Genomic DNA, 62,869 nt, shown 5'->3' with positions numbered 1-62,869 from the left:
ATAGCCCAATTAATCATTTTTAGGCAGTCTTTATTATACCTTGCTTTTAGCCTTCTCAGCTATCAAGGTAAACTACACCTTCATCGTAAAAAGTTTTTTTTTTTTATGTGAAAAGGTTCTTCCAGTAAATGCAACGGTCTTCACATATCTGTGAGTATGAAGTAATATTCTCTTGGGATTGAAGTAATAGCAATCCAACATGCGTTTGGAATGCTGCTTGGTGGCCTTGAGTAGTTGCTCGTTTTGTTAATGTGGTAATCTTTTTATACTTCACAGCATCGCTTTCATGCTTACTGATCAATAGACCAGAAAGATTCATTGTTGCATTTGAAGCACGATTTGAAGCCTTTAACTTTTAAGAATGACACATCAGGGAGCAAAGTTTAATTCTGTTGCAATTAGCTGCATGTAAGTTTAATCTATCAGCTTTGTGCTTTATTCTTTTCGCCTTTTGATCAAAAACAATAGATTTTAGGTCAACGAAAGTGAAACCAAGATTATAGTTAACCGACAGAAATTGAGCTGCTAGCAATAGCCTATCATCTCATTAGCGAAACTCGACGAGCAATTTAATGCTTGGAAGCATTGCATCTTTAGAATTCTGACTATTGCAGAAAACTCAAGCTTCTTATAAAAAGCAAGAAGAACTTTGAAGAAATTAGATTTAAAGTGGTCAAGTTCTTATTAGCCTATTATATTTATCAATGATAATATGTCAATCTGATTATTGATCAATGACAAAGCTTCTGAGAATAGAAAAGCTCCTGAAATAAATGATGACCAAGCTAATTTTTTTGTTTTCACTTTTGTTGTTACACTAATTGTCATCAGTTTGCACGGGGCAAACAAAGAGAATAAAACATGCAAATGCAATTGTCAGTGTAACAACGATCAACACGGTCTTGCTTTTGACTTAAAGGTGTCAACTTTTTAATCGTTAATAGTTAGTTAGGTCTATATTACAGCAATCTTTAGATATTGTTTTCTCAGCGTTTTAGAGATCATTTTTCAAAGCGGTAGGTCTACTCTCCCAACAACCAACTTCAATTTTTTTTAAAACGTTCTATTTTTTTTTTGATGACAATCTAACCACACTAGGATGTTTCAAACTAAAAGTTGATAATAATCAAGTGAAATGCCGAAAAAATCTTTATATTTTTTGCAACTGAATCTTGTTTTAATATTATTACACTCAATGGTGTAACTTTAACTTTGGATATTGCGGGTAACTCGCACCAAGAGAATTTGAATGATTTATGATTCTGACGTCCATTGGACGCCTTTATTCATCAAATTGTTGCTTAACTTAAGTGCAGCAAATGCTGTTAAGTACGTGCCGAGAAACAGTGATGACTTTGCCGAAGAGGTAAAATTCAAATACATGTTTATTTTCGAAATCAAACCAATTTTCAGATGATCATTTACCGATCAACTTCTGACGCAGATTTGTGGCGTGTTCGAACAGATTGAACAAAATAACAGGTGAAACAATTGTCGTTTTCAATGCAACGATTTATACAAAATCAAAATTACTGTAATTTCAAAAACCCATCGAGAACTAAACTGTAACCAACAGTAAAACCTGCATTGAATAAACATGTGGTAAAATAATACCCACTGAGCTGTGATTGAAAGGGGTAAAAAAAGAGTTGATACCTCGGCCGATGCACAAAAGCTTTTCATGTCTTGCACAAAAATGTCGTTTAAGAAACTCAGGTTACGTGCAGTGAGCTACTTGTTTACTGCGGTTGCGGGTTAAGCTATCCTGCATTTGATTGAAAGTCAGGCTGATTAAAAGTTAGAATACGTTTGAAAAATTCCAACGCCTATTGTTAAAAAACGTAGCTTAATTGAAACGAGTCGTTTTCATGCTCATGTAAACGATTATTAAAACATTTAAATTACGCTGCTGATAGTACGAAACATTAACCTAGAAACCTTAGTTTTTACACATTGCGGCCTGGGCTAGGTTTCAGCTTGAGCTGCCAAGAGGTCGATGACAAACTTCTGATTTTATAGCTGCAACGCTCACGTTCGAATGTTGAGAATAAAGATAAATTCGAGAGGGATCATTCCACGGCATTCTTTCTTGCCATGAGCTCCGGACATGCAACTAATTTTTCCAAGTGTACCTTAGTTTCTCAACTTTTAAGATGATAACCGTTTTTTAAGAGCATTCTTGTGTTCGTGTAACTTTATTTGGTGACCGGAAAGTATTGCTGTGATCTAACAAGGAAAACGTGGATAAAATATTCTAAACGGGCATCTAACTATAAGCTACTGCTGCAGAAGTTACAGCTGATTGTAGCTTACATTTAAAACTTGGCACTGAATGCAGCTTACAAAAAGGAAAACGTAAACTATGAGAAAAATTTACTAATAAAAGTATGAAAAGACGGAAATTTGAAAGGAATTTTCTACAGTAACACAAGAATCAACATGCGGAAAGAATGTTTGACATTGTCTTGTATTGTGTGTTGATTGAATTGACCCTGTTTCTGTGTTTCTTATGAATCTCCCGGTGACGAGTGATTCCAAAACTCGTCCGAGCCAGGACTCAGGATATCAGAGGGGTCACCCTTTATGGCACTGAAAAGTCCCTTATTTCTTACCTCATTTCGTCTTTGAAGAAACATGATTGTTTTTTAAGAATGCCAAAATCGATGACGCAAAGGCTCAATTCTTCTCTACAATAAAAATGTCAGAACCTTACGTGACAAAGTAGCTATTGGTTGTTAGTTTTCCGCCTGACTCAACTTAATACGCCATTGTGACGAGATACAAGAATCTACCGCCATATTGCAAAAAAATTGATGATGTACAATATATTCCAAAACATAGATCAAATAACATCACCAACCATTAAAGAAGCGAATAGGTAGCCTGCGCTAGACTTTGTTGGAACAAAAATTAATACGAAGTTTTGAAATAGTTTTGTTTTTTTGACACAAAACCTTTGTCTTTACTTCGTTTCGCCTTTATAGAAAATAAATTTTGTTTTGTTGTGAATTTGAAACAAAATAATCACAAAATATTCGAAGATATCTAACTATATATTTTTTTTATTTTAGTTTTTTAAAGGTAGACGCAAAACTAGAAAATGCAGAGCTAGAATTCTCGCAAACACAAAAATTACTGTCGTCCAATCAAAATTTGCGCCCTTTTTAAATCTTTAGTTGGCTGCCCCGGTTGAGCCACACCCCTTGAAGCTCCCTCCTTTTTTGTAGCCACCCATTGGTAACAATATACCTGAAGCTGACGTTTTCTTAAATTTAAAAGTTGCACTAATTGTATCTGAAGCATCTTGTAACCTATCGTATTTGGTAGCAAAGGTGTAGCAAAGGCCGTTGGTGATAGACACTTTACAAGTTTTGGTGGTTTGCCATCATTTTCGAAAAGTATTGTCATTGTCATCGCCTTTGTTTCTCGCAACAATATTGAAGCAAAATGAATTTTTATGAAGCGTTGTGCCACAGCGTGCAGCCTGCGCTCAGTCATTCAGTATTGTTGTCGGTATGTAATTTTTTTATTTTGCAACCGATGTGGCAACATACAAAACACTTGCGTGTAATAACACAGTCATATATATAACATATCAGTCATTGAGTCGGACGCTTCTGTTTTGTTGAGAAGGAGCGATCTTCCTAGAGTCAGCACTACCTGACTGCTCATTATCGAACAGCGAGCATTGTGTTTCGCAATTCTGTTTTGATAGGTTATGTAAGTGTTTCGCCAAGACACGATCGGTGTTCTCACTGGACAATGGACATCGAACCAACAGCCTGCAGCACGTCATGTCACACCTTCACCATTTTGTCATTCACTTAAAAATCAAACAAGCAAAATAAAATAAAAAAGGATAAAAAAATGAAACAATAGTTTTGAAATAAATTAGAGTCTTCAACGAAGCAGGAAGTTAAAAGCAATAAATTTGTTTGTAGCCAGACTGTAGTTGTTTTATTTGCTCATCAAGTACATTTATTAAGTCTGCATGTTGTTTTATGACTTGTGATTGCTTGTTGTGCGATGGCAGAAGATCTGTCAAACTTTTAATTTTTTTTTTTAGACCATTACATCAGTTTTTGCTGACTCACAGCCTTGAATCATTAAAACCATGGAACAATATTTTATACGATATATTGTCTAGGCGCAATGTGCAAAAATATAACAATTAAAGCGGAAAAGGGCAGATTTGTCATAATATGTTTTGTTTATTCTTTGTCACGCCGCATTGCTTTGTCAAGTAAGTGCATCGATCATCAAGGGCCGCGACTGAAGTTTTTATTTGTAGCCAACGCAAAAGTTACAGTTAAAGAAAAAAATCTAAACAAATGTGTAAATGACTCATAAATGGTCAAATACGAATAATCATTTGTACATCGTGTTGCATGTGTCGATATGTTTCTTACCCTTTGGTTTCCTAAATGTGGGTTAGATGTTGCTAGGCCGTGATGTGAAGTTCACCGGTTAGTCATTTTGTGAACCACTAACCAAATCGTTTCCGAGTTTAGAGCTATAGACCTATATATACCCCTCGACCCCATTGTGAATAGCATATTTTCGAATTTTTGTCTGCTGAAAGAAGCAAGGATTTTCGATGATGACGACTTGCACAAATTATACCTTTCATAATGTCAAACGAAAACGGGAAAATCAAAGTTTGCAGCGGCGTGTAATTGAATACTCAGATTTCCCTGCATTGTGTTTGAAGGTATCATTCTAGTAATGAGCAGACGTCAGTAGCGTAATTCTGGTGCCAATTGAATGTTTTTCGTGCCAAGCTTCCCAGATGGTCTCAGTTGAAATTGTATAATCTTTTGATAAAATTGAGCAACGCACGCGATGAAAATGAAGGCTCACGAAAGACTGCGGAATTCAATCTTTCCCAGGCAGCATATTTCTTTTGGTATATTTCATTCAAATCAAAATTTGAAATCCTTTTTAGCTTAAGTTAGACTATATTTCTTTCTTTAGCAAAACCATTCTTCTGTAGTTGCATAAGTCTAACACCATACCGGGTTTATTGCTAGGTTAGCAGTAATAATAATTCGAAAATATCATCAAAAGAACTAAACGCTTCAACCAGAGAAAAGCAACCCAGTTTACAGTAACTGATTTAAACTCTTGCTTAAGTATTGAAAGTAACAATTTAACAAAGGCACGTACTTGTAAATTTACGCAGCACAAAACTTGCACCATGTTGAACAGGCAAAATTCACAAACCAACCACTGAATACTTTCAGTCTGTCTTTTTGGGACTGTGAATGTCGAATGGTTTGCTGCTGCACAAAAATCAAACTTAGAAAATTTTTGTTTTTTCAAGTCAACATGCTAAAAACATTTAGCCTACATCAGTATCTTACCTTCCAGGTGATTTAAGTTAGTTTACGTTATTTGATTTTCAATGTTAGCACAAACTAGCAGAATGAAAAGAATTAAAATTCTATTCTGCATTCATACATTATTTGCTGAGTAAACACAGTGACTGTGCAACGACCAAAGCGAGAAGTCGCGAAGAAGTTCATAATTCCCTCGAGCTGCAGTCTCTCTACAAAATCAGAAAGATCTGCAGTGCGCGCGTGCTGGCAAGAGCAAAACAGTCCAGGTGCGAGATATCGATTCGAATTTTACATGATGTCGGTAACTAATTACATAAAGCTCATTATCTCAAATCAGAGGTTTAATTATGATATATTCTAACAAGGGAGTCTAACGTAGTTAGCTACAAACTATTGGATGTAGTTTAGCCTTCGTACAGAATTAGCAGGCAGATAAAAATATTAATAGCAGGCTAAGAAGGAAAAGAATTGATTAGCCAAAGCAGCATTATTGCAATGCAAAGTTAAGGACAACATTCGTTTTCAGGCGTAAGATTCAGAGACATCATGGAAAAGGTTTAATTTTAAACGAAAGTTATCAAATATGGTTGATAAACTGTTTTTAACAATATAAAATAATACAATCGTCAGCATCTTTTCGTGCCGTTTGTTCATCTGTTTAGTTGCACATTATAGCTGGTGCGGTGTTTGTGCTGCCATCTGCGGTATTTGCCGAATACAATTGCATCATCAAGAGTAAATATAATTATTAAACGACGCCGCAAAGAAGTTATAGTTGTCTGAAGGAAAAGTGCTATATTTTAGAATAGTTTTGTAGTAAGAAACCTAATGTTGACAGTGGAATATGGATGATATTAACCATTTAACTTTCTTTTATTTTATTTTATTTTTTATCATAAATGCTGATTATATAGGTATCTATAGGTCTCTAAAGTTCTGGTTTAATTTAAAACGTTTTTGTCATCAATTTAAATTTTAATAAAAACATTTGATTAGCTTTATTGTTGACTACAGTTAGTTAGATGTATAGCTACAGTACAGTAACCGTGTAGGCAAGCTACATTGTCTTATTTTATGACTTAACAACTAGTTAAGTGTTACTTTTGAATGGTTTTGTAAAACTTTTATTCATTGCCAGTACAATACCTCACACCTACAACACCGCACCAAATGCTGGAATTAAACTTTCACTTGCATTTGATGTTTGATTAACATGTAAATAAGTTTTAAAAGCTGTTTTCACCTTTTCAGCTATTTAGCTCAGTAATTGTTTACACGTGAAGCTGTGACTTTGCGGCATAGGGTTTGAAGTACGGCATACGGCCACAAACGAGTAAGCGTGTAATTATTGCTCTGAATTGAGCGTAGAAAGTGATTTATATTTGTGCTCGTTGATAAAAAGCGAAAAATCAAGTTCATTTGCGAACATTGCTGCCAAGGACTACAAAGAGTTTATACCAAAGCAGTATTGCCTTCTTTCCTGCTTCAGACAACTGCGCTCGCACAAAATCTTTCACACAAAACGCAGGTATTCATTCGAAACAGAACAGATCAACGAGCGGAGCACAGTCTTGTTTTTATTTTTCAAGTCTGAAATAACAATCTTGAATAAAAGAAATTCTTTTTTGAAATAACAATGCCAGTAATAGAAACATCATATAATGATGTCAGCAGTGGAACTGACAGTCATGTTCATTCAGCCTTTTCAACAGCCACTACCCTTGGTTCGTTGTTGTGGTCAGCTTTCGCACGAGCAAGAGGTAAATTTGTAGCCGGCCGACAGTCATCCAGAACACCGCAATTGACTCTTGAAGGCTCGATGTCCAGAAAACCGATAAATCAATTATCGAATAATTTTTTAACAGAAAGAAAAATAAGCCGAGAACCGATCTCAGGCTCAGAAAAACGCGGTTACAGTGCAGACAGCAAAGAAATTCCTCAAAGACTTATTCCAGAATCAATGCCAATCGTTCATGATCGACTTCCCGACCCATCGTTGTGGCAAACGATAGAAGAAAATTTAATAAAACAAGAAAATCTGTCTTTAAAGTCTTCAAAGTCAAAACAAACTAACCCCAAGAAAGCAACAAAATCTCGAAAAAGTTTAAGAAAAGCTTCAAGCAAGGTTTCAATTTCGGATAAATCTTCATCGAGAATACGGAGAAGTTTACCAGCAGTCCCTCAACTGGAGGGCGTCCTCAGAAGAAGACAGCTTTACTGTCGGACGGGTTATCACATTCAAATTTTACCAAACGGTCGAGTTACGGGCACGGACAAAGACCACGATAGATATGGTGAGTTGATCAAATCATTTTTGTTTTGATGCAAAATTTGAATCGATCATGAAATCATCACTTTTATTGCCACGTCATCAAATGTTTGATTGTGTCGATAAGACAAAATTAAAATCTTCAGATTAAGATTCTCGCCCAATCGCTGCGATTTATCGAATTACGCTACTTCTTGATTGTCTTCTGTATAATTTCAAAACACTGGTTATATCTGTATATATCAATACGTTTTTGATTGCCAAAGACACTGCCCTTTTTATGTTGGGGAGAAACCAGAGGTCGGTTTGTAAAAGCAACATCTTGGCGCAGGCTTTGGTCATAAAATAATTCTTGCCAATGTACTTCTGTTGTCACCATTCATTTGCAATCCAGATCGATATTTATTGTCCAATTTGCGCCCTGGATACAACAGTTAATAGCAGTAAAAACGATTGTAAATCATTGTTAATGTACAACGCGGTATATGCATATTCCAATTTAATGCATGACACACTTTGGTGATTAGGTTTTTAAACCTTGGAATTTGATAGGTCTCTAACTTTAGCTGATCACACAAGTAAACTATTTAGATGCGACAAATGTTTTTCGAAGCGAAATGGGCTCTCTCAAAGCTATAATTTTTCAAACGAGTCAGGGTTAATAAAATTCAATAACAGGGTAAGGTGACGATTGAATGACTGCAATGCCAGATGGGTTTAGAAAAAGACAAATAATTTCTGAATCTTAGTACAGTTAGCAACCTGTTGGGTTCCTCTGTTTAGCGTGAGAAATAGAAAATGCTCCCTGTAAATAAGTGGGTAATTGAAATGCTCTGTGGTTTTCAGGCATTGCCTGCGTAACAGAAAAGACGAGATTCATTCATGCTCAAAATTCATCGCATACCCAAACAAATGATTATACATTTCGGTTTTACTTAAAGTGCTGGATAAAATGTTACTTTTATAAAGGTTTGTGAAGGGCCGTTATAAGTTGTAAAGCTTTTATAAAAGAAATATACAAGTTATTTCACTTTTCAGTCTTGCACGCCGCTGAAGGTTTGCAGAAAGCAGCATTTGCACACAAGAGATAACACGCTGTCGTCAATATAAAAATGGTGGCAATATTACGCAACAAATTAGTCAATAAATCACCTGCAAAATCATAAGATATTGCTAAGAACGCCCCGCGGCACCTTCACGTGGCCGATCTCGGCAACTGTAGCATTTGTCAGGATCGTGTTTGTTGCGCTAATTGCAAAAGATAATGCAAGTGATTAGTTGGAATCAGACAACTACTAATAACTTTTGTCCTCGTCTTCTGCTTGAGAATTCATTCTTGAAGTCGAGTGATTTTTTTCTTCTTTCCCGTCATGTCGCCTGCTGCAATGTTTGCTGTGTGTCGCGTAAAAAGGACACCTTCAGTCACCGTGAAAAATAAAACACGGCTTTTCGTTTTGGTAATGTTCGAAAACAACACGTTGATGAAAATGTAACGGTTTCGACTTGAACAAAATTAACTGTTTACCAATTAATCGCCGTGTTGTTTTCACATGCTGATATCACAGCTTGAATTAGTTAGCAAGTCGACTGTGAACAATCAATTAAATTCTATAACGCCTTTCGAACCAATTGTGCAAACGTTTTTGAAATGAAAATCTCACTTGGACACTTTCAAACAGAACTAGGATTTTCGTCCCATCTTTTCGAACACGTGATTTTACTACAAGACAGCTACGGAGGGGTCACTATGATCGCAACACTTTCGAAAGAGCAATTGTTCAAATTCCATTCTTGAAGCTGTGACCCATTTAGGAATTTCATTGTTCACAGAATGCTTTTGAATGTGTAGCCTGTATTGTTTCTGCTGAGCGATTTTTTTTTTGTTCTAATGAAACCCAAGAGTGCATCGAATTTCACGCACACATGTAACTTTCATTGGTATTACTTCACATCTGTTTATTTATTTTTTTTGAACAGACCCTTTTCTAGAATTAATTGTTTCATTGACAAATCAGTCTAATTTTGATTTTGCTTTGACGTCACTCGGCCTCTCATTACAAAAATCTTGATGTTTCTTTGACATTCGTTCTATCTTACAGCGATCCTCGAATTTATTTCGGTTGATGTAAGAGGGCTTGTCAGCATACGAGGAGTGGAAAGTGGGCTATTCTTGTCGATGGACAGTAAAGGTCGTCTCTACGGCTCGGTAAGCCTTTTTTCAAGTTTTCATTTGGAAACATTATGTTTGGATACTTTATTTTTTGAAAGCTTGATCAAAACAGTCGGTAAAACAAATGTTTTTTGAAATGGGCATGAAAAAATTGTTTGTAGGTGAGTGTACTGAGAGACGACACACAATCACAGAACGCAGACATACACGTGCCAGATAAATTAGAAATTTTGCTTGGACCACTTTACGAACAATTAACTCTCCTCCACCTGAAGTCTGATAATGAAACGAATATAGGGACTTGAAAGAAGCCAGACTTACGTAATTTAGTTCAACCGTTGATAAAGTAGCTATCAAATACTTAATTAGTCACCTTTTGCTACTATCGAGTAACACATACTCTCATACACATCAATAGCATCATTTTAGCGCACTGCTTATGACCGACATCTAAGCAACTGATGAACTTTTAATAGGGCACTCAGGGGTTGAATGCATGGTCTCAGAGTTGAGTATCAAGACGGATTTGACATCTGCACAAGAAACTAAAAAACTTGTTGTTTTTAGATCGGAAAGATTTGAAAAAGTGTTAGATTTTTTGCGTCTTTACTAAACGACAAACTCTATCGATAAAAACCGCGGCGACTGATACAAGGATTGTAACAATTTCTGTCGTGCGAGTGAAATTCGAGCTTTCAGAAATCCATCAGTCAATTATCACCCTGACAGCGCATTCAAGCATTCCCACGAAAAACAAAAAATAGTCCGAATTTTGCATCTTTTCGCTTTCACTAAACCTATTTTAAAAATTTCTATTTTAACCAGTTTAATAGACTGCAGGCTATGCGATCATTCACGCTCGCGATATTATATTTTCCGTTCAACTTTCTGACGTCTGACGGAAAGAAATAGATTTGTATTTTCTGAGCAATGGTTTTGCTGAAGTATAAACTAATGTGAATGGAGAAATATATGATTTTTAAGTGCAATTTGTGAAACAAGATTTTTTTTTTTTTACAGCACACCATCAAAAGAAGAGAAAGCGTCTTTCAGGAAAAGTTGCAAGAAAACTGGTACAATACCTACTCCTCGGTTCGACACAGGAACAATGCTAATACCCGACCATGCTTTATAGCCCTCGGAAGAAATGGCCGCTACCGACACGGATGCAGATCAAACGCAAACCAAAAATTTACTCACTTTTTGCCTCGACCTGTCGATCCCGAAAAAGTGCCCAATTTATACAAAGGCATACTCTACTGAAGCTGCTTTTCTTTAGAAGCAGCTGAAGAAGTTTATCAGCCGTTGAGTGGCGCAGGGTCGCTTGTCTTTGCACCAAGAGTGTTCAGGAATACAATTCCTTGAAAATGAACGAAGAGAAAAAACAAGACGAAAGCTGAAAGATGCTAGAAATAGATTTATCACAGACAATCAAAAGCTAAAGCAAGCACTTTGTCAATTTGCCAGCAATACAGTTGTGGATGGATCAGAAGCTAGGTCTTTTATCGATAAATAACATCTTTCAATTTGCTTGCTGGTGCTGAATACTTCAGTGTTATCGTTTGATGGTGGATTGTGTACCGTGTTATTGTCCAGAGTTTGCTTATGCAAACCTGTTAACTTAACAATATTGCTTTGTCGACGCGGCCAATCTAGCCAAGGGCCTCACATATCTTCAATTTATTGCTTCTTTTTTGCACCGAGACAACTATGCTAAGAATTTCAGCACGGTTTTGATTTTTATTATATACTGACATCTATACCCTAGTTTTAACTAATATTGCTCACTGACTACATCAATGTTGAAAAGGACATCATCATTAAGTACGTTGCCACAAAAGCAAGGACAAATAAACTAATTACTGATTTTTCCCTCAGATGGGTTACGTAGCCTACAGCTTTTCCAACAGAGTGATGAACTCGTAGTTTATCAATCGACAAGACCTTGTTCGATTGAAACCATCACACACACTTTGTCGGTTATTCCACACAAGAATTTATGAGCTATGTTTTTCGCCATTATTTATTGCTGTATTTATGTTGCTATCTTTTCAGCATATTGAGTTATGTAGCACTAACATTGATTTTTTCAAATGTCAAATTAGTATTCAAAGACACCTTATCGTTGAGCAAAATAGAAATGATGGGCTAATGTATTTTGTTCACTTGTCAAGCGTGAACAAATTGGTCGCTTTGATTAGGTAAACCTCTCCCCATTTTGCGGTACACGAAAATGAAAAAGCTTGTTGCCACGGAAAAGTGGCCAAGAGATGAACTTTCCAACAAAATTAACAGGTTTTCTCGTAAAAACAATAAATAAAATCTTTCTTGTAAAAGGTTCGTTTCAAACTTTATAAAGTGGTCAAACGCTTCAAATGAATTCGTCGCTGATGTATTTATTTTATCTGAAATAGTTTTGTTAGCGCTGCTTCAAAATTTGTTCTTTGTCGTATAATCGTGATATTTGTTGTAAAAGATTCTATAACCTTGCCACCGAGTTTACTTTTTTATGCAGTGAGACATTAAAAGCAATTGATTGTGTCCTTATTTGTTGGTGCAGAAAAGTTTTACGAACAGTTGCAAAAAGTGTAAAGAAGTTCTCGCAAACGCATCAAGGAAACCTGTTTTCACAAATGAGACAAACTGTTGGAATTAGTTAGATAGTCTTCATTAGAAAATAACTAAATTGCTAAAGAGTAGGTTATACGGTAGCCTTGGCTTCGTCCGAAACATTTGCTCTTGAGTCTCAAGCGCATCTGTTAGTGTTAAGTGTTGTCTGAAGTAAAGTCAAAAAATATGCAATGCAGCTTGCTTGAGGTAAAAGTATACGGAAAGGTTGGATGACATTACAAAAGCATGCAGAGTTTCAATCCCCTGTCATAACATTTCAAACTGACTGTGGCACAATATGAGCCATTTGTTGGCTGTTGCAGGGAGACAATTCAACGCACAAGTGACTGATCAAGGTAAAAAGAACGGTTGAGCATTCTTGTGACTTTATCGACATAAACAAAACCTTTAGAAGGTTTTTATCCAGACAACGCAAACAGGGGCAATTGAAAGACTTGAAACGACATTCTTTAATCCCTTTGCAATTTTTATAATTTTTTGAAAGTTTCTTCGGCTTACTTTCCTCTGTTGAAATCAATAGCTGGCAGCGATTCACTCATATTTTTATGGCAGCTGCCAAAATTTTGAGCTGCACCAAACTAAAACTGACACATCTTTATCCTTTATCGCCATCTAGCGTTGTTATTACCACAGCCGTTGCAAGACAATTATGTAAAAAAGAACAAGACTGCAGAAAGTTAGGATAATGTGTTGTTATTCAGAGCTGCTAAAACTACCAGCAATGCTACTAAAAGTGAATAACATAATTTGACATCAGATACGGCACAAAATAAATACTTTATCAGAGTTTTAACTTTCCATTTCAGCACAAAACGTATTATGTCAAGTCAATGGATGACCGCAAACCCCAGCTTTTCATTTAAAAGAGTTTTTATTTATAGTGTTGAAATTACAAGGGGGTAATCTACAGATCAATAAAAATAGCTCGAGTGTTAATCTCAGATAAGATAAGCTTTTCTTTTTTTTAAACTGCAAGGCAGGTTAAAATGTAGAGGTGACCCGGAAAATGTTTCTACCATGGCTGTTACCTTTTCAGAATGCAGCAGTCGGCAGCAGTGGCCTAGTGGTTAGCGCGTTGGGCTCGCAGTCGAGAGCTTGCATGTTCGACTCCAGCCACCCGCACCTGCTGTTGTTTCTCTGGGCAAGAAACTTTACGATAATTGCCTCTACCATAGGCGTAGCCAGGGGGGGGCGAACGGGGCCATGGCCCCCCCAAATTTTCAAAGTTTGGATTCCGAAGTTGAACCCTTTGTTGAAAATATAATATAATTTGTATAAATTTATATTGTTTTCCAAGACATCTGGCTATTAACACCCCCCAGGACTTGTTTTAGACACACAGAAAGACACCAATAAATTTTGCAAATCGTAAATCGCGCAAAGTTTATGCGATTTACGCTTCTTTTAACTAATCTGTGGAAGCAATTTCAGAATCGCTTACTCTGTAGGGTTTTTGTGTAGCTGAGTTTTTTGTGTTCTCTAATTTTAGCCGCAGTTTTTGCCCGTTTGTGTGTAGATAAGAGCTACCTTTAATAAGTTAATAGCTGTTTATCTGCTAATAAGTTTCATACAAATATTACCCTGAAAGTGTTTCCAGAAAGCGTTATAATCCATTATTTAAGTGTAATTTTGCAAAAATTTTCCGGGGAGCATGCCCCCGGACCCCCCTAGAATACGCGTGCCTTCGGCACGCTCTAACCCCCACCAGCTTTAGTGCTTCCCTTGCTTAACCCACCAGGATGCGCCACTGCACATCAGGTGGCGATGTCTTAAATCAAACATTTTGTCGTTCTCTTCAATTCATCAAATATTTGGCCCCCCCCAAAATTTTTTTCTGGCTACGCCACTGGCCTCTACCCAGTGATCGATTTCGAGTAATGGGTTGTACCAAATTTAAGTCATAAGCAGAGTAGACAACCGGAAACAGACATTGCCGTCGGCTGCAGCGTGGGTCAGGTGTATGTCGGAAGGCGTACGTACACCGATGCATAGCGCTCAAGTCCGCTTTCCCGCAATGCAGGATAACAAACAAACAAACAAATGAAGCACTTAGCCTATTTGAATGGGTAATGGTTTGGAAAACAATATGGTAAAATTTTTCTTGGTTCAATCTTCACTCTGCAAAGTAAGATCAATAGAAAATACCACCAGGATACTTTAGGAGACCAAATTCATCGGATGATCAAAGCTATATTTCCGGATACAGGTTAAGTTTAATGTTTAGATTTTTCAAAACGGTAATGCCCAATAGGCTCGTAAAATGTCAGAACCATAACTGATTTCGAAGCGTTTGACAGAGAGAGAGAGAGAGAGAGAGAGAGAGAGAGAGAGAGAGGGAGAAAGAGATACAACAAATGGAGTAGTCACCACAAACTTTAGACCTGAATAATGTGGAGTATTTTCGCTGCCCCTTGAAATGACAAGTTAGCACTTATTAAAGTTTTTAATCGATGGTCTATTGGCGAGATAGAAGTTTCTGATTTATTTCAAGAAACAGTCCAAATGTATTTTTTACGACATAAATCTAGTGGACATTTAAAGCAAAACTTTGAAGATTTTCAGGTTCAACAGCATTGATTGATTGATTGATTGAATCTTTATCCTCGGACTCGGACTGGGAAAGCTTCTTGCAGAGCTTAATCCTGGCAGTTTCGCATACTTGTAGAGGCTTTGAATCACTGACGCAGGCCCGGTCACCGAGATTGACAGAGTGAAGTTTCCGAATGTTGAAGGCTTGTTGTCGGGGAATTATTCCGTCCATTAGATGCCGCTGAATGGAGAGCAGCCCTTAACGTGCGTTGCTCAAGCGCACACCCCGAGAGTCGAACCAGCGCCGCTATTGATCTTGAAGTTTCTTCGTTCGAGAAGTGACGCGCTAACCAATTGAGCTATCGGGGCGCATTGAGCTTTCAATTCATTAATTGATAGCTTGATCTATTATTCACATGTCCGAGTTGAAAGTTCACTCGTGCCTAAGTTCAGGTTTTAAAAAATGTTGGCTGACCTTGGCAGATATTCATATGGACAAAGAGTGCGAACCGGGAGACTAAATCAGTTTCAGTGATAAGTTCATGACGTTTTATTGATAAATCAGGCCCAACAAACAACTCTACAAATATATCTAGCAGCAAACCAAGGTAAAGGATGAAATTTACAAGAGATACTTTGAGACGATCAGCAGGGCAACTACATCAATTGGTTGTTCAAGCTATGGTGGTAGGTAGGAAAGAGGTGCAGGGAAACGAACTTGAGGTGATGATGTAAAACAGTGGGCTGACTTACCAAGCATTGAAGAAGCAAAACGAAAAGCGGAAGAACATGACGTGTGGAAGGAAATGACAGCCAACCTTCAATTTTTAAAGATTGTTGGGTTGCAGCGTAAAAGTCTGTATAGGCTACACCTGGTATCGACAGTTTTACCAAGTTAAATTATTTAAGCAATTGAGCATCAGATAATTTTTTCACTTGCAAGAGTGTCATGATCTAGGTCTCATACTTACATACCAAGCCTTGTCAATATACCAAAGGGACAACTTTTAATTTTCAGTAAATTTCTCAAATTTAAATTTATTTTAAATGATCTTTTCGTCAATGTTGTCAACCTCCTCGTGGTGAGTGCTGGTAACTGTAAAACAGGTTAATAACGACAAACAGAGGCACGTTAGGGTAGGCTATGTCTGAAGTGGTAAAATGATAAACCCTCTTTCCATAGCCTCTTTTCACATATAAACTAGGTGGGCAATCGCTCACCTAGTCCCTTTGCTTGCCCCCCTAGCACTTTCTTTGCCCCCCTAGTTTGAAACTAGGTGGGCAATTTTTAAGACTTAATTTTTGTTTAAGTTAGATCCAAGTTAAAGAATGAACAGCTAAATGGAAAGCTTTAGCAATCAGCATACATTTAGAACTTATGAGCCCACCTTTGAGGCTTTGACCTTACTTATAATATCCTTAATGTTCCATTCAAGCAGATTAATTTATCAATTTGTGTTGTGAGTACCTCAAATTTTGTGTGAGATTCTAAATGTCTGAATTATTGAAGTTTGTTTCCTGATTTTCATCAAAATAAAATACCAGCTCTTTAGAATCATCTAATTCTTCAAAGATTCAACTCATTATAATATCTTAGCAGTTGTGTTTCATATAGGCTATTATCATACTTGTTTCTTTTACTTTAGTAGGCCTACAAGAGACCTCTGCAACTAAATGTTTCTTGATTAAATTTTATTACACTATTATTTATAAAATATTGTCGGCAGGGATAAATATAGGAATCAATTATGGCTCTCAAAAGTTCAGTCTAGGTATAATATGCTTTTTTACCCATAATTTGCCTGAGAAATCTGCATTTTTAAGCCTACATGTCTTACGCTCGGGAAAAAAATGCCCTTTTTCCTTTTATTTACGCGCGAAAAAGTGCCCTTTTTAACATAACTCTCGCGCTAAAGGTGCCCTTTTTTAAAAATTTGCCCACCTAGTCCCAATTTGTGAAAAGATACTATGCCTCTTTCCCAGAGAACGAACCCAGAAGTCCCAAGATCCTACAGCTCAACGTTGAAGGCCTTACGACAGCTAAAATCGACGTCGTACAAAGAATAGCTCAACAACAAATGGCCTTCATTATTATCCTCCAGGAGACCCACTGCCACAGCGCAGCCAGACTAGTGATTTCAAACTACTCACCAGCTGGATCAATCCTTAGAAAGACACACAGCCTAAACACATTTGTCGACCAAAACCTGAATTGGAGTCCTGTCGAATAATTCCCTTCAGACTCTGAATGGTTAAGTGTGAATGTCAACGGCTACAAAATTGTCAACATCTACAAGCCACCTCGTTAGCCATTCACTTCAATGGCTATTCCAGTATACCCCCATTCCTGCCTCTATGCTGGTGATTTTAATTGCTAGCACGTCGACCAGGGCTACCGCATGCCCCCTTGGTGTGGACCTGCCCCGGCCGACTTGGGTTAAGCTTTAACAGAATACGAACAAGAGTCGGCAGCTTCCACTCCAACAGGTAGCCTACAACAAGTGTGGTTTGGCGTGCAAATACGGGGTGTGGAGGAACAAACTGCTGACCATGTCATTCTTGAATGTCCCATTCACAAGGCAGGCACCAAATGGAATGTATGGTATTGCAGCACTGGACTAAGCTACACTCGCCTGCCTTCCCATTACCTGCCCTTCGATTTGAACAACTCTGTCTCATACGAAAAAAGATAAATGGTTACATATTTTCACTTTTCGTCAGTGGCCTTATTCTAGAATATTTCAATAGAGGTTGAAGTTCTGTAGTAAGCTCTTTTGAAATCTTGAAGTTGTTGGTTAGGCGTCTAACTCCGTACACGAAGAAACCGCCAGATGAAGCAGCGCTGGTTCGACTCTCGGGGTGTGCGTTTGAGAAACGCATTTCAAGGACTGCTCTTTATGCAGCGGAACTTAGTGGATGGAATAATTCACAAACAACACTTCAACAAGCGGAAATTTCACTCTGGTCGCTCTCGGCAATCGAGATTGCGGCAGTGATTCAAAGCCTTTACGTTTACAAGCATACCAAACCGCCAGGATTAAGCTCTCGAAGAAGCTTTCTCAGTCAGAGAACAAAGATTCCCGCAATCTATCAGTACACGACCCAACAAAACTGTAGAAAACGGCATTGAAACATTACAATTTAGTCTACCTGCAATGACGAGGCTGCAATCGTAACCCGTATTTGTAATTTAATCTACAGCAATAGTTTCGTAAGTTTGGACAGTAATTGGCGCCATTCCCACAAAAGCAAATAAATTAATAACACGCATGGAGATTAAAATACAGCGCTAAATAGCAAAATGTACAGCACAAATAATAATAGTAGAAAGACGTATCTCAGCTATTAAGTAGGCTAGAAGGCTGCCCAACTTGAGCGACTTTGCATAAACACATTAAACAGTCATTGCAAGCATAATACGGCTACAAGAGGAAGCCTACGACTACCGTCAGGTAGACGCGTCTTTAATATTGCTTGACCGCCAGTATCCGACAAAAGGGATGAAAAGATCTCATCAACAGGTCCGTTGATTTTCCACTTAGGCCACGCGAAAGATAACGAAGCTACAAAGTAGAAGCAATAAAAAGCGTTCATGCGTGTGAAACTTCCAAGAACTTCAAAGATGAACAACGTTAAATAAAAGTTCAACTTACTGAGAAGTTATTCGAGCTTGAAATCATCATCCACAACCGATGGAGACAGTTCCAAAAACTAGTGCACTAAATTTAGGCGAATCAAAAGCTGCAAAGAGGGATCTCCCAATTATGCAAGTACTGTATGCTACGTCTCTTGGATGTGTTTCTGTGATTATCCTATATGTGAAAAAATCCTTTTACGCGCAAGGTTCTATATTTCTTACAAAAACATGTTACAGTAATCAGAAGTATTTCACCATTTTTGTTTCATAATAAGATAAGAAAATAATCACTCAATACCAATTAAAAGTAATATAAACCTAGCTGCCTCTAAAACTATGGCACGACTGAATTAGATTGCCCATTACCTCATTCTTTTCTGCAAAACAACCAAAACAATCGAATCAATTAGGCCAATAGAACCAAAAAACAACGCCATTTTTATGTTAAGAGCGATATGCCCGGCCACAGAACATAACCAACAGGGATATCTAAAAAGGGGGATAGGAAGGCTCGCAGCGATTGCCTTATTCTCGTGACACTACCAGGGCGGTAGTTTGTAGTGCTTTAAACATGCGATTCTTTTTAAAATTGCAGAAAGTTTTGTAGTGCAGTTGGTACAGTCAGCTACAGAAGGCAGTTAGCAAATGTTACGCAGAACATATTTAAAGAATACTTGTTTGGAAAGACAGTTGAAGGGTTACCAGTGAGCTGTTTTTCTTAACAATGCCTTAGCAGTGGGCTAGTTGTAAAGCAAGTATACGGGTAGTTGAATTAACCAGTAACTATGAGCATGCAGTGAATATCCAGGCTTGATGCTAATAGCGCAATGCAGATTATCATAACAAGATTTATCAAATCACTATCAGTGCCAATTGTCATTTTACGATAAACAGAGATTATTTAAGTTAAACAGAAACCCTTCTATTGTCAGACGTAATAAAAGCCTTCGTATCCCCCTTCTTTAGATATCCCTGATAACCACGCATGTTGATACAATGGCGAAAGAAGTTAAGCTAAAAGCAGTAAAATATAAAGACAATGTACGAACCAAGTGATTGTAAACATTTTTCTAGTAACTTTTCAATACCAGATCTCTAAACAAAATGATGCAACGAAAGACTTGGAACGCATTGTTACAAATCCACAAAAATACTTGAAAGTTTCAATGCAGTTTGTGGAATTCCAGAAATAAAGGTTTCAACACAGCACTAAATTGCACTTGACAAAATCAGAGATCTTCAGTAAACGTGAGCTTTTTTTTTCTGTGAAAATATTATTCAACACTCTAAAGTAGCCTCTAATTAAATAAACAGAAGAGTAAAAACTGTATCGAAGCACACTGTGCGTCGGTTCGAAGTAAACCACACAATAACGACGTAAAGTGCCTGGTGTCAAAATTTGGAAGACAGACTAAACAAAGTCTCTCTAAGTTTTCTCACACATGAAAACGCCGATGGACAAAAGAAATCATCGAACAACAACATAGATAATTATGCGAGCAGCAACAGTCCACATATCATCGGGACAGAGTGAGACGGAAAGAGCATATAAAGTACGTCTGTTTAGATACCATATGACGTATGTCGCCAACCTGCACAACGGGATATGACGGTTCTGACTTTCTCCGCTTGGTTCGTATGAAATTACAGAACATTTTATGAGTGCTGCGTAGTGCGTATAGCATATAAGCGCCACCCGGCGGCCATGTGTGCAAAAAACAATGTCCACCGGAAGCGTTTAAAAATATAAAATACTGATAACTCCAAAGTGAAAATTTAGAATAATTTATTAATTATGTTCGGCGTTAAAACTTGTTTTCAAACGCTTACTAAACGTTCAATGTATTTAAGAAGGTTTTATGAATTACTGAAGTTGAAGATGTTACCGTGTATTCGTCTGTGCTTTTAAGTTGGGTTAGATTTTGCAATAAGCTCACAAATGCACTTCAGTTGGCATGTCATGTTACAATATTTCTTGAATAAGACGTCGAAAAGACGTTAGTTAGATCAATACTGAGAAAACATGTCCCGATACAAATAAGCATAGTCTAATAGAACACCAATGTAGTCCAGCTAATCAACAGTACCACAACAAATAACAGAAAAAGCGATACAGAAAAGCAAAGCACCCGACACTGCATTGTACGATGCACTGGCACAGATCAGATTTTCCCAAACAAAATCCGTCGTTTTTGCATTAATTCAACGTCTGTAGACGTTGAATCAATGCAAAAATGACGGATTTTGTTATCTGGGTTTTTGCCAGTAATGTCACATAAACGACCTAAACGAGTAAAACAATACGAAGAGTTAACTGCGATGCCAAAGTCATTGCAACTTTTGCAAAACTTAGCGTTGCAGTAACAGCATCAACAAATACTGACGAAAACAAAATTTGTTTTTCGTAAAAAGTATGAATAAACCTGTCGTTTGGAATGCACAACAAATATTAAAAAGTAGAAGCTATTGCTTTTCCTGCTAGTTAGCAAAAAACATGTATAGGTGCCAACAACGATTTAAGCAGATTACCTCACAGCAAACCTTACCAGTTTAAGGGTTGAATGCACCAACAGTAGATAATTCATGGATTAAGAAAACTGGTCGATTAAGAAGTTTAATTCGAGGACTGTACTTCGCTTAATGCACTAACCGCAATCCGCTGATTAAAACCCGGGATTACTCAATTAATTAATCAGATGGTTAGCTTAATCGCCTGCCTAAAAATCCGCCATTGAAGCATCCAACGAGTCACCAACAATTCTCTACTATTTTAAACTCATGCTGACACGATCGATTTCCTAAAGCTAGTTTGACATTTTTTTCAATGAATTTCTTGACAAAACCAAGGATCCACAGTTTTGTACCGAAACAAGCTTGAACACTAATCCTCCCAACTTGATAGTGGTCTTTTTTTCTATTCTACACAAATTGAACGAAAAATGATAAAAATAAATCGACGTGAAATTCGATTGATACACATAATATTGCGTGGATTGGATTGAAAATAGTCGATATGAAAAATCCAATCTTTTAATCTGAGATCCGAAACAAGTCCAATCAGGATATTTCAGATGGAAACACTTATCCAGCAGTTTCTGTGTTCACACAAGGGAAAACGTCAAAAAACGATTATGTGAAAACACGAAACACCTCGCATAAAAAATACTTGTAGATAGTGATCACTGAGGAGACGGAATTCTACTCAGCAAACCGTGCGAGCAGAGAGCAGTCATATACGAGACAAAGAAAAAACGAGAAAAGGATAAATTAACAGTTTTCTTAATTTGACACTGACTTGGTATCGGAGCGATATTGGTCGTCGCAGCACAACATACATTGAAAACAGGACACATCGCAGAGATCAAAATGACATTTTTACATTGCTTAAATGCCTGATGACATTGAAGTAATGAAAAAAATATTAACTTTTATATAACAAAATTTCGTTTGCAATAAACGAAATATGTGCAAAGTGAATTGTGTATTCAGCGTGACTCGGTACATTTACATCAATATAATGTATCATTCAACCTAACAATAACGGGCACAACGAGTTTAACAAGATTTCAAACAAGTATCCAGAAAGAACAAATGATTTAACAAAAGAAAACTCATCGGTTGCTGCGCGGACGTTGACGGATATTTCGCAGGCAACAACATAAAAAAACAACAACTGTTCAAGTCCCGCGTATGCATTAGGGGTCTGTACTACCAAAGGCACTGGTTAAACTGAGGAGCGCAACGATAGCACGATCTGTTGAGAATACAAACAAACACAAAAAAGGCTTCGATGCTGTCTATAGTGATTGCACACGACCGTACCATTTCAAAGTTCAACCGGCTCTTGCAGTTATAAGTCTTTGGAGGTTACCGCTCAACTCTACGAGGCAAACCAGGAAAATAACTTTCCTCTTGCTCGTATGAGATCTGCGCAACAGTATGTAAGCTATGGTGCATCTGACATGCCAAAATGAATGCATGGTAGCCAAGTGACCAAGATTGTCGTTAGGTACAAAACATGCGACAACATTTTTTCTAGTTTAGCAAGTAGGCCATTAAAATAACTGTATACTTCAAGGGCAGATTACACCTTGTCTGAAGCACGCATTTGCCTTGACGCAGTGTAGGGACGAAGGAGTGCTTGAATCACAGACCAGCTTATTCTTCTACACAGGAAGGTTTTGTAATAAACATATAAAATAGGAAGTAGTGATGGAAAATAACTATTCAAACTGTAGTATTCGTGGCATTAACAAATTGTCTAACATCTAAGTCCACGTCTCCGGGAATGATTCCCAACCGCTTGAACGCATCCAAGGCACCGATGACAGCGCTGAAACAAAAATATTATAACGTGTTGGGTAAACACTAAACAAGCTGCCACTTCAATTGATAGCAATGGCAATTATATATCATTTAAAGCGTGAACATAACATGCTACGATAGCTTGTAGAACAAAACGACAATAGCGAAAGAAAAACCCTGCATGATTGTTTCAGTCCATAGAGAAGTGATCTCAAAGAAAAGATGAGACTAAATGATGAAACTTTTTCGTTCATGCTTCGCAGTTGAACATTTGAAATAACTGCGGAGAAAGGTAAGAGCGCCAATCTAGGAGTCTTCTTTTAAGCATGTCACTAAGTGCAGTGTCGAGACACAACGGCGTGCTTACGACTAGCGTCGAACCGAAACCTCCCGAATATCGATCAGACGCACTCCCCATTGGCCCACGCAATTGACGTTCGAACAATTTCGCACTTACGTCAAACCGAGCATGCTACGTCACTTGTTATGTGGGAAACAATGCATTCGCGCGGCGGACAACATGTAGAAAGGAAACGCGGTTACCTTGGTAGCAAGCGGAAAACCCCAGACAACAAAATAACGGTCTTTTCAGTCTAGGGCGGTAGAAGTACTTACGCTGACACGCCGACGATGATCAATATGTAATCCAATATCCTCATCCCATTAGTCATTTCACTGAAATTTAGAAAAAGGTGTTAGTACTGTTGCAGAATATTGTCTAAATGCAGTAGTTACTTGAAATAGTAAGTTACATAGCACTTACATTGTACAAATCCTGTGGCACGCGTGAAGGTTTCAAATCAAATAGTATTGCAACAAGCTGTTTGAATTTTGGAATTAAATAAACAAAATGGCTGCATCAAACCACGGTCACATTTCACACAGAAAATAATTCCTTGACAGATCAACGACAAGTAATTCAGAATAAAATCTTGTGATATCATTAGATTGATATTTGTGAACTTGATTGTTTAATCATGTGACATTAATTTCCAACGTGTCGCTTTGTGACGCAACGAGTCACGTGATTTTCATCTCTTACGCACACTGACAACGTAAGCAAGAAGAGGCATGGCTGCTAACCTTTTAAATATCTTGAGATGGAACACAGCTGGCATCACAAAGGCGAGAGGGCTACAGCAAACAGCTCCTACCAGAGACATCAAGGTGGAGAAGGATGGGATCACAAGGACAATGAGAGCAGTGATGACGACCATCCCAGCTCGCAGAACATTCTAGAGACATCAGGATGACAATTTTTGCGTTGATCGCCACTTAACGGCTGAGTGTGATGAGAACCTTATTCTTCAGTTCCCGAAGCTCAGCAACGGAGTATGGGACAGCCTTGTACATCGCTTAACTTTAAGTCGTTACAGATAGTGCTCTAATTTGCATTCATCAAAAACTGGCATGTGCGCACCCACAACAATCTAATCTCTTAACATAACTTATTAAAGAATCGATTTCGCTATAATGATAGCATCTTCAGTTTATTCAAATAGAATTGTTAAGTGAGTTAATGAAATGGTAATGTTAAAGAAAACTAACTTAAAGTCTGGTGCAAGACAAGCAATAAGGTTGTCATAAAACAGCATCAGTTTGATTATAAAGCAATCACTCGAGCAGGACAGTTTCACCACGATGAAAGTTAGATGTGAGGTGTTGGCCTAACATTGTTTATGAAATGAAGTATAAGACTTACGCCAGCCATGTACGATGAAAATACTTTGTTCGTTCGCTGTTCAATGATTCGGACCACTGGAAACATCATGACTGGATACGTAAAGAACAATGAAAAGCAAAGGCATAACTTGACCAGAAGAGGAAAGACCCCTGATGAAAGAAACATTACAGTGGCTTGTTAAATAAAATTGTTTGCAAACGAAACACGACGGAGCTGAAACTGTTATCTCACTTCTGAAGTCCAATACTTTTATGAGCCTCAAAACACCCAGTCTTCAGGCGTAATTCGAACACTGTAATGTTGTGCGTCATTTTTGGGCTTTACCGATAAAACCAAAGAACGAGATTTTTGAGTACATTGAAGTTTGATTTGCCGAATAGAAACTTCAGTAATGGGCAGATAAAAACTTCAAACTTCTTGGTAAAGCGCAAACATGACGCACAATAATACCGTGCTTGATTTTGGTGTCTTTAAAAATAGCAGCTCAGTATAAAAACAAAAAACACCCAACCTGGTGGAAGGTTCAAAGTGATGATGGCGTTTGTCTCTTCGCCGAATGACTGAAAATAATGAGCAAAGAGTTACTAAGTTGCAAGGCACTTATTTGAATAAACCAGGTAGCAAATCAGTCGTTGTTTACATTAATTCAACATCTGGAAAAATGTCTGATTTGCTGTATGGAAACTTCTATGCATCATACTATAGCGAGAAATATGGATCTCTTTCACAACTGTTTGAAATGCTGCATATACCATAGTTGCAGACTTGAAAATCTCAGTCATTTTCGACAAACCCCAATGGAGTCCTGAACTAGAACTTGAAAAAACTCCATTGAGTTGAGAGGTCAACCAACCAGCAAAATTGGTCAAAAATCGTTTACGTTGATTCAACGATTGCAGACGTTGATCGGTTTTGTTAGCTGGGAAACCCACTACCCGGCGAGTTTTCTTTTAGATTGATTTCACTTCTGCAGACATCGAAGCAATGTAAAGAAAACTGATTTGCTTGCTGGGTATTTGCTGACAAACAGCTCATTTAAACAAATTTGCATAAGACAAAAGAAGGTATTGCGTCCAAGTTTTGCCCTATGCAAATGCCATGCACTTCTACGATTAAGTTGAGATTGCATATTTGCTGTACACGAAGTTGAAATCTACGAGAATCATCGAACTCAAACTTGCAAAAAAGTAATAGTTTGTAAGCTTAATAAAATCGATACCACCCACAGCCCAGGGCATTCACGGCAAATCAGTACTTTTTGCGTTGATTCAACATTTGGAGATGCCGAGTTAATGTCAAAAAGAGCTGTTTTGCCAGCAGAGATTCAGCAAAGCATTCCTATCGGATCAACTCTTCACCGAGCAAAGCAAATTGATGCTAAGAAACGCTACTCGTTTGAGCTTGACGTGTGTCCATCATGAAATAAGCTCGTATCAACATATTGAATGTGAACTGCATTACCAGGTAACCACAAACACCGAATAAAATATAGAGGGTGGTGATGAGTAAGATGGCCAGCTTGAATATCCTGCAAAAGAAATTTTTAAATTAATACTTTGCAAGTTGCCTATCAAAGTACCAGAAATCAGGAAATAAACATTGTACAAAAAATATCTTTTTAAAGCTATTCTGTCCTGTCTGTCCGTATAGTTTGAACTTGAAACACTAACCTGCGAAATTTTGGTCGAACTTCAGAAGACATGGAACCTTCCAACGACAAAATCATTCCCGCTCCCTATACGAAGCATACATGAACGTTAGTCTTGGTGTTCCACACATATTCTACGAGTATTCTCACAAAGTTGCTGAACTTTTAATCATAGCATCAATCTAATTTGTACAGTAGATGATTTTCCTCTGAGACTTCGACAGTTTAAGATTTGCAATTCTAGGAATGTTCCTTTTTTAATTTCCGATTTTTCTAATACGTACCTATCTATGACCAATTAATCGAGAATAAGTTTGCCCAAAGTTTATCGGTGGATCAGTAATTGACTATGTGCTAAAAATTGATGTGCTATAGAATTCATAAAACTGATGTCGTATAATTAAATTTAAATGATATATAACAAAATGAAAACAACTACAACAAGTTTCCCGAACTGTCAGTAACCTCAACAAACACCACAGTTCTTAACTTATGAAAAGATCAAAAAATAGAAATAGTCTTTTAGAAATTGCTTACAAAATATGACATAGCTAGCCGTAACTCTAAAGGCCATGTCCGAGCAAATTATCTGTATAACAAGGCGATTTTCTTTTAGGTGCATCCAACCCTTAGTCCCAAAACTGGCGCAAATCGAATCGCCACAATTTAATCACTAGTTAAAATAATGAAAAGCCGTTGCAAAAGTGAAAATATTAATTATTGAGACATGGAAATAATTACAGGCATAACGTTTACCTCGTAGCAGTATACAGCCATGCCAGCAAAGAACGGAAATCCTGCTAGATCTATTTCCTTAGGGTGAACACTAAAAAGAAAGACCACGACGTAAGCTTTAAACTCTGCAGGTGATTATAGCACTGAAGATGCCGCAGTATAACATTTCAAAGGTCGATCAGTATAACTGTTGGGTTTAAAATGATTGCAAGAGCGATTTCACATAGTATGAAAATGGTGTCCGACGTTTTCTTCGTAAACAGTTCTTCGTAAAGCAATTCTTCGTAAGCAATTTTTCGTAAAACAATTCTTCGTAAAGTTAATTCTTTGTAAAACAATTCTTCCCAAAGCATTTATTCGTGCATGCAATGGAGATTTGATGTATACGAAGAAATGGTTTACGAAAAATTCTTTTACGGATTTCATTTCACCAACAACTGTTTACGAACAATTGTTTTACGAAGAATTGCTTAGGAAGAATTGCTTTAAGAACAATTGTTTTACGAAGAATTGCTTAGGAAGAATTGCTTTACGAAGAATTGTTTACGAAGAATTCGCCTATAACCTATGAAAATGATGTGCAATGGTGAATACTTGAGACAAAAAAATTGAAACCACGAATTGGCTCATGTTTTCAAGCACTGGTCTTCAACTAATGGATGTTTTCAAATAATAGTATGGTGATGAGTGTACAACAATTGTTAAGCCATGCACATTGCACAAATGCAATAATCAATTTGTATTTTGACATACCTGACAGTATGACTTTCTTCAAAATCAAACCAAAACACAATTGAATATGCGAATACGTTCGCAAAATCTGCAAAAATGCTGAGACAGAAAAAAAACCTCGTTAGTTGGTTCGGTGAAAATGATAAAGATCGAGCAGTATGCTCATAGACTATAGCGCACTATGTCTTACGCCCATGGCAAACAATTCTATTGTATTGCGACTACGACATAGTTCAAACTGAAGTCAAATACAGCTGTATGACCGCTTAGTTAAGTTTTCGTGCATAATCTACCTGGAGTTATGTCGTGCCGAGACTTCACATGAAGCTTGAATCTATTATACCAACCATAATTTCGTGTATCATTCAACACTTACACTGCGATTGCACACTAATAACAACGACTGATAAACAACAGAAATACCAAATCATAATACCAAAACAAAACAAATACAAGGGGTAACATTCCTTTCCGATAGAAGGTAACCCAGAAACTATCTTTACTGGATTTGCCATGAATATTGCTTTGTCATTTGTTTGGAAATTTATTTCACGGAATGTTTTTTTTTTTAATAAGAGAAAGTCAAATGGAAATGGAGTAAGATGGTATGGACATGTGATAAGGAGGGAGGAAGGAAGTTTTCTTAGAAAGGCACTAGATCTAAAGGTGGATGGGAAGAGGAAATGCGGTCGTCCAAGAAGAACGTGGAAACAACAAGTGAAGGATGAATTTAAAAAAGTCGGACTGAAGGAGGAAGATGCAAGGGACAGGGTGAAATGGAGAAAAGGGATTAAAACAATTGCTGCGCGGAAACAATCGGCCACCCCCACTAGTGGGGAACAAACCGACGATGGATTATGATACTGATGATGAAGTCAACGCATAAAGTCTGTAAAAATTATTACGAATACATTCCAGAAAATCCATCTATAACAAGAATTACTAACTGCTCATTTTTCATACCTGAATATAGCCAGCTTGTGAAGATGTCTCAAAAAGCAAAGCAAACACAAAGGAAGCAGCATGCTGACAAGGACATAACGTTGAATATGAGATCCGGAAGAAAATGATGATTCAGCATCACCAGGAGCTGTAGTGACTTCAGGGCTTTGAACAGAAAAGTACTGGGCCGTGTTTTCGATGATAAATATTAAATATGCGCAGCAAAAGCCTGCAATTGGTAATATTGCGACTTAATTATTGCATATTATTTTTAAAACTACAATTAAGATTCACAAAATTTCCATACACTTTCCTTGTTACGACACACATTTAATGTTTTATACTTGCCGACCATTTCGTCAAACCGTTGAGAAACAAAAAACATGAATCCAACAATAAATAACATCAACACAATGCCACAAAAAGAATGCTCAACGCTAAACAGAGTAAGTTCAGGTAAACAAAATCACAATTATTAATGTACCATAGCTATTACAGACTGCTTTACCCTAAAAGAAGATGTTCAGAAGGCTTTAATTTAAATATAAATGGCTAAAATCTATTTGAATGAGAATACTTTGAAGATATATATCTCCTTAAAGAAGATCAGGCGAAAACGTAGAGATTGCAAATAAAGTATAACTTTCATGGATTGATCACTTGCATTTGGAGATAATGAGAATTATAAATTCGATTTTAGATCCAAATTTGCAATAAAAGCAAAACGCACAATTACTTAATGTCGACATGGTTGTTGCTATTGATAAAATGTTCATATGCTATAACCTGTTTGTGAAACAATTATGGCCACGTCGACCAACGTTGACCCAACCTTTCCATAAGCAAAATAACCAACATCTCCGTACCCGATTTCATGTTCAACAGCTTCATTAACTTTCTGAAAAACCCAAGAAACTTTCACTTGCATAAATGCAGTAAAAACACTGCAAGTTTCTAAAAATAGTGAAAACATTATAGCAGGGTTCCCACACATTTTTTATAAACAAATTCCCTACTTTTTCAATACTAATTCAATACTAAATTTTAAAAATTCCCTACCTAATTTCGATCTAAATTGCGCATTAACAGTGTTAAATCAATGAAAAATTCTGTGCTGTATTATTTCTAAACACGATCATGCATAGCATAGGTTTAAAATTGTAGCCTATATCCGAACTCTATTACATCCGAATCAGTATGAAAAAATAATAATGTCAAAAGATTCCTGTTTGAACAAAAAACTGTTTTGTTTTTTTCAAAAGACCCAAACTGAAACCAGTCGGGATAAACTGTCACATTTATACTGAAATTACAATTCAAAGCTTCATTAAATAGGACGGGACAACCTGCCATAAGTCAAACTAAAACAATTAAAATTCACACCACTAGCAAAAATGAAATAAGTAAAAAGCTACTGAACACTGAATCACAAAAACATTTAAAGTAGGGATGTGCCGATTACAAAATTTTTGCCGATGCCGATTCTTGTGCATCAATAAGCGAAAAAAGAAAAACATCTTGTAAAGAAATTAGTATTGTTTTCGAACGCAGAGTTGCAGCCAATCTTGTTGCTTAGCAAACACTTGAAGATTACAAGGTAGCTGGTTTGACGTTTGCCCAATCACACGATTGTTTGTTGAGCGCATTAAGCGTAATAGGCCTATACTTGGAATTTACTTCTCTCTGCTTAGTAAATTAACATTAAGCAACTTTCAGTGACTACAACTTTTACAACGATTAAACAATAATTGCAAAGAACATTTCCGCTTTTTAATATTTCCGTTTTGAAAGCTCTGACAAAAGCACGCAAAATTTTATTGAAAATTGTTTTATGGTAGGGGAAGGTGGGGTTAGTTGAGTCAGTGGGTTAGTTGAGTCACCATTGTTTTCTGACTAACCAAGCATGACTTTGTGAAGATTAATTGCTAGAAACAATAAGCATTATGGGTAACTGCGTCCATCTTGCTTTAGCAGCCGTGCATGTTATACAGGTTATACAGTCAGCAAAATGCCATTTTTTGGACTAAAAAGTAAATATTTTCAGCTCAAAGTTGATTGGGATGCTGAAGCTATGCTAGGCGTAAGCGAAGATAGCGTCAAAGTTTCATGTAGTTTATAGCTATCTTAAGCACAGTACATTTGTGTAAGACCGATAAAGCTTTACGTATAAATAATATGTTCAATAATTGTCATGAGGAAGGTTTGGGGTTGGTTGAGTCAATAGCTGCAGGGTTAGTTGAGGCAGTGACTCAACTAACCCTACCTCAAGTTGCAGGCTGCTGAAATCTTACTTCTAAATTTAAATTGCTAAACGTGCATTATTAAATCAGTTACTTGGACAAAATGAGCTATTATTTGATTAAAATTATCCATTAGGCCTACTTTTCTGTTTAGTTTTACACCCTCACACATCTCATTAATTACAGCCTTTGGACAGGGCTGTGTATGGCCCGTTTAAGGCCTACTACAACAGAGCATTGAGTTCCTGGCAAATAAATAATCCTGGGAAGGCTTGTAGTAGGCTATATATGATGTGGCTGGCATTACAAACCAAGCCTATGAAAATGCTTTTTCCCACAAAAATATTGCTGCCGGTTTTGAGAACAGGGATGTATCCTGTGTACAGAGACATTTTCACTGACATAGATTTTGCTCCATCAGAAATGACCAACCGACCTTTAGAGTTACGTGTTGGGATTTAAGCTGAAAACTGTGCTTCAGAAATCAATGAACACATGGATCAGTTGTCCGCAACCTTCGAAACACCCAACATTAGTGCTGCACATCAAGATTGTTCCAGCGTAACTTCTGTTCGGAATTCAGCTAGTTCAGAGACCACTTATATGTCTCCAATGGAAATACTTCCAATTTTGCCAAATTTGGTTCGCGAAGCAATACAATGTGGCCAGCGGGAAAAGCATTAAAAGTATTAGATTTCACGTCACTAATTTCGATAGAATGTGTGAAAGTTGGGTCTAAGCGGTATGAAGACTTTTTTTAGAGAAATGGCATGAAGTAGGGCGAAATCGAGAGAAATTAGGGCCTGGTTGCGGTAAAGACCTATTTTTATTTTCTTAGAGAAACGACATAAAGTCGGGTAAAATAACTGAGGAAAATTTGGGTCTGGTTGCAGTGAAGACTCTTTTTTCAGGGAAACACTGTGAAAACGGGCGAATTTGGGGTCATGTGGCCCGCCTGGTATTGTTAATAAATTTTGTGGCCCACAGTACAAAGTAGGTTATTACCCACTCCTGAATACAACAAACGTTCATTGATGGTATAGATCAGAGATGCCAGATGGGAGCGGTGCCCAATATAGACCCAAAAAGTTATGCACCTCATGAATGCCATTGCGCCTCAACTAACCCCACCCACTGACTCAACTAACCCTGCCTGCGGGGTTGGTTGAGTCAAACCGTGCTCTATGTTTGAGGTAACAAAAATGGCAATTAAACATGAGATAGCATTTTGATAAACGGGAAGTAGCAAGCATACTTCATTACCTTTGTTTCACTTAGAGTTTCATAGGTGTATCTACAATAGGTAAAAAAATATAAGGAAAAATCTGAAACATGACTCAACTAACCCCACCTTCCTAGCATGTTAAACAGAAAGAACGTGGAAAATCGCCAAGTCAGGTTTTTCCTTTAGTATCCCTTTAAGCGCCAAAATTATTATTTTTAACAGCGGATTCCCAAGTCCAGATAAATGGTTATGTAATATGTAGGCTATAGGTCTACGTGTAGGCCTATGCAAAAACAAACTACCGAACACCTCTTTTTTAAAATCCCCGGAAAAATTTGCAGATCTATCTTTTGATTCTAAGTTGTGGCTTGATTTTTCTGGAAAAAAGTTTCACACTTTTTGGCTTAGCCGAACGTTAGAGCGGAATATTCACCATTATATGGCTCAGCAGTAACCGCACTCCTGCCGTTAATCTCCATGTAGGCTATGTGTGTGTCAGTGTTTTCAACGTTGATAAAATACCGTTCCAGCGTAAGTTACATTGAAACTGCCTTGAAACCAGCATTGACAAACATCAGGCCAAGACCAGGCTTGCTTTGTAGCAGAGAACAGTCGCACCCATCAGTCCATCATACTGAACAAATGTGTTTACTTTTTGATTTTGTTTCCAGCAGGCTACAAGTAGTAGGCTTCGATTACAGATAACTTGTTGTTAGTTTTCGTTTAAATTAAGCCTATCAATAAATCCTATCAAAAACGTTTATTTTGCATTGTTTATCCTTTTAACTGTAAAGGGTCGCGGAAAATTTTAGGAGATTAAAAGGGGTCCCGAGCAAAAAAGTTTGGGAAGACCTGAACTAGCCTACACGTAGTTGGGTTAGTTCTCCTACCATCTGACCACATAGTCACTGAACATCAGCTATTAACCTAGGCCTAGCTTACCAGCACTCCACGTCTGAACAACGGCAGGCACTTCTGTAATTGTGATCAATTAAATCAGTAAAACCATGCTGGATGGATTGACCTTAGAACCCAAACACAAACTCAGAAAACCGCTTGGTGCAGTAGTGATTTATTTTAACAGCTGACCCAGCTGACAAGGACGGTATTGTACGGTATCCGGTTTAATCCAGTCCATATCGCATGATTTTTTATCTACAATTTAGTCATCAAGGTTTTCCATACTTTTTCAATACCATGAGGAGGTTTCACGTAATTCCCGACTTTTTCCCGGTCTGGAAAACGGGTTTTCAAATTCCCTACTTTTTCCCTACTTTCCCGACTGCGTGGGAACCCTGTTATAGTCTAACAATTTACATGTCATCATCTGCAATGGCTAAACTGGAATTAAACAGACATGTTACTACGCATTATAAATAGTATTATAAACACAAAAGTAGAGAATAATATATTACAGTATAATTGAAGTATAAGCTGTAAAGTACTAAGGCTCCATGTTCTTAATCATATTGCAATTATAGTAGATGATGGAAACCCACAAAAATATAAATGCCATTTAACCCTTAAAGCCCTTTGTTTTTATGAATGAAATTGGTGTATGGCCTTGGGTTTCACAAGAAACTCTGTTGCACTTTATATTGCAGTAGATAATGGATCCAGACCTCTCAGCTCTTTTATTTTTCCAGCGACCAAGCATGGCTTACCAGAGCTCTTACCCGGAAGCCAAATTCTCGCGCTCGGCAACCAAAATAAAAATCCGGTAATTAATATCATGCTTTTGCGCTCATTAAAAAAGGCAACAAAGCAAATACGGCCATGAAACATATTTGCAGTTGTATTGAAGTGTACAGCTTCCTAAGTAGGTGTAGAGCTACCGTTCAAGTTTTTATAGGTCGATGCTTAGACATTTTGCGACACTTTTTATCAGTAATATTTCTGGTCGACGTGTGAAACACATCGCCTTGTTTATGAAAAGGTTGTGATTATGAGTGAAAAGAAAAAAACTTTCATGAACAAACGGGAGTGGAAAAAATTCAAATACCAGCGGAGAGGAAAAAATGTTGGCTGGTGGAAGCTGGTGATCAAACATGGCCTACCGACGCATTATTTTCAAAGGCAATTTAACAATGACTAGCCTCCACAGGGAGCTTAGAAGCCGGGAGTTTAGCAGCATGTGGATCATATTTTTTTGACAAACATAGCATGAAATTTTAGTTTTATTAACACCAAGCTGAATAACATTATTATGAAAATAATTAATTTTACAATGTTCATGTATATTGCATAAAGTAATTTCTAGAAACGCAGTTGTGACTATATATCAAAAAAACATATATATATACCTTTTTTGGAACATAATCTTTTGTACCACCATTTTTAACGGGTTCCATTGATATAAGAGAAGTAGTTTGCTCTGAGGTATCTACAGTCCAATGCTCAGAAGATTGGGATCGAACCATTCTAACATTATGTGCTTCCATGTATTCTTTGCAATCAATGAGCAAGAGCATGGCACACACACTAAGCAAGCCACAGTAACATAAGATTAGTTTGTAATCATGAACAATATCCTTAATGGAACTGGATAGTCAACATTATGTAGGTATGATTGTCTCATCATTCTATAAATGGCAAATTTGACACTAAAAAAAAAACAGCAAAAATATTTAATATTAATTTGTCTGACTAGTGTCCTAAATGCGTAGCACTGTTCGGTTTGAACGATCTGTGCAAGTAGATACAATTAAAAATGTTTCACAACACATAGCGATTGTAAAGTTCATTCAAACATATATTACCGTATATATAAAAGTTATTTTGTCCTGTTGTTTATCAGAAGTTACACATTACTGAGATTCATTATTGATTAGAAAACAATGTGACAAGATTCAACAGTTTTCTTTTTAATTCAGCAGTCACTATACATTACATATGATAATTCGATTAGAATTAAATAGATATTCTTTGATATATATTTGATATTCTTTGATATATATTTGATATTCAAAACACAATAGACCAATGCTGTACCTTAAATATCCCACAACAGTCATTATGAAGATTCCTTCCAATATTCCAGCCTAAGAATAAGAAACCAGTTGCATTAAAACACAGGTATTAAATAATTTTCATGATTGCGGAACCGTAGTAAAGTTTAAAATATTAATATGTCATAACACCTTTTTTGTGGGATAAAAACACTAATATTGAAAGAATTTCACTCAATTTTGTTGCTTGTTTGTGATACACAAATATTCTTGAAAAGTTTCTGCATAACTACTGACTACTACAAAGAATAACGATTCAATGGCAAAGATAAAATATGTCTGAATTAAAATGAACAACTCTGGCATTGTGTAGTTTCAACACAAAAACTTTTCAAACTAATTACCTCCTTGAATGCAAATGGAAGACCCAATACTCCAGCACCAATAAAAGATATAAATATATTCCCAAAGACTTTAGGGATACTTTTTGTTCCTCCTCCTGACCCATGCATGCTTGCATATACGTAATGAACAAGATTCACAAACAAAAATCTCGGCTAGGATTATAGACAGTGTATAAAAAATGCAGAAAGTTTTGATTACTATACTTATAAAAACCTTTAAAATATGGTTGAAAGGTCTGAGAAAGTTACTCTGCACACAAGTCACATGCATATATACCGGTAGTAGGGTGGCCAAAAAAAATTGAAATTTTTTATTTTTGTTTGCACACCCTCTCATTTTAGGAGGATTCATGAAAAAATGACACTGTGAAAATTTGAAGTGAATCCAACAAGAGGAAGTGCTCTCCCACCGACCTCAAAGTTTGCTTTCTTTGGCATAATTTGTCAAAATTTCTTGAATATGTGACGTAATTCTTTTTTGACTTATCTCTACATTGCAGTTGCAGCATTTTTGTGTTAACCATTGTTTTACTCTGAATTTATGATATAATAAGTGTTTCCACATGCAGAAAAACAGAAATAATACGCAAAATAGATCACATTAACAAGCGTTTGGTATGAAATTAAATGCACTAAACTTTAGCGAAAACCGCATAAAAGTACGTTCACCAGTCACGATCGCAACGCTTCAGGTGACAACACATTGCCCAGAAATTGCAAGAGAAATGTTTGTAAAGAGTCAAGCCATTGGTTGACTTTATTGCACTTGTTGGAAGCAGCTTCCTGTGGTGCTCGGCCACTTGATGGAGAAGCTGGAGCTGTTGTTCATTTTTTGTCAGGACTTCATTGAAGTCAGTAGCTAATTTTACTGCCCGCTCTGCACAATCATTGACGGCTTTGAGATGACGCCAAACTTTGCATGCTTCTTTATAATCATCACGGTCACGCAATGTGTCGACAGAAGCAGTGACTCGAAAAGGTTAAGTGAATGCTGTGTTACAAACTGTGCCAGAGACGTTAAAACTTGAGAATTTTGTTTGGGGCAACACGACGAACATCTTCGGGAAATGGATCTTTCTTAAGAGCATTAACGATTGCCTTCTTTTCAACATCTGTGTTATTATCACTGAATAAAGGCAGTGCAGCAAGATCCTCACTGAAGTACCACAAGCGCAACCTCAACTTTTTTCTGCCACTTGAGAAATTGCATTGTCAACCTCTTTATAATCCTCTGTGAGCTGTAGCATTGCTAGGTCATTTGTAGGGGCAGATATTGATGAAGGTGCTGCAAACCAAAAAGTGGCATAGATGGTAGTAGTTAATATTACTTCATCTGCAACTGTACTGCACGCAAGTGGCAGTGTAATCTTATTGACCTTCATCTCGTAGTAGAGACGGCGAAGAACCACACCCCATACAGGCAGCTGACATGGCCCTCAAGAGAGTCAACAAATGGACACCCACTCTGACTCTCTTGAGGAGCCATGTCAGCTGCCTGTATGGGGTGTGGTTCTTCACCACCTCTACTACGAGATGAAGATCAATCAGGTTACACTGCCACTTGCTTGCAGTACAGTTTTTGTGAGTGAAAGCTAATATCGCTACCACTGCAAAGACTCACGTTGTTACCAAACTAAAGCGCATCCATCAAGAGCATATAGGAGAATCAAAGCACAAAGGGAGGCGAAATCCAGCTTCCCAGCTGACCTCAGAAGCTGACTTCACCCAGAGCTTGTGCATTATTTGATATTGCACATGCTAACTGGGAATGACGCACAACAATACCAGAAGACTGCCAGTTTTTGATAGACCAATGTGGTGCATGACAGATACTGATGACAACAGAGGACCCAATGCATCGGCAAGCTGCTGCAAAGTATAGAAAGCGCAAAGATGATGAACAGAGACGCAACAGAAATCGCATTGATCCAGTACCATCAAGTGCTGCTGCTTTCTCATCTGAAAATGATCAGCAGATGATGAAGATTCTTCCAGTGACCCACTGTTTGCACCGTAAATCCAAATAACACCAAAACAAAAGAAAACCCAGTAGGAGCAGCCATTACCAAAACGCTGCATTATCGAATTTACTGTTTAATGCAGCACTGAACAGAACTATAACATCGACAAGTCAAGATGTCGTCAAGCAACGATGATCGTCACTCCTGCTCTTGCTGCAGCTGGAATTGATATAAATGAATTGACAATGTCACATTCCTCTGTCATGAATGCTCGAAACGCCTCACGTGAAAGCCTGGCAACTGCAGTGCGGCAAAAATTTAAACCATCAGTTCCACTTTTCGCTCATTTTCATGGTAAACATTTGACTAATGCCAATGGCACAAAGTGCGACTCTTTGGCCATTGTAGTTTCTGGTATGCATGTTGAGATACTGCTTGGCATTCAGAAGCTGCTTGTTGGAACGAGATCATTAATGGGCCAAAAAGTAGTGGAATTCATACACAAGTTGTAGCAGAGCATTTAGCTGCACTTTGTTTTGACGCGACATCAAGCAATACGAGAATCCACACTGGAGCTATCACTGTCGTGCAACAGGCATTTAATCAAAGGTTGCTATTTCTTGCATGCCATGATCTTAAAGTCGTCAATGATTGTGCAGAGCGGGCACTGGGCAGTCAAATTAGCTACTGACTTCAATGAAGTCCTTACGGAAAATGAACAACAGCGCCAGCTCCTCTCTCAGGTGGTCGAGCACCACAGAAGCTGCTTCCAACAAGTGCAAGTAAAAGCCAGCATGCCAACAGCTCCATTAAATAAAATCAGTGGCTTGACTCTTTACAAACATTTTTGTTGCTTTTTCTGGGTAATGTGTTGTCACCTGAAGCGTTGCGACCGTGACTGGTGAACGTACTTTTATGCGGTTTTCGCTAAAGTTTAGTGCATTTAATTTCATACCAAACGCTTGTTAATGTGATCTATTTTGTGCATTATTTCTGTTTTTCTGCATGTGAAAACACTTATTATATCATAAATTCAGAGTAAAACAATGGTTAACACAATGCTGCAACTGCAATGTAGAGATAAGTCAAAAAAAAATTACGTCACATATTCAAGGAATTATGACAAAGAAAGCAAATTTAGAGGTCGGTGGGAGAGCACTTCCTCTTGTCGGATTCACTTCAAATTTTCACAGTGTCATTTTTTCATGAATCCTCCTAAAATGAGAGGGTGTGCAAACAAAAATAAAAAATTTCAATTTTTTTTGGCCACCCTAACCGGTAGGCTACTGTGTCATAGTCATACCAAAGTGCAAGCTTCAAATTTGAGTAGAGGCTGACCTGCTACACTTGATTGCAGTTGAGTCACTAGTGTAAGTTGTTAGTTTTGAGTAGGCTAATAGTTGGTAAATATTGTCTAGTTGTGTATGTTTCGATTTAGGACTCTAGTCATAAGCAATATGTGTAGTCCCGCGGCAGGCTCAATGGCTCATTTTTTGTTCTAGAATGGGTGAACTGTTCCATTGTATAGTTCTTTTGTGGTATTTTGACGATTAAGGACCGATAGTAACCTTTAGTTATGCCATCTGTTATTGTAAAATCTGATTCTAGAAATTATCTGTATATATAGATGACATTCTGAAAACTTCTTTGACTTGTTGACCAGAAGAATTAATTCTTGTGATGTACGGTAATTAAGTAGAACTATTTGACCATTTAATTGACTGTTTAATGTTTGATATCCCAATAAACTATGCCATCAATCTTTCCATTGAAGTCTCTTTATGTGTAAGAACTAGAAAGAGTTGTGACACTCCTTTATTCTATTTTTTGCTTATTGAAGGCAACGGCTAACTTAATGACCTTTTGTGGCCTTTTCGCTGTCTACTTTTCATTCAGAAGAAATCATTGGCTATTATTTTTTGTATGGTTAATTTTGGGAGCTGGTATACAAGTCCCCCCCCCCCCTGGTAACTCATGACAAAGACAGGACTCGACCAAACATATAGGGTGAAACTACATTATCTTTGCTTTACTGTTCACACACTTCAATCCACATGTTTTGGTCAATTCCTCTTTGTCATGAGTTACCAGGGGGGGGGGGGGGGGGACTTGTATACCAGCTCCCTTCAAGACTCTTGACACGATCATACTGAGGATCCAGCGATATTGAAATCGATTTATGATTAAAAAATGAGGCTTGTAAACTGCTTGTTGCCTTGAGTAACAAGGCTTAGGTCTATACTTATGATAGGAGACAGTCAACCGCTTCAAGTGGACAGTTTGTTGGGTTGGTTCACAAGAACAGAACATTTTTAACATTAACTTAGGGTCTTAGGCTATACCTTTTTAATCATTGCTGATTTAACAGGCATATGTTGTTGTTCGCTTTGGTCCTTCGCACGTCATAACGCCAAAATAAAACGTCGCAGCTACTGGGCTTGGCTATGCTATGATAAACCGGACCGGACTCCAACGTCAGCTACGGATCATTGGGCAAACCAGACAAAAACGGATAACAATAGGAATAAAGGAGTTTTCAATTTTTATCTTCTCATCATCAGTTTAAGATAAATACCGATATGCTTAACCTTGCTATATCAAAATAATGAATATAAAAAATAAAAGCAAAATAATGTAGCCCACTAGTTTTTAATGCTTCACTGACGTTTCAAGGATCCATGGCAACGGCAATTTTACACACGATTACTGATTTGGCTACTACCGTACTTTTTATGCAGTTTCGTAAGCATAGCCTTTGCCTACACTGCGCTTAGCGACAGCGCTCAGCACAATAAGCTATCCATTAAAGCAAAAAAAAATTTCGGTCTTTCCTTATAAGCTATAGAGAATATCGGTAAAATTTTCCCAAAAAAGTCCATTCCAAGTAGGCTAAATATCTTCCAACTCAAAAAAATCCTGGTGAATATTCCCTGTAAAAATCCACCAAAGCACCTAAATCTACACAGAAAAAAAATCGGCTGATAGATATCAGAGAATAGAGATGAACATAGATTTGGATTCAAATCCGGCTGGATTTGAGGTCAGCAACCTGATTTGGTTTATTTTAACAACCGGTGGGCAGGGCCGGATTTACCAATAGGCTAGGCAGACTGAAGCCTAGGGCCTCAACGTCCAGGGGCCTCGAAATTCGGTTTCGAAGTTGTAATTCTTTTAAAAACTTGACAAGTTTAAACCCTACCTAAAGTGTATATATATCAAGCTTTTCAGAGTAAAAATTCTATACACAATTGGTTTGACAGACTTTCTAAGCGAAATTAGAGATAACTTTGATCAGCAAGCAAAAGCAACCTTGCCGAATATTAACTATACAGAGCTGTCACTAGGAGACAAAGAAATGCACCTGACGCTTTAAGTGAACTCTCTTCAAAGGAAAGGTTTGAAATAAATTCCTTTATCCCTATGCTCGACGTGCTTGAAGCCAATTTAAGAAGAAGAGCTAATGTGTACAGCACAGTGACAATGCAGAAATGTTCCTCTTTCTTGCTAATCTGAAAGCAACTAAGGTGGAAATTGTACTAGGCGTAGAGCTTTTAAAGGAAGCGTATCCGGAAGATGTTGACCCGAAACTTGCTGATGAACTTCTACATTTTCATTTGTACCTGAGACAAACACAAAACCAAGGGCTTGCCGGTACAGAAGAGCAATTCATTTCGTTGTCTCATGGAGATCTTTATGAAATTATGTGCAAGGAAAAAATTAACACTGCCTTTCCTAACGTGGAAGCAATATTAAGACTGTTTCTAAGCTTAATGGTCACTAAACCGATAGCTCAATTGGTTAGCGCGTCACTTCTGGAACGAAGAAGCTTCAAGATCAAGCGGCGCTGGTTCGACTCTCGGGGTGTGCGCTTGAGCAACGCACGTTAAGGACTGCTCTCCATTCAGCGGTATCTAATGGATGGAATAATTTCCCGGCAACAATACTTCAACAATCGGAAACTTCACTCTGTCAATCTCGGTGACCGGGCCTGCGTCAGTGATTCAAAGTCTCTACAAGTATGCGAAACTGCCAGGATTAAGCTCTGCAAGAAGCTTTCCCAGTCCGAGGATAAAGATTCAATCAATCAATCAAACTGCTCAGGAGAGAGATCTTTCTCAAGGTTCAAAAGCATCAAAAATAAATTGAGATCGACGATGTCTCAAGAAAGGTTGTCCGCACTGAGCATTCTGTGCATTGAGAGTGACAAACTTAAACAGATAAATTTTGATGAACTTTTGCATGATTTTGCTTTGACCAAAGCTAGAAAAAAAATTTGGTAGCCTAGTCTTAGTCTATTTGATGGCTGTAACTATTTCTTATGTCCTCGTAAATAAACTTTACAATTATCGTATTGTAACGGTTGTTTGATCAAAGAAATTAAAATTAAAACCAAAACTGCCTAAACTAAATTTTTATTCTATTAATTAAAAATTTACACCAATGAATGCGGAAAATGAAAAGAACGAAGAGTTTAATGCACTCATATTTTTAACATTAAGCAATGACATGTGATGTTGTTTAGAGAGAAATTCAGAGCTCAAAATAGCGAGGGGCCTCGTAAATGGAATAGCCTAGGGCCTCTCATGGTCTAAATCCGGTCCTGCCGGTGGGCATAGGCCTATTAAGACTTCTGCTAATTAGGATAGGCCCTATTACTTTAATGTGTTCTTAATAACTACCATACAAAATTGATTGTTCATATATCATCGATAACCTACAAATATTAAGTAATCTATGCATATATCAAATCATTTTATTTTTCGTCTTTTCTAAATTTTTTGTCCTTTTGTTCTTTATTTTTGTGGTGAGAAACTCGTAGGCTAGTTTAAAAACCTCTAACCATAGTAGGCAGGGCCGTAGCAACAAAAACGTAGCCCTCTCCAAACATAAGACCGGGGCCCCTTACAACGCAGAAACTGGAATACGATATTTGTTTTAGACAACATGCAGCGTTCATAAATGTTCATATTATGTAGGCTATAGGCTACACAGTACCTAGAGGACACAGTTCCGCTAACCGCTAATTAGCGAAGCTCGCGCTTTGGTTAGCGGTTAGCATTTTTGCTATAATAGCCTATTTAGAAATTTTGGCGGACTCGTTAACGAAAGTAAATTTATTGAAAATCCGCTGATTTCTTTGTTGAAAGCTAACTTTTACGTTAGCTGCGCCCACCACTGTGTAGGCCTATGCATACGTCTACAGTGACAGTGTGTAGCCTAGCCAGTGGCGTAGCTAGGGGGGGGGCGGGGGGGGGGGCGGACCGCCCCGGGCGGCACGTCTGGGGGGCGGAACTTTCAGACAGGACGTTTTTTTTTTTTGATAATGCAAAAGTACACGAAAAATAAAAGCAAACAGAATGGCAACGTTCAAAACACAGGGCCGGATTTAGCCTAAGCGCTGCCCTAGGTAGATACGAAAAGTGCCGCCCCCCAAAAAAATTTTTTCGATGGTGCGCTATGATTTATATTTTCAATTCCTTACAAAAAAGTTATTTGCACTGTTTATTTGAATACATCAGCAATGAATGTCATTGTATAATGAACTAATTGTTTAATATCGAGGGTGAAGTTCTCCTTTTTAACAACGGTTCAATGTCCGACAACATCGAATCGACATAAAAACGACAATATTGCCAGTCGATGTAAATTAGCACTTCGGATTAAGACTTTGTTAAAATAAACGTCGGGAATTACAAACAAGACTTACAGCGCTGGCGATCGCAGATGGATAATGGATATATTCCATCAATAACAAATATTCCCCGCACAATGCAACAGTGGCGATTATGACGCGCTGACCTAATTTTGCGTCACTCTTTGATACTACATATGTTCGACAGTTAATCCACGATCATTCTATTGCGAAATTAAATAATTGGCTAGAAGAGACCGGCGGCCAAACTTGGCCGATTGAGGAGGTAGCACCGGCGGTTCATTCAAGCACTACTTAGCGGCCATGGCCGCAGGCTGCTTTAAGGCTTGACAGTAGGTTACATCACTATAACATAGCATGGTGCCCTTCTTTGTATACCGGATTATCATTATCGCTATATTTTATCTTAAAACTTGAAAAAAAATTGCCTTTTTAGTAAACAAAAGTGCCCTTTTTTCGTAATCTTACCCCCCCAGTCAAAAATCGTTCCGGCGCCCCTGACTCTGCCTACTGCTAAATCCGGCCCTGTCAAAACATCTTAAATATCTAAAAACGTTTCAAATTTTCATGAATTTTTCTGCCGTTATGTTTTTAATACGTTACAAAATTCCTACTAGCCTTTATTAAGCAGAGGCGGAAACATGCTCTTCAAATTTGGGTAGCCTTGTAAAAGGTTACAAATTGATTATTTTAATTCTGCAGCAGTTTTTGTGCTTTTGCATTCAGTATATTATTAAATTATAGTGGTCAGTGGCGTAGCCAAAGGGAGGGAGGGTTGGGGGTTTCAACCCCCCCTTTTGAGAAAAACTAAATGGAGAAAACTGAATCACTCTTTGAATTTTACGAAGCAGATCTGCCGTGTATAAACGCCCTTGCTATTATATCTGAACTGTGTATATGTGGTGTCGATGTCTTTTCAATTCTTCCCGAACCAGCTTGCCAAAAAGTGCTGTAAGTGCATTGCCATTTTGCCCGCAGTCAACGCTTCCAAACATTAATATTTTACTCCGCATTCTGGCTACTCTTCCAGTTAGCCTACCACTTGCACCAATGAAAGATCTTTTTCTGCTCTTCGAAGACTTAAACTTATTTAAGAAATTCAACCTCTGAAAACCGATTAAATGGTTTGGCTTTGCTTAATCTGTATAGAAAATTGGTCCCAACTGTTGAGGATGTCATTAACAAGATGTGTGAAAAGGTTCGTCGACTTCCTTTTTCCCTTTAGTTTCATCAGTAGCCTATCAATGATTTTTTGCATTCTTATTGCTTGTGTTGATGAATTTTTCATAGCTGTTAGCTGTAAGCATGATTCTACTAATTCGACATGTTAAAGCAATTCTGGTGCTTTATCTTTTAAAATGAGTAAGAAATTGTGTGTCATATTATGCTTTATAATTCGAATGACCTTTCATCATTCATATAGCAGGGTGTGACCGCTCTACAACTGTTCAGTATCCATGGTATCCAGCTAACTCGTGAAGTCGATGGAAACACCGCAATATCTACAGCTGTGAAAAATTGCACTAACCTTTTACAGCCTATACCCGATTCCAGTGATTCGTTATACAAAACTTGAATAAAAGTAACTTCTTTGTCTCAAAGCTTTTTGTCTGACACTCATTAAGATGTATGACGTCTATGACGTTACATTTTTTAAACTTCGGGTTAACTTTAAAACATAAAAGTAATAAGATCGTTTTTTGGATCAACTAAGGAGAAAATTGATAAATAATAAAACTGTAATAACTTCGCAAAAAAAAGCAATCAACGTATGTCTCTAAAAAAAGTTTGCCTAATTTTAAACAAAACTGCATTAAAAGAGCTAGTTTTGCCAATACCAAACATTCAAATATCTCAGTCAGGAATTAGCAACAAGAAAACATAAAGACTTCAGCTTTATTTTCGAAAAATGCCGAAGAAAACATGATCTTATTCTTTTGCTATGCCACCGGACAGCACCATTTTACAGGAATATTTATACCCACATTTTTGTTGAAAATGCTCTCAGAATGCACCAAATTCAAAGTAATTTTTCAAAATTTTCTGGGGGAGGCTCCCCAGCCGATAAGTGTCCTTCGGCGAGTACGCCGTCGGGCTTCGTCCGCCGGCCGTCAAAACCTCTCCCTTTCACAATTCCTGGCTACGCTACTGATAATGGTACGTTCGTCTGACTTTACACCGCAAATTAAAAATAGCACGTTGCGTATTGCAGTGCTGATAAATAAACGCATTTCATTTTCACATGCTTTTTCTTGAAGGGGCGGCAAAATCTGAATCCGCCCCGGGCGGCACATTCCCTAGCTACGCCACTGAGCCTAGCCTACATGTATTGAATGTATTCCACAATTACGCAAAGCGCTTCTTTCGAGCCTTGTTCTGTGCAAATTGTTTAATCAATGGGTCATAGACTCATAGTCCAGGGATCTAACAATCTTGTTTTTATGCCTGTCATTCATTGTTGAGCGTAGTTATCACAGCGAATAGAAGGCAGATCACGACTGAAAGAGCTTTGTAGCGTAAACAGCAGAATTGGCTTGTTTTAGCTTCTTGTTGGTGGTCTTAGAAAAGTTCTTTAATTTGATGAATATTTTCGCACAGTCGCAGCACAGCGGTTGGGATTAAGCCTATTCGGCGCCGCCCAAACATTTCAGGGGCCATCATTCCTTGCAGGGCCCCCTCTGGTCGGAGAGCGCTTGCTACGCCTTTGATAGTGAGTAGGCCTAATCGGTTTACTCTGATAATAATAGCAAATTGCCATTTGTGCTTGTTTGAATATAGGCTAGCAGTTCGTTTCTTTCCGGATTAGCCTACACTGCAAGCTTTGTTTAAATATAATTGCAATATCTGTTTACAAGGGAACTTAGCCTACTGGAAGTTTCTTACTTCTAGACAGAGTGTTAGTTCAGGCCCGTAATTATACATTTTAGCTTGGGGGGGGGGGGGCTCAAAAGCTGTTGAGAAGTAAAAGGCTATGCACATAACATTTGTAGTTGCAATGAGTCTAATTTGCGGTTTTTCGGGCAAAGGCACGGCATATGTTATAAAGTCACAAGGTGCTAGATAGCAGTAATTTCGAATGATTGGGATAATTCCAGCCAAAACATGGGTAATTCCAGCCAAAATGATTGCAGAATAGAATAGATGCAATATTTTTAACACACAACTTTGTCAGGAATGACCCTCGTGACTTTGTCTGGTACAGGTCTCCGCCAAACCAATTTATCCCCTTTGGGGTGTAATACAGTATTCGGCAGTAAACGTCAAAAAACACTAACAGCTATCCAAGCTGATACCAATACCAATGTTGATGGATTTGTTTTTAACAGATATTCATGGACAATATTTCCAAAACCAGCATCTTACTCCATTGTAGGCTAATTGCTTTTACCTGAGATGCCTTGCCAAAAAAAACTCACCCAAATTTAAAAATCATTATCGTGCAATCTGTCTGGAATAACCCTATAACAGTATTACCCTACCAGTACATAACAACTACAAAATTACAAGCAAGATAATTGTACAAAGTGACATATGAGAATCAAAACAAATTAAATATAGAAAGTCTTGGGTCTGGGATTACTCATTTGGAAAACCAAATGTAGCTTGCCTGGCAGAGTTTGCATTGATGACGTCCCTTGATATATCGTTTACATTCAAGCTAGAGACTTCCTCTTTGTGTACATGCAGCAGCAATAAAGTGTACAATCTAAAACAGAATCATTTTCACCAGTTTTTTGACTTTCCCCAACAGATTTGAAGAGCTTGAAGTTTGGCTAGTTTTTAGAAATGCCAATATGTCCGACAGTTTAGTATGCTCATCTCAATATCTAAATTTAAAAGGGGAGGGCTACTCAAAATAATTGTTGTTGAGTGATTTTATAAAGGGAAGAATTGAAGTAAACGTTTTAGCTCAGTCTACAATAATGTATCTCTTACTTTGAGCTTGGGGGGGGGGGGGGGGGGGGCATTGCCCCCCCAAGCCCCCCGGCAATTACGGGCCTGTGTTAGTTTCTTGTTGGATTAACAATAAGCGTATTTGGAATTTAAGTTACAGTGTGTAGGCTATACTATAATCTGGATTTGAAGTTTAACTTGAAATTCGGAGGTGGATTTGAATTTTCAATTCTAAAATGCATAGGCTGCATTTCTGATAGTTATCGCCCGAAAAATCCCCCTTGTGAAAATTGAAGCCATTCAGTGGGGAATATTTTAGTTTTTACAAGGTGTTTTTTGGGGAAGACAATGAGTTTTCACGTTTTGCTGTAATAATAATAATAGCCTACGTAATGAAAACATTTATTTAACGCCACATCCACAGTGTAAACTGTGGTTGTGTTAAAAGTAGCCTTAGCCATGGGTCTAAGCAAGCGTCAGGTGGAACAACCAAGTTAGTGGATGTTTCAAGCTTAACTACAGCGGTTTCACTCCGTTTGTGAAAAAGCTAAGTTTCAGGAAAATTTTACAGACACACAGCTTGGGGTCCACCCGCTTTATTCAGACTTTGCAAGATGAATTGTGGTTGAGCACTGAAAGTGGGTTGGCATACTGGTATATGGCCTAGACATGGCCTAGTCCAGAAAAAAATAACTCACTTTCATAAGTATTTCAACGTTTATTAAATAGCTTTTAAACTGTATGCAACGACGAGTAAAATACTACAGTGTACAAAATACAGCTTTGTGTTACAAGCAATTGTGCTAATAAATGGAAAGCATAAGTGGCTTTGACGACTACAGTGAAAAAGAAAAAAACAAAAACAAGTGAGCTGTAAAGCGTGTAATATGTGGGACGGTAATCAGCACGTTGGCTGTTCAGAGGTCAAGTCGGCATAATCTGGGAAAGCCTATGCCCAGCCAGTCACCACAAAAAAATAATTCGTTTCACCGACGACTACTACAGTATCCTACGACTGTAAGTATAGGCGTGATATTTCATCCAGGATCCAATTCAGTTCATAAAATGAGACATTTTTGGATGCAGTTCTTTCCAAGTGTGGCGTCATGTGGTCACTGTTAGAATGGCGTTATGCAGGAGGGTCTTTCATAGTGCTGTATTCCGGCATTTTTCTTCGTTTGGGTGTCTTAATCGGGCCCAAAGTTCGGGAAGGCTCAAAGACGTTGGAAAGGGGTATAGCTCCACCATTAGGAGAAGAAATGTACAAATCATTGTTGAGGTGATCTTCCAGAGAATAGTCTGTAAAAAGGAACAATTCTCCACATACATAAGACGTCTAACAACATCAACATGCAAATACAGTAACATGCCAGTAGTGCAGCCTGAGGAGAGGCCACTCGAACCGAGGGGAGGCATTTGAGACATCAGACGACGCATAATAGGACCAATAAAAATAACAAACCATCAGATCTTGTTATTACTATTAATCTAACTATCGTGGCGTGCAAAGTGGTTCAAGGTAACGATTTAATGTGACAGCACAAAACGGTAAACATGACTTTCAAAGGGTGCTATTGTGTATAAAACTTATAGAACGTAGGGTTGCTCAACTCAAAAGTTGGATATTAAGATAGGAAAACAGTGCTTAAAATTTTTTGTTTAAAAAAAACAAAAACAGACGAAGTATCAACATAACCAGTACAAACTATGCCAGCGTTCAAAAATGTTTCAAATATTTCAATGAAACATCGAAATTAAAGTATTTTTTTGTGTTATAATGACAACATAGCTACGGAACAGCGCAGTTTCAACACTGGACATTTTTTTTAAATTACATTTTATTATTTTTTATTGTTTCCCCAAAGTAACACACGCTGTTATACCATTACCCGTCAGTAACAGTAAAAACATCTGATTTTTAGAAAATTTTCGACAGCGACAGTCCTAAAAATCAGCAAAATATGACAGAACAAAGGCCGCATTTGCAGGAGCCATGGTTGAACGTAACTCATTTTTGCAAATGCGCTGGAAAAACATATATTTTTAAATGTCTTACACAGCTGATACTGTATATAGCAATAAAAGCCCCTGGAAGCGGTATTTTGTAGAAAATTTGCGTTGTTGCACAGACAGTATAGGCCCACAAGTTGTAGCATGTCTTCTGTTGCTTTACAGTTCTTTTCTGACATTTGACGAACGTTGAAGTGGCATATGTGATGCTGAACCATTGGTTCGTATCAACATGACCCAAATTACATACAACACTAAAACATGGCAGATGAAGCAACAAGTTCGACAGCGCACAACACCGCAAAATTGCTAACACCCGTATGCTGTCAATACAAACGAAGAAGAAGCGCCGTAAAAATGAATGTTTTACACCCGTCTGCTTACCCCCAACAACAGCCGCACTTGAACAGAAATGCTAAAATAAGAAACCAAAAACTAAAGAAGTTTATCTCTGGACATACAAACGATGCAAAAATGACAACTTGTGCTGGCTGAAAGTCCAATTAACAGCTTGCCTGACAAATTATTACCAATACGTTGAAGAGAAGTTGAAACTACTCGTTAATAATGGCTGGCAACAAACTTGTATCAGCAGCACATCAGAAAACGTAGAAAATCTTGAAAAAAAACCATCATTTTGAAGTGTAGCAATTTACGAATAAGATACTAAATGACTAGCTCCACTGGCGCTTAACCGTCACAGATAGAACATTTTGTTTAGAGATTTCGATTTTCAAAGTTTGTGGGCGTTGAATATTGCCAGTAGAAAGGAACTGATTGTTAAAAGAGCACAGCTTGGGTCTGCGTTAGCTGTTAGATGGGGCGGCAGTGTTGTCGACTTTCCCAGACAGTAAAACCGTCATTTTTAAAAACGACGGATTTTGCTGTCTGGGGCGCAGCATTAAACCTGAATCAGCACGCAATTTGACACGAACACAGCTGGAAAACTTTGTTAGTTTCATAATGATTTGTAGACGTCAACATACGTTGAACAGGTTTTATTCGCTTCGAAGCAGCCACATTTTCCGCTTCGTTATGATCTATTATGCGCAAGAAACCTTTAAGGAGGCGTGTATCGTGTCATGACCATACTAGTACTAGGTGGCCATGATCGTGTTTAGGGATTACAGCAGTAGAGTTTTTTTTTTTTGTAAAATAGATGCACAAAGTTGGTGAACTTTCTTTTGCGTGAAAGCATTGTAAAGCTGTATGATAATCGCACTTACAAGAAACCTCAATAAGAAATATTTTATATTTGTTGATGCTTCAACATGGGTCAAAATGAGGTTAATATCTGCATTAACAGGACCTTACAATGCCGATATCAATGTTAGCAGACTAGTCTTTCCAATGGCGTAAGTAATTGTGCAATAAAAGTGCTTTAATCCGGGCCCATTGTATGTAATATTTGAACAAATCTCGATCCAGACAATTTTTCGGACAGGAGACACCAAGTCGGTACTTAAGCAAGACCATGAAACTGATGCGTGGCATAAGAAATAAAGCTTTTTGATCAACGTCAAACAACACAAAAAAACATTTACTGAAAGTGGTTGGTAGAGATGGTCGCTATACACTACATTTGATAAGACTAAGCTACGTACAATTCGTTATGATGATTATTATGTCATAACAAAAGCGTTGTGGTTTTACTTTACCTTTCTTGTCAAGCCTGGACGTGTTATGGTGAACAGTGCTTGTACGTATGAGGTGGTTCACCCGGCTGGATTCAGCTTGACTGGTCTATAGAAAAACACGTACAACTGAGCAATGCGTAAACTACAAAAGCATAAATTATACTGTGCCAGACTGCCTGCTGACAGTGTGTGATAATAGTTGGTCCACCATTGAAAATCAACTTTGAATAGTTTCATTACCTGATTAATATATGGAAATTGTTGCTGAATTTGTTCGTTGTTATGAGGTAAAGAGACAGGCATGACCTTTTTGAGGGTTTTGGATGAATGCTGGCTACTTTTTGAAGGGGAAATTTGCTGCGTTTCGTTTGCCCTGTTAAAATTGATGAATACTTATGTACTCGTACGGAACAAGAACTTATACAAATTTACATTTTATTCTGATTGGCATTGAGAGTGTTGGGCAGCTAAGATGCTTATTGAAAATATATAAACATTTTAAGATCCCAGCAAGCAAATCAGGCTTTTTTACACTGACCTTGTAAAAAAAACGTTTGACTTTCTAGCTGAGATTGAAGCCGTGCTGCATTGAAAACCGCCAATTTAAGAAAGTTTTTCATCACATAACGTTGCGAGTTGTGACAACAAATACAAACCTTCTATCCCAGAATGCGATATGCTGCTTCACTATCCCGCTGTTTTGGAAGCTAACCCGATCTTCCGCTCCGTTGCTCACCTTTGTGCAATTACGTATTTCATTGTCAAAATCGATCAATCAAACAATGTGACAAACGGTTACTGTTAAAATTATTTGTAATAAACCAAAAGGTTTGATTGGTGTAAATTCGTTTTCACAAATCTGTTTCGGTTTGGTCATTTCGTGACAGGATAGAAATGTAGCCTGCCATGCCGCTTTTTTATTCCTATTGCTATGTGGTCAGAAGTTAATTCGATTGGTGTTTAACAGGAAAAGATACTATAAATTTTGATTACACCACATTTGAAACCATTTAATCGTTTTTTTGATTCACCTTATTCTTGCGACTTTTCTTTTTCTTTTTGGACAGAATGCTCTGCAATGCGTTTTTGCTGGTCGACGCTCCGGTGTCTCTCCATGACGTTTCGCTACACAGAACACCAAAAAGCGTGGAAATAACTAAGACTTAGCTAGGTCGAATCCTTACATGTTGTTTTTATTGTAAGTTAATGTGGTTCGAGTTATGATCACTACACCCGCAAATCAAAAACATTACGACCGAGCATTAATCAGCAAGTGGGATAATACCCTATTGTTTATTTTGACTTTCGCTAAACTCACGAATCGTACTAATACAAAACTCACCCATTTTCATGAATCAAAGAAGTGTCATCGTGCAGCTGATGCAACCTGGAGTAGGCACGAGCGACAACATTACTGATATTTTGATTTGCTCGTTCATCGTTGGTTTCAAAGTCGGTTTTTCGATCTAAAGAAAAAATGTAGCAGCTTAAAATTAAGCCATGGCCTGCTTAAGGATACGGCCTCACTCACTGCCGTTTAGCTGATCGTAAAGCAGTGCATCATAAAAAGTATCGCACAATGCTTCTCACCGTAATAACTGCTCTTTGCTCTTCTGTCTCGGCCTTTCGGCGTTTTGGGCAAAGTGTTGCTCTGGCCAAACGAACTCCCCACAACGTACGTGGAAGCCAGCTCGGTGATGTCAGAGTGCTGTTGCACGTGATGGCTGACTCCCTCTGTCACCGTTGACATGGAAGGCTGAGGGAGGATTGTGTTCATCTGATCGTTACCATGGTGACGGTGCTTTTTTCCACTTCCGGTGCTCGACGACGACCGATTAGATTCGAGGGACTCGTTTCGTTGCAATTCTAACGCAAAACAACGTTGAAAATCAATTTATGCTGTTGTAGAAGTGCTTCATAGGGATACAAGCTCGAGACTACAGAAGAACATTTAACCCCGTAGGAAAATGAACTTAGAAATTGTTGCCAACAGTTTTAGCCAACATGTTACACTAAGACTCTGAGCAACTAATATTACACTTTACAAGCACTTTTACCAAACTATATTTTCTTTTAAATTGATCTTCATACGTGTTAATTATTTTATAAACCAATAGAAAAATAGTAACACGTGGTTGAAATCGTAGCAAGCAGCAATGCATTCACTCTATAACATAACAATTTTTAATAAAAGTGTTCTAAGACACAATGGCTATTGGCTAAAACTAAGTCACAAAAGCAAAACGTAATTTTAAGTTTATCTCAGTTGATATTAACTTACTGGATCGTTTCGTCTTTTCAGGCTCGACCTTTTTCCGGAGAAAACTTGATTTTATTCGTTTCAATTCTTTTTTGTAATCGGGAAATTCAGAAAACTGGTGCTGAAACAAAACCACAATGAACCATTCAATAAGCTTATCGCAATAAGGTTCCTGACGCGTGTTCGTAATCTCACAATACGTAGCTTTCTGTAGATAGAATGAAACTATTTTTCTTTCAAGAGAGGCATCGTCCCAAAGTTAGTTACACAGTTTTACGCCTTTTGTTCCCCGTACTGCGGGGGTTAGACGTTAGAAAATTTAGATCCGGCTTGATGGCGGCTTTTCACGCATTCCTATTTTGAACGTTGACCGCCACAAGGTTCCTCTTTCGAAGGTCGCTCCGCACGTTATCACATTACCTCGTCTTTGGTCGTCCACGTGGATTACGCCTTGTTACTGCCCGCGACTGAACCTTCTTAGGCCAGGAGTCCTCTTCCATTTGTTGCACGTGGCCGCACCAGCGGAATATCCTCTACTTTACGACTTCTATTTGGTGGATGCCAAGCCTTCTTAATTCTTCACTTAATACTCTGTCCGCCAGTTGCTTTGAGCATATCAATCTCACTACAGCGTTGTTGTTATGGTTCAAGCGCTTGATATTCTCCGTTGTGATTGGCCACGTCTCACTGGCATAAAGCATTACGCTTCTGACACACATGTCCTCTAATTAGGAAGGAGATACTGATGCTTGCCAAAATGGGAAGTAACTCTCGGAAATTCTTCCAATCGGACATGATCGCCCCGTTAGCTCAGTGATTACGCTCCCGGCTCAAGATCACGCGGCGCTGATTCGACTCTCTGAGTGTGCGCGTGAGCAACGCATTTCAGGACTGCTCTCCATTCAGCGGCACCAAGTGAATGGAAATGGAATAATTCCTTGGCAACAACGCTACAACAATCGAAAACTTCACTCTGCCAATCTCGGTAACCGGCCCTGCGTCAAGAGCCTCCACAAGTATGCGAGACTATCAGGAATATATAACCTATCAAGGCTTTGTCAGTTCGAGGATAAAGATTCAAAACCAAACCAATGATTCTAGCTGTGACAGCGTCGCTACACCCTACCTGACTGACTAACCATATCGTTAAGATAGCAGAAGGTATTAACGCATTCATACTGGTCTTCACCGAACTTCAAGTGCGTTATGGCATCTTCTAAACGAAGGGTTTCACCACAACATCTCTTGCATATATAGTTGGGATTCTATTTAAGCTTGCCACTAACACCAGAGCACTTATGATGAACCCAACTTTTGCAGATGGTGCAGAATATTGAATTACTCCCAACGCCTCGTCCACACACACCGCATGGGAATTTTCCGCTTCAGACAGCTAACATTACAATTTCTAGGCTATGTATTGAAGGACATTGATTTTTTCATGTTAGCACAAAGTCTATATGACTCCAGACCGATATTCCAAGCAATAAATGTTTACTTCAGCTCCAAAAGTGAGTCACCAACTATAGCTAGATCATTAACGTAAAGCAATTCATAGGGCATCCTGAGCGAAACTCACCACGAGGTAGAACTTCCATTAAAATCACAAATAACAAAGGGCTTAAAACTGACCCATGGTGCACTCCAACCGTGACATCAACTTAGGGCTATGACTACCATTTCTTCGGACGCAACAAAGTAAATGCACAAAATTAGGTTACTTCAGGCGTTCCGACTCAGCACGTTAAGCTACTGATCAACCAGCAATGAAACTGAACAAAATCTCAACAAGTCGTTTTAAAACCATTAATGTGGTCAATCACCTTTTTACTGCCGCTGTTTTCAACTGGAATGGACGTCATGAAGCTTTTGACACTGTTTATCACACCTTTTGTGGTATTCTCAGCATGGGTCGGATATTCAGATCCAGGAGTATCTCTTGGGGTAACTTCTTGGTCTTCCTTGCCTAGTTTATCCTTGATGAAACCCTTCGATTTGGGAATATTCGATGACTTAAAATCCTATATAAAACGACAAGTACCACTTCTAGACAAAGAGGCACTGCAACGATTCTTGCTAAAGATGCCCATTGTATAACATTTACAGATTAAACTAATGTATCAATTGAGTAAAGTTGTCAAGACAAAAATAGAAAAAATTACAATATAAACACGAGAAATAATATTTCTGTTACGGTATGTGTCACTAGACACGGACATGGAGGAAATAAACAAGCAGACATAAAAGGCAATTGGGTTTTATCTACACATATATTAAGGAGTGGGAAAAGTTTTGTTGAATAGAACGTTGTTGTCTGTTTACCACACATTTGCACTTACTTTTACTGTTTGCTGAATAGATTTGCTATCTGAAGTTAAGGTTTTCATTCTATCCAGGCTTCCTACAAAAGAAAACAAATCAAGACAATCTGCTGGTTGTTGTGACAGGTTCCTCACTCCTTCAGTACTATGCAAAAAAATCAATGAAAATGTGCTTACCTCTGAAGTTGATGGTTGGTATGTGTAAAGTTGACGAAATTGCTTTTTTCAAAGAACTTCCTTCGACAGGTGATGGTGATTTTTTACCCTTTAATTTAAAATCTTTCCCTGCATTTGCTGGATCCTCATCAGATGTTGCTAAAACGTTGTCACTTGGCGAAAGGAGAAAATTATTGTCTCTGCTGGAAGAAGAGTCCGAATTCAGGGATAACTGCAGCTTGTCCATCTCGTGGTGCGCAAGGGACGATTTACAATTGCGAAATAAGTTTTCTTTATTTTCATGCTTTTTCTTGTCACTTGTCTTGCTAGTCTTATGGCTTTTTGCAGCAACTTCGTTATGCAATGGCGCATTTTTTTCGACGTTTTTCTTCAAAAACCAAGTTGAATTTTCCTCTTCCGAACCGGGTAGCGACGGAGAAAAACTTCTGAAAGAGATTTTACGCCCGAGATTTCCTTCTGCAATAATTATTTCTGTCGTGTCAGGAGGAGTATTCTCATGAGAGCGTTTAAACTTCGATTCCTCTCGAAAAGAATGACTTGGTGTTGTGTTATGGGAATTGGGAGTGATAGACAGTGCTGCCCATTTGATTTTACTTGACTCCGAACTGGCGTTACCAGCAGAAGAATCATTTCCAGGACTAGAGTATTCAAGGCTCAAGGATTTGTCGCACACCGAAGGATTGTTTTCAGACAAAAGAAACACATCGGACTCTTCTTCTCGAGAAGAATTGTTTTGCGAGTTTTTTTCTTTGGGAGAAATGATGGAGTCTAGCTCTCCCGCACCAGACTTTGCTTTTATGTCACCTTGAGCTTTCAGAAAATGCAGAAATTGACTTCTTTTTTTCTGCTTTTTATTTTCATTCGCTGAAACCGATTTTGATTTCTTCTTTTGAACGTTTTTCAATTGGTAAGTAAGCAAGTTGACATTGGACGGAACTTGAGAGATGTCGTAATATTCTAACTCCTTTTCCGAAGGATTGTTTTTGTTTTTTCCAGTATCATCTGCGCAAACAATGGCCACTTAGTGTAAAATTTCCAAGTCATTGGCAACAATAGGCAGCGCTAAATGCGATATGTTATAGAATTACATGGTTGAAATGCGCCACACAGTATCCAATTCATTTTACTCACAAACCATCACCTTCAATTGACGCTTGATCGGAAGGCTTCGTTGCTTCTCGAAATGCGTCCAAATTTTTATCTTTCAATCTTTCCACCTGCATGGGCGTAATGCAGCAGAAAAGACATTAAATAAACTTAAGGTGGAAAAGTCAACAAATCAACAATAGCTCGCTTAATATTTAGATGTATAGAAATAATGAATATGTTCTTGCAAGGCAAAAAAAGGTGGTCCTGTGATTTCAAGTTTACAGATCTTATTTTGATACTGCAGTCTGCAATTGTGAAGTTTTTAAAAACATAATTATTATTTTATATGTCTCCTTCTTTACAAATTAACACGTACTTTAAAGGGTAGACGTTAATATCTTAAAATTGTTTCAAACATTTTTTTCACTATAATTATTATTTTTGGTAAAAGTTTTTGGTAGGGTTTCTTCGAGATTGGAATTGAGTTCATTCACAGATATTAGGCGAATCAAAAGTAGAAAGTGAGATAGTTTTATAAGAAGTGGAAGTAGTTTTATGAGTTGAACACCAAATCAACAATGGAAATGTTATTGATTAAATCCAAAACCAGAGGTTGATACATCAAACAATAACGAAATTCTTTGCAAGAATAATTCGAAACGAAATTAACACAAAGGAATTTTACCTTGAAACAAAATTAATTTAGTTTAGTTTCAAAATTTTTTTGTTATGAATACTTATAATTCAGAATAGGAATTGATAATTCATCGAAGAAGAATTGTAAATTTTAGTGAGCTTTCTGCATTTCGAAATACGAGTGCGTTTAATGTTTGTTACCAGTTGACAAAAAAACGAAATTGCTTTTGTTTCGAAACGAAACCAACGCAATAGATTTTGTGTTAAAAACAAAACAAATTATTTTTTTTTCGAACAGCTCTACAATGTCTGCAGTGAAAGAAAACACAACTGACATAGCGTTCTAAGACAAATCTGCTTTAAACCTGCAATTTCCATTTCTATTATATTGAACACGCTTGTGTAGTGGTGTTTGTAGGCCCACTCATTGTATTATAAATCAGTAGTTGTTCCCTTATTCAGTGTAAGAAAAAATGTTGGGAAGCGATGATTTGATTATTTTCATTGTTTCACAAGTCTTGCGGACAGAGGTTTTAAATTAAGCTTTCCAGTGACTTACTTGAAATGCTGGATGCTCAAGACATTGGGCAGTAGTGTAGCGCTTGTCAGGGTCCATGATCAACGCGCTCGACATAAAATCGAGCATGATGCTGTTTATTACTCCGCAGTAATGCCTTTCCAGGGTAATCGGTGTGCCGACTACAGGAAACTAAAAATTATAAAACAACAAGCAAAGTCAGGAAAGCGATGGAAAAATCCCACAAGGAAAACGCTGCGAGACAATTGAAGTCTGGAGCGGTGAATTTGCGTGAGAACATTCGGACATGGTCGTTGATTTTTTATTCGAAAGCGTCTTCAGACAATGAGAAAATCAAAGTTAACTTTAAAAAATTACATTGATCTTTTAATCCATCTCGCATAGTATAGTACGAATCAATATATAAAAGACATTGTTTGCTAAATAGGATGGCGATGAAAATTTACCGCCGGAAAACGCAATATCAACATACAGTAGCTTACGATTACATCTCTACAAAACCTAAACCAATCTAAACAAACTCTAGCGACCAGATTTACACGCATTGGTTCGAGCTTCATACTTAACACAACCAAAATTCAAAGGATACACTACGAATGTCTAACTTTATTATGACAAACATAGCTAATCAACACAATAATGGATGGAATAGTTCACAAACAACAACAACATTTCAAAAAGCGGAAACTTCTGTCTGTCAATCTCGACGACCGGGCCAGCGTCAGTGATTCAAGCATGCGGAATTGCCAGGATTAAGCTCGCAAAGAAGCTTTTCCACATTCGAGGATAAAGATTTCCACAATCCATACCTTCAAGCCTTTGAACCGATGAGTGGTGAATAAGGCTTTCATCTGATTAGGCGGCGGCGTGCCCAGCATTCTCTGTATGGTGAAAAGTTGATCTATCTCGCTGTCGCCAGGAAAAAGGGGGTGGCCATCGCTTAATTCACCCAGTATGCAGCCGATAGACCACACGTCAACGCCTTTGTCATATTTTAACCTGTTCAAAAATTTTAAAGCACAATATATTGATAAAAAACACAAAAAGCTTTTGCTTTTAAAAAATGGTAGAATTGTTTGCATTGTTCGCGTGTCGGTTTCATAAACAAGATATTTAATTGTTTGTACATCTGATGTCGTATAAATTATTCACAAACATTAAAGAAATTTCTAAATATTTCAAAGTTACGCTAGGCTAAGAAAATCCTCATACAAACGCAAAACAGACGCCTAAGTAAGGTTATCGATTAAACTGTTAATACATAATTCAGGATTAACAGATCTTCAGCATAATCCTTTCATTGTCTTTAATTCAAATGAACAGCTTGGCTTGATTGCATTAGAAAACCTACGACACCAAGTACACGACGCAGCGTGTGAATCAGCAATGAAACTAAAGTTATGTACGACCTACGTCATGCATTTGACACGAGTTGCGTGCTTGTCAATGGTATGTGACCTCTAAGAAACCTACGCCGAATTATAAATAATAATGTTAGCCAACTGAAGGAGCTCTGTATACTGTAATTAAGGTATTAATGAAATAGTACCCCAATAGAAGTTCCGGTGACCGGTACCACCTTGTGGCAACATAGTCAGTGTATGCTGAGCTACGATTGGACAGCGAAACAGGCCTGGCAAATCCGAAATCACACAGCTTCAGCACACCTTCACTGCCTATTAGCAAGTTCTCCGGCTTGATATCGCGATGGATAATGTTGTTAGCGTGACACCAGTGAACAGCTTTCAACAGTTGGTAAATGTAACTTCTGCACAAATTAAACATGGAAATATGGGAAATCGTACTAAAGTCAACTGAAGTAATAAAATACAAAGAATCTATATTAACAAACCTATATTGACAATGACGTTATTTCTTGAATCAGATGATCAAAGTGAAAGCTGTAATTTCCAACAGACACAAAAAATGACAAACCACAACATTAAAACCACTTTAAAATATAGTTAATTTGCTCATCTATGCCATTTGAAGTTATCACAGCATACTGACCTTGTACGCCGAAGCATCAGTATAACTTTACAAGTTCGTTACGCCTTGCACAAATAACTTAAGAGAGAACTATTTATATAGCATTGATATACAAAGACGGTCAAACATAGTAAGTTTTTTATCCAATGCGTTAAGAATTTTTGCGGTTAACTGTTAGCTAAGTTTCCACCAATTCAAATAAAAGTAAAAAACAATACAAATACAAAGGTTCATAAAATACAACAGTAAAACTTTTGTAATAATATTTGAAATAAGAAATAAGGCGCATAGCAATTGCAAAATGGCGTTTTTTTGTGTAGTGCAATGAAAGCGACAAAACTTAAAAAGTTGGCTCAGTTAAACCAACTGCTGCAATGTTTTAACGTGCTCTTGCACAATACCAGCGTTGTTACCTCGCTTTCTCAGGCGTGACGCCATTCGGCTTTTCTTCTAAAAGCTCAAGCATGTTCTAAAAAACAAGAAAATTAATGACGTGGACGTGAATGCCTCAGAATCAATCAAACCAGGCCAAATCTTTGATTTAAACTGAAATGGAACCCAAACCAGTGAATGAAAACTATGACAAACAGCAGTGCCGTTGATACGCAATCGTAAAAACATAAAAACATTTGAAAGTTCAAAACTTGTAGCAAACCTTAAAAAATATCATTCTGGTCATGCATATGGAGAAACCAGTAAATTTGTATTGCAATTGACATAGTTGAGAAAAAATCCGATATTTTGCACTAGCTTGTGGTTACAACTCAGGTTTATATCATTACCTTTTCTACGTATTCAAACACCAGAAATAATTTTCCTCGTCGACGAAATGCTTCTTTTAATTCCACGATGTTTTCCTGTTTCAATGACTTGAGCATTTTTAACTCCCGCAATGTCGTACGTTGGACATCTTCGCTGTCTGAAGTGTTAGCATAGATTGAACTTTTCTTTACCATAAAGTTATATCATTGACGCTGTCGCTTTATTCAGGTAAACCACCGCTAACAAAACGTAACTATTGTCAACAAAACGTAACTACCGTCAACAAAACGTAACTACAGTCAACAAAACGTAACAATTGCAATAAGCTCTATACAACAAAAGCGCAAAAGATAACGTTACCAATGAACAGATGGAGATATTAACTTCTATTTTCAATGTAAAAAGAATGGTATTGCTCTTTCAATAGAAACTTTTGGCAGTAATTAGTTTAACTAACACATAAAACAACAAAGTAATGCAGTAATTTGCAGACCTTAAACGTAAATTAGTTCAAATGAAAGGCCAATGGTTCAAAATGTAAAGTAGTTTAGTAATTCACTGAGCGTAGCCTACCGTACAAAATTAATAAAGATAAAAAACATTTCTGTGAAATGAACAAAACTCTCGTACAAAGGTATTTCATCAGTGGTCTGAGTAACAGGCCTGTCATACTTGACATCCCACAACAACTATCAAAGCGTACTTCATCTTAGTCAAGTACCAATATTTAAAATCTAATACTCAAATACTGCTGGAAGCAATGTTGAGCCAGACTTAGGTGGTCTTTTACACAGGAGCTGACTTTGTAAACAAAGACATTTAGTGTAAAATGGTTTCAAAGTAGTATCACTAGCAAGGGTGGTTACAGACATTGTATTAGTACGCTGATTCGCAGTATCCAGTAATAATAAAATAAAATTTTATGTTTTAAATGAAATAAACCTTCTTTGTCCTTGAACTTTTTCACGGCAACCAATTGTTGAGTTTCCTAAAAATGTTAAAAGCTGTTACACTTCAAATTATGTAGACTACTTTGATAACATAGCGGTTTAATAAAAACTTCTAGTCACGTTTTCAACGCGTGTAAGAATAAAACCTTTGTAGCAGAGATAAACACAGAACAAAAAAGTTAAAAATAACGGTAAAGCTATGACTTTCTTTGTTGTAGTTTTAGAATATGCAGTTTTGATTTTTAAACACATTGGAAAAGTAGCACACTAAAAGGCTTAAGATAAGCATGTGTGATCAAAAGACCTTTAAGAAACAAATACACAAAAGGAAGCCACAATATTATGTAAACTCAGTTGTGGGCCCGTTGAAACAATAGAAACAAGCGAAATTAGGAGTCAAGCAGCATACAAAGCCAATGAACCATTAACCAGTATATTTCTCTCAAAAGAACATAGTTCACATTCTTACTTATGCTTGCTAACCACAGAATTGTTTATAGCCTAACATTTTAACGTTGCAAATAAAAATTAATGAAAACGGATTTTTTAAAGAGCTTATGAAGATTTCGTTTGTCAATATCAATAAAGAAAAACAATAAAACAACAATAAAATAAATAATAAAATCAATAAAAAACAAACCTTGTGTCGACATTTGAGCACAACTCCATATGCACCTACGATATGAAAAAAGAAATAACATTAAGGAAATTAATAATTCACTTTGGAATGCTGTGATTTGATTTCTCTTAAAGCCACGCTACAGCTAATGATCAAAGCCAACCAAACTCTGTGATATACAAAACATATGAAAGTTGGTAATAGTTAGTGAATAATAATCGTTGAAAACAGCATTATTTGCAGGATTAAACAAACAATTAAATCAGTTGTGTATTTACAAAATTATGCATAAAAAGTGAATACCTTCTCCAACAATTCCAAGAACATCGTATTTGTTCATTGAATGTTTTTCAAGATCAAAGAAAAACATTTACAGAAGAGCAAAGGACTGACCAGCAAACAGTTTCTGCATTTACAACACTACACCTTATTTCTTCATTTTAACCATACTATGTAACATCTGGAAAAAAATTACAATTACAGCTATGTGGGAGTCAAAGCAATGTCTCAAAACATCAAACAATTAAGTGGGAGTTCTGGTAAGTTAAGTTCTAAGTTTTTATGAACACTGAAGAATCATTGGCTTTGAAACTACTACTTGATCATTATATCATAACAAGCCCTTGTTGGTTGCTTGGTCTGAATTCTTATCCTCGAATTGATAAACCCTCTGATAAGTTTTTTCCATCAGTTTTATACACCTATTAGTAGAGGCTTTGAACTACTGAAATATGTAAGACTGATGAAATATTTCATCAACTAGGTGCTGCTGAATGAAGAGCAGTTTTTAAAATGTTGTTGCTGGAACGCACACCCTTAGAGCTGAACCAGCACCACTTGAACCTGAGGCTTTTTTGTGTACAAAGTCGAACACCCAACTGAGTTACCGGAGCAAACTTTTTCATCAAATCACGCTGAAATTGGAAACTTTAACA

General features: G+C 37.6%; 3 protein-coding genes across 4 annotated transcripts; 1 reads left to right on the top strand and 2 right to left on the bottom strand.

Annotated features, from left to right (window-relative positions):
* The first annotated feature begins 6,975 nt into the window (after positions 1-6,975).
* On the top strand, positions 6,976-12,292 carry LOC145780198 (fibroblast growth factor 9-like). The gene is made up of 3 exons (XM_082591904.1): positions 6,976-7,633; positions 9,708-9,814; positions 10,799-12,292. Exons 1-3 carry the CDS (start codon positions 6,976-6,978, stop codon positions 11,039-11,041), a joined length of 1,008 nt encoding a protein of 335 aa, XP_082448030.1. The 3' UTR covers positions 11,042-12,292.
* Positions 12,293-18,111: 5,819 nt separating this feature from the next.
* LOC145779491 (uncharacterized) lies at positions 18,112-35,561 on the bottom strand. The gene is made up of 14 exons (XM_082591094.1): positions 35,439-35,561; positions 35,078-35,127; positions 34,390-34,567; positions 29,408-29,519; positions 28,643-28,850; positions 27,701-27,778; positions 26,969-27,038; positions 26,235-26,299; positions 26,026-26,092; positions 25,076-25,124; positions 24,583-24,713; positions 23,964-24,115; positions 23,496-23,555; positions 18,112-22,908 (listed from the first exon to the last, which is right to left on the bottom strand). Exons 1-14 carry the CDS (start codon positions 35,544-35,546, stop codon positions 22,803-22,805), a joined length of 1,434 nt encoding a protein of 477 aa, XP_082447220.1. The 5' UTR covers positions 35,547-35,561; the 3' UTR covers positions 18,112-22,802.
* A 12,136-nt stretch (positions 35,562-47,697) lies between these two features.
* On the bottom strand, positions 47,698-62,386 carry LOC145779403 (uncharacterized). Of its 2 annotated transcripts, none has more exons than XM_082590981.1 (20): positions 62,238-62,386; positions 61,956-61,990; positions 61,308-61,353; positions 60,386-60,522; positions 60,017-60,072; positions 59,164-59,382; positions 58,424-58,613; positions 57,636-57,785; positions 56,493-56,568; positions 55,352-56,353; positions 55,193-55,254; positions 54,677-54,874; positions 52,875-52,974; positions 52,184-52,459; positions 51,936-52,059; positions 51,625-51,718; positions 51,250-51,329; positions 50,834-50,966; positions 50,615-50,699; positions 47,698-48,245 (listed from the first exon to the last, which is right to left on the bottom strand). In XM_082590981.1, the coding sequence occupies exons 1-20, from the start codon at positions 62,302-62,304 to the stop codon at positions 48,076-48,078; spliced, it is 3,300 nt and encodes a 1,099-aa protein (XP_082447107.1). In that variant the 5' UTR covers positions 62,305-62,386; the 3' UTR covers positions 47,698-48,075. The 2 variants fall into 2 exon arrangements, with proteins under 2 accessions (XP_082447107.1, XP_082447109.1); XM_082590983.1 differs by having other exon boundaries at positions 54,677-54,841.
* Positions 62,387-62,869: the final 483 nt, after the last annotated feature.

This window comes from Aplidium turbinatum, chromosome 11, assembly GCF_918807975.1.
Source record: "Aplidium turbinatum chromosome 11, kaAplTurb1.1, whole genome shotgun sequence".
NCBI classification, from domain to species: domain Eukaryota; kingdom Metazoa; phylum Chordata; class Ascidiacea; order Aplousobranchia; family Polyclinidae; genus Aplidium; species Aplidium turbinatum.
Note: the sequence above shows the minus strand (reverse complement) of the source record. Positions and strands in the feature narration are given on the sequence as shown.

Bases quoted from the DNA above. Each gene is read 5' to 3' on its own strand.
- LOC145780198 (XM_082591904.1), top strand. From the start codon at position 6,976: ATGCCAGTAATAGAAACATCATATAATGATGTCAGCAGTGGAACTGAC. The intron at 7,634-9,707 runs GTGAGTTGATCA...TCTATCTTACAG, and splicing joins CAAAGACCACGATAGATATG to CGATCCTCGAATTTATTTCG. The intron at 9,815-10,798 runs GTAAGCCTTTTT...TTTTTTTTACAG, and splicing joins AAGGTCGTCTCTACGGCTCG to CACACCATCAAAAGAAGAGA.
- LOC145779403 (XM_082590981.1), bottom strand. From the start codon at position 62,304: ATGTTTTTCTTTGATCTTGAAAAACATTCAATGAACAAATACGATGTT. The intron at 61,991-62,237 runs GTATTCACTTTT...TTCATATCGTAG, and splicing joins TCTTGGAATTGTTGGAGAAG to GTGCATATGGAGTTGTGCTC. The intron at 54,875-55,192 runs GTAAGTGCAAAT...CGTTTTATATAG, and splicing joins CTATTCAGCAAACAGTAAAA to GATTTTAAGTCATCGAATAT.
- LOC145779491 (XM_082591094.1), bottom strand. From the start codon at position 35,546: ATGCATGGGTCAGGAGGAGGAACAAAAAGTATCCCTAAAGTCTTTGGG. The intron at 35,128-35,438 runs GTAATTAGTTTG...TCTTATTCTTAG, and splicing joins TTCCATTTGCATTCAAGGAG to GCTGGAATATTGGAAGGAAT. The intron at 22,909-23,495 runs GTAAGTACTTCT...TTTTTGTTTCAG, and splicing joins ATCATCGTCGGCGTGTCAGC to CGCTGTCATCGGTGCCTTGG.